Here is a 72,089-nt window from a genome sequence, read left to right on the forward strand (position 1 = left end):
TCTCTTCTCTTCTCTTCTCTTCTCTTCTCTTCTCTTCTCTTCTCTTCTCTTCTCTTTTCTTCTCTTCTCTTCTCTCTTCCCTTCCCTTCCCCTCTCTTCTTTCTTCTCTCTCCATATTGTCCCCCAATCATCACATTATTTCCCCTCATTTCAATTATCATCTCTATGCAGATGTATCTCAGCTCTACTCATCCATCTCTAACTTCTCTCTCAACCTCCAGTCACCCATCTCCCATCTTGAAATGTACATTCCATAGATTAAAAAAAAAACACATTACTTTCCATCTTAGAATTAATGCTGGGCATTGATTCTAAGACAGAAGAACAATAAGGACTAGGCAATGAGAGTTAAGTGACTTGTCTAGGGTCACACAGCTAAGAAGTGTCAGAGGCTATATCTGAACCCAGGAATTCCCATCTCTAGGTCTGACTCTAAATCCACTGAGTCATCCAGCTGCCCCTTATCCCATAGCTATCTTAAATTCAAAATTTCCAAAACTAAACTCTCCTTCTCCATAATTACCCTATTGCTATTAAGAGTAACAACATTCACGGATACTCAAAACCTAGGTGTTGTCCTCAACTCTTCACTCTCTCCACCTTTCCCCAAATCTAATCAATTATTAAGTACTTTCACTTCTACCATCAGAACATCTCCCAGGTGTGTTCCTTTCTATAGTCCCCAGACACTGTAACTACTTTCATGAAAGCTCTCATCACCTTATGCCTGGACTATGGCCACAGGCTCCCAGTTGATCTACCTGCCTCAAGTTTAGTTTTTTCCCACTCCAGTCCCAGGCCATTCAGCTATGAAACTGATCATCAGTAAGCACAGGTCTGAACCTGTCAATCTCCTATTCTTTACACTCTGGTGGCTACCTCCTACATCTAGAATCAAATCTAAAACCCTCTGTTTGGTTTGAAGAGCCCTTCACAACCTGGACCCTCTCTAATTTTCCAGTTTCTTTATAACACACACACACACACATCTTATGATCCAATGACGCAGTCCTTCTTGCTTCCCACAAAATACATCTCTCAGCTCTAAGCATTTTTACTGGCTATATTCTGTGCTGGAACTCTATCCCTCCTCATCTCTGCCCCTTGGCTTCACCTGGCTTCCATCAAGTCTTAGCTAAAGTCTCATCTTTTATAAGAAGCCTTTTCCAGTCCTCTTAATCTCTTAGTGCCCCCCACAATTTATCATGTCTATATCATGTTTATATATTTCCTTATATGTTGCTTCCCCCATTATACTGTGAATTCCTCAAAAGCAAGGACTATTTTTTCCTTGCTTTATATTAATAGTTCTTAGAACAGTGCCTGGCACATAGTAGGTGCTTAATAAATGATTATTAACTGAGTTCAGCAAAAAGTTTGAACTGTCAAATACTTTACTCTATCAGTCCCCCTACTTGGTGAATCCTCTACCTGAAAAGAAGTCAAATGAATCCCAAAACATTCAGAGCAGTAATTTTTATGGTAGCAAAGACCTGTAAACAAAATGTGTGTCCACTGATGACTGATGGCTGAAAAAAACCACAATATGTGAATATAATGGAATATTATGAGAAATCATGAATATAAGCAGCTAAGAGAGATGTGAAAAGAATTGCATGAATTGAGAAAACATAAAATAAGCAGAATCAAAAGAACAGGCAGTATTACAATGGACAAGATCAGCAAACAGAACTCTAAGGAACAGAAGAAACCAAAGATGATCCTGGAGACCCAAAAGGGAGATATATGCCCTACCTCAAAGAAGAGAAGTGGGGAGCTAGTAGGACAAAACGCTGTGCCCAGTGTCAGAGAGTACTAAATGATTTTGCTTAAGGGTTGTTTGTTTGGTTTTTTAAGTTGGTTGTTTGATTGATTTTGTTTTTGTTACAAGGGAGGATTTTATCTGGATAGGAGGGAAGTGAGAAATGATTGGTATTCTAAAGGCATGGGTGGGTGTGTGGGTGGATGGCACAACTAGGTGTCTCAGTGGATTGAGAGTCATGCCTAAAGACAGGAGGTCCTGGGTTCAAATTTGATCTCAGAAACTTCCCAGCTGTATGACCCTGGGCAAGCCACTTAACTCTCATTGCCTAGTCCTTACCACTCTTCTGCCTTGGAACCAATATATAGTATTGATTCTAAGATAGAAGGTAAGGGTATAAAAAAAGGCATTGGTAAAATGTATCTTTAAAAAAAAAGAATCTCCTACTTCCTTTAAAAGTTCAGCTCAGGGGGGCATCTGGGTCGCTCAGTGGATTGAGAGCCAGCCCTAGAGATGGGAGGTCCTAGGTTCAAATCTGGCCTCAGACACTTCCCAGTTGTGTGACCCTGGGCAAGTCACTTGACCCCCATTGCCTAGCCCTTACCACTCTTCTGCCTTGGAGCCAATACACAGTATTGACTCCAAAGACGGAAGGTAAGGGTTTAAAAAAAAAAAAGTTCAGCTCAGGTGCCCAAGCCTTTTCCTGGATGCCACAATTGTTCAATTGTTAGTTCTCTCTACCTCTTAAGTTTTCTTAAATCAAATAAGTACTTTACATTCACTTATCTGTATATGAGCTGAATCTCTCCGGGAGAATGTAAGCTTCCTGAGGAGAGAGATCATTTTTATTCAGTGTTTAACAGGTGTTTGTTGGGTTAAGTTGTCAGGCTGCATTCATCTGAGCTGCCAAATCAATTGTCAGACTTTCTAAACCTGTCTCGAATCCAGAAAGTAGAATTTCTCCATGGGTTGACAAAAAGGAGATGATGCCCTTTTGTCCTCACACCTCATTTCAGCTTTCCTTCCAAAGTCCTGGGTGAATACTAGCTCTTGAGAAAAGATGCCCTGCTTCCTGACTTCTTTCCATTCCATTTGCATATTGCTTTCTTCCAGGACTCTAGAATCCTTGTTAGGTTCAGCTACTCAAATGGAGGTTGCCAAGCTTTAGCTGAGAAAAAGAAGAGAAAATGTAATTAGAAAAGAGGCTTTGTATAGGGAAATGCTTCAGGAAAGGAAACTCATTCATAAACCTTCTTTTTCTCATGCCTAGCAAAATATACCTCCTGGAATTGCTTTCTAAAGAAGACAAAGTGATTAAAACTTACCAAATCACTGGCAAAAAAGAACTTTGGGGAAAATTTTAAATATCTTTTCTCCACCATCTTGGTGTTTTTCTTTGTTCTTGGGGTAATTGCAATACAGCATTGTTATCCTGGGTAGAGGGATGTAATAGTATTATAAATCCCAAAGCCTCAGCATCTTTGAAGCCAATAAAATGTTTATGAGAGAATATGGTTTTAGAGACATCTGCTGGTTATATGATCCTGAAGAGAGAAATCAGCAGTGAAGGTAGAAAACATAAATTTGACTTCTCACCAAAGGCGCCTTGTGAAGAAGATGGCCCCATGTGGCAGGTCCTTTGCCAGATGAAGAAAAATTATCCCAAGAGGTAGCATCCTCTCTTTTCTCTCCCTGAGAACCGTAGCACCTTCTCTTGGAGCAAATGGGAACTGGAGACATTTGGGAACACAAACACCTATTTAATCTACCACTCCATGGCAAACTCCCAAACTGAACTACAAACTCCAACTAGTCTGAACTCCAACTAAGTTCAGAGAGCCAGCTCCTCCAAACTAACTCCAAACTCCAACTAAAAAACTCCACCTCAAGCTCTTTCCTTTTAAAGAAAATTTTCTCTTGTGTCACCTCCCCTAAATTTTCATATCTACCAATCACAGTAGACGTTTTCCCCAGGACTGCCCATTCTTAGGTCACATCTTCTTTTGTTATCACCTTCTCTGATTAGATTATATCTTCTGAGTATTTCACATCTCTTTGCTAAGCTTACCCTTTGTAAGTTGCTTGACCTTTAATTTAACCTTTATAGGTACTTAGCACCCATTTGTATTAGATCTAAAAATAGACCACCTGGCTTAGGGGTTTTGCTTCACTATAAGTATGAGTTGGGGACTTTTCATTGTTTCAGTAAGGAGTTTACAACTTTATCTTCCCCTAAAGTATGCCTAAGTATGGGTGGAGTAATGTTAAAATACCCAATACATTCCTGATCAAGTACCTCCATTTGTTACAAAAAGGGAATAGCCTTAACCAAATGTTCTAAGGTAGAGTCTGAGCAGTTTTTAAGATTCACAGTATTTAGAAATAAGGAGCTGATGGACAGCCTAACAAAACTGAACATAGTACTCTGTTCTGGGCACAATAGGCTACTGGGAAGAGAATGATAGATTAGAATCATGGGTCTTGGGCTCAAATCCTGAATTTTGCATGTAAACTAAAGCTGTCACTTAAACCTTTGGTCTCAATTACCTCAATGGTAAGGAAGGACTAGGTTACCTCAACCCTCTCTTTTATCTCTTACTCTGAATCTAAATGACTCTAAACACACAGAAGAAGGCAACACACAGGTAAGTGAAGGCCCTCTAGTCTAGGCATACTTGAAGAATTTAAGGATATTTAGCCTAGAGGAGACTTATGACATATCTCAACTTTTTGAAGAACTTTGAAATAGAAAATCAATTAAGTTTTATCCTTTTGGTCCAGAGGGCCTAACTAGGAATAGTAAATGAGGTTATAATAAGGCAGTTTTCAGGTTTATGTCACAAAAAACTTCCCAACAATATAAAGTGTTCTAAAGTAATTATACTTGTTCAAAAATAATGATCCACTGCCTCAAGAAGTAACAGATTTACCCCCTCCTTGGAGGGAAGATGCTGGATGACCATTTAGCAGATACTTAATAATGACCATTTCTTTCCTGTATAGATTGGACAAGATGGCCAGTGAGGAATCTTCCGACTCTCAAGTTCTATGATTTTCAATCATTTGAAAAATACTAATTCTGTGTCAGGTGCTGTGATAAGTTTCAGAATATCACCTTTTATGACACAAACATGGTACTGATTCCAAAACCAGGCAGGTCAAAAACAGAGAAAGAAAACTATAGGCCAATCTCCCTAATGAATATAGATGCAAAAATCTTAAATAGGATACTAGCAAAAAGACTTCAGCAAGTGATCAGAAGGGCCATCCACCATGATCAAGTAGGATTTATACCAGGGATGCAGGGCTGGTTCAATATTAGGAAAACCATCCACATAATTGACCACATTAACAAGCAAACCAACAAGAACCACATGATTATCTCAATAGATGCAGAAAAAGCCTTTGATAAAATACAACACCCATTCCTATTAAAAACACTAGAAAGCATAGGAATAGAAGAGTCATTCCTAAAAATAATAAACAGTATATATCTAAAACCATCAGCTAATATCATTTGCAATGGGGATAAACTAGATGCATTCCCAATAAGATCAGGAGTGAAACAAGGATGCCCATTATCACCTCTATTATTTGACATCGTACTAGAAACACTAGCAGTAGCAATTAGAGAAGAAAAAGAAATTGAAGGCATCAAAATAGGCAAGGAGGAGACCAAGTTATCACTTTTTGCAGATGACATGATGGTCTACTTAAAGAATCCTAGAGATTCAACCAAAAAGCTAATTGAAATAATCAACAACTTTAGCAAAGTTGCAGGATACAAAATAAACCCACATAAGTCATCAGCTTTTCTATATATCTCCAACACAGCTCAGCAGCAAAAACTAGAAAGAGAAATCCCATTCAAAATCACCTTAGACAACATAAAATACTTAGGAATCTATCTGCCAAGACAAACACAGGAACTATATGAACACAACTACAAAACACTCGCCACACAACTAAAACTAGACTTGAGCAATTGGAAAAACATTAACTGCTCATGGGTAGGACGAGCCAACATAATAAAAATGACTATCCTGCCCAAACTTATCTATCTATTTAGTGCCATACCCATGGAACTCCCAAAAAATTTCTTTACTGATTTGGAAAAAAGCATAACAAAGTTCATTTGGAAGAACAAAAGATCAAGGATAGCCAGGGAAATAATGAAAAAAAACACTAATGAGGGGGGTCTTGCAGTCCCAGACCTCAAACTATATTACAAAGCAGCAGTCATCAAAACAATTTGGTACTGGCTAAGAGACAGAAAGGAGGATCAGTGGAATAGACTGGGGGAAAGCGACCTCAGCCAGATAGTATACGATAAACCCAAAGATCCCAGGTCTTGGGACAAAAATTCACTATTTGATAAGAACTGCTGGGAAAATTGGAAGACAGTGTGGGAGAGATTAGGAATTGATCAACACCTCACACCCTACACCAAGATAAATTCAAAATGGGTGAAAGACTTAAACATAAAGAAGGAAACCATAAGTAAATTGGGTAAACACAGAATAGTATACATGTCAGACCTTTGGGAAGGGAAAGACTTTAAAACCAAGCAAGACATAGAGAGAATCACAAAATGTAAAATAAATAATTTCGACTACATCAAATTAAAAGGCTTTTGTACAAACAAAAGCAATGTAACTAAAATCAGAAGGAAAACAACAAGTTGGGAAAAAATCTTCATAAAAACCTCTGACAAAGGTTTAATTACTCAAATTTATAAAGAGCTAAATCAATTGTACAAAAAATCAAGCCATTCCCCAATTGATAAATGGGCAAGGGACATGGATAGACAGTTTTCAGATAAAGAAATCAAAACTATTAATAAGCACATGAAGAAGTGCTCCACATCTCTTATAATCAGAGAGATGCAAATCAAAACAACTCTGAGGTATCACCTCACACCTAGCAGATTGGCTAACATGAAAGTTATGGAAAGTAATGAATGCTGGAGGGGATGTGGCAAAGTAGGGACATTAATTCATTGCTGGTGGAGTTGTGAACTGATCCAGCCATTCTGGAGGGCAATTTGGAACTATGCACAAAGGGCGATAAAAGACTGTCTGCCCTTTGATCCAGCCATAGCACTGCTGGGTCTGTACCCCAAAGAGATAATGGACAAAAAGACTTGTACAAAAATATTCATAGCTGCGCTCTTTGTGGTGGCCAAAAATTGGAAAATGAGGGGATGCCCATCAATTGGGGAATGGCTGAACAAATTGTGGTATATGTTGGTGATGGAATACTATTGTGCTCAAAGGAATAATAAAGTGGAGGATTTCCATGTGAACTGGAACAACCTCCAGGAAGTGATGCAGAGCGAGAGGAGCAGAACCAGGAGAACATTGTACACAGAGACTAATACACTGTGGTATCATCGAACGTAATGGACTTCTCCATTAGTGGTGGTGTAATGTCCCTGCACAATCTGCAGGGATCAAGGAGAAAAAAACACTATCCAAAAGCAGAGGACAAACTGAGGGAATAGAAACACCAAGGAAAAGCAACTGCCTGACTACAATGGCTGAGGGGACATGACAGAGGAAAGACTCGGAGCGAACACTCTGATGCAAATACTAACAACATGGCAATGGGTTCAAGTCAAGAACACATATGATACCAGTGGAATCACACGTCGGCCACGGGGGGTGGGAGGGAGGGAAAGAAAATGATCTTTGTCTTTAATGAAAAATGCATGGAAATGATCAAATAAAATACTATAAAATAAAAAAAAAAAGTTTCAGAATATCAAGAAAAGCAAAAAGAGTTCTTGCCCTCAAAAAGCTTATATTCTAATGAGAGAAAATATGCAGCAATTAGTTAGACAGGGATAGTGAGGTGGCATAATGGATAGGGCATTGGACTTAGAGTTAGGAAGACCAGAGTTCAAAGCCAACCTCAAACATTCACTAGCTGTGTGACCCTGGGCAAGTCACTTAACTCTGTTTATCTTAATCCACTGGAGAAAAAAATGGAAAACCATTCCAGGATCTTTGCCAAGAAAACCCCAAAGTGGGTCACAAAGAGTCAGACATAACTAAAAAATAACTGAGCAACAAAAGTTACAGGCAATATTTATACTGAGTCAATCAAAAATAATCTCAGAGGGGAAAACACTAGTGGTGCAATCAGATAGGGAAAAGCCTCCTAAAGAAGGTGGGGTTTGACCTGAGTCTTGAAGGAAGCCAGGATGCAGAGGCAACAGCACTGTGCCAGGCACTGCAGAAACAAAAATAAAAACGAAATGATCCCTACAATCAAGAAACTTACATTCTAGTATAGAAATGTCCACAGAAAATAAGGGAAAATTCTTGCAACAAAGAGGATTCATTTTTGCAGCTCTAGCACTAATACCCAGCATGCTACATGGTGTCTAGCCACAGTTAATGAATATTTGATCACTGAATGAAGATCAAGGAAGGTTTCAAAGACAAAGCAATGAATGAACAGAGCCTTGAAGGTTCTAAGAGATGGAGGCAAAAAAAGAGGGCATTATAGCCTTAAAGGATGGTTTCTATTGTGTAGGTAACACTAATAAGTGTGTCTTTTAGCAATTTACCACATGCCCAGGATTCCTAGCAACCTCAAAGTCTCCATACCCAATGGAGAGTTGGCAGACATGCTCTCTACATCCTGCCATTTTATTTGTGATAGGCAAGTGATCCAGACATCAAAGGTGAATTTAACCTAAAAGATTCTTTTCTCCTTCTGAGCCTATAAGTAACAGGGAAAATGAATTCCCCAAATTGTTATTCCCAATATAAGCTTATGAGTTATAAACATGTAAGTCTATGACCTAAATTAGTCCTCACAGGGTAGCTCCAAAATTGATCCTATTGGAAGGACGGGGAGAAAGTGATCCAAAAGTACATGTTTGTGACAGGACTGAACCACTGGGGAGTAAGAGCACCTTATGTTCTCAGCATCCACAGCTACTAGAGACCCAGGACAGAAAGTCTCACCTCTAACGTCCTTGGCACAGTCAAATAGCTCACCATGAGAAATGGATGCTTCTTCTCTCCGCATCTGGATCTTCTCCCCATAGAGCATCATGTCAGTTCACTTCTGCTACTGGTGCATTCTTGCAAGGCCCCCAATGTGATGATCAGCCTGGGTTCCATTACGCTCATGACTATACTTCTGACACTCCAGATTTTGTCACAGAGTCCCTCAGCCAGGACCTTCACTTCTGCTCTCCCTTTCAATTTCCTTTTATATCTTATTTCCCCCAGCTCTTTGAGGCACCTAGCTGGGTTGCTCAGTGGATAGAGAACCAGACCCAGAAATGAGAGGTTCTGGGTTCAAATTTGACCTCAGATAATTCCTAGCTATGTGACCCTGGTTAAGTCACTTAACCCCAATTGCCTACCTCTTTTGCCTTGGTACTAATATTTAATATCAATTCTAAGAAAAAAAGGTAAGATTTAAAAAAATAATGTAAGTTCCTTGAGTTCAGGGGTTTTTTTTTGCTTATATGTGTGCCCTCAGCACCTAACATAGTGTTTAATAAATGCTTGTTGTCTTGTTTAATTGATGGAAATAACTCTAGAGAAGAAATAACACTACTGTCTACTTTGCCCTGGCACCTTAAGCATTCCAGGGTCTTTCCATATAAATGGAAGTTAAAACCTCTTCTGTGTCTTGACTCTTACTATTAAAATAGGAGCTTTTGGAGAGCCAAAATGGTTCTGCTTTTGCATTGGTTTCACTGGCATTTAGTAACACAGTGATTTGGAAAAATAAATGCTTAATAAATAGGTCATCATTTATTCATCCATTAACTGGGTGACTTTCACTCTCTGTTTTGTGTGTCCTGAGAGCCCCAGGAAAAGGTATTCCTCTTTGAGATGGACTATGAACTCCCTGATGTGAATTTTATATTTACTCCACCCTTCTTAGTCTTTAGAATTTTAGCAACCCAGAATGCCTACAACCCCACTTAAAGATTAATTGTGGGGGATGAAGGTCTATGACCTGCATGTGCTAGCAAGTGACAAATCAGAAATGACTGACTGACCCCCTAGGCTTTCCAAAGCCAAGTTTAAGCCATTGGTACATGTGAGACACAGGAAGTGATATAAAGAACTGCCTTTATGTTTCGCATCACTTCCTGTGAGAGGAACTTTTTGCAAACTTTGGCAGTGGAACTTGAGTTGGAGGAGCTGGAAATGTGGGTCCTGAGACTGCTTTCCCTAGGTAACCACGTGGTGAGTTATAAGGCTGACTCCCCTTTTCCTTGACTTTTCTGAAGGCACTAGCCTCCAAGAAGGCCCCTCATCTTGGAGAAGGCCTGGTGGCTGGAAGCTAAACTAGATTTAATCTTCTGAGAAGACCCCTTGGCTGAGGCCTCTGAACTCCCCCTGGCTCAGGTCAGGCTAGAGTAGAACTTCCCCTTTCTCTCTCTCCCTCATTCTTAATTTCTTCCTTCTATTTTAAGTAAACCACCATAAAATTCCATTCTGACTTGAGTATTTCATTGGGATTTAGAAATTAAATCCCTGGCAACCACTAAATAATATATTCAGTCTCAAACCTAAAATTTACCCTTAACCAGAAAACACCCAAATACTGGGGCAACAATGATTCCTATTCACAAGCTCTGCAATAACTGGGTCCTTGCAACACCTTCGAAGCCCTACCCAATTCTCCTGAGCAGAGACCATGATTCCCTAACATTCCCTTCCTTCCTCATGTCAAGGCTTTCTAAACTACAAGAATCCATGGAAAGTTTCCTGCTGACAAACACCCCAAGGTACATGCCAGGTGCAGGCTGGAAAGCGAGTGTCAGAAGAATCTTTTCCATCCTTCTGTTTTTGTTCAGAATATCCAGGCCTGCCAGTGTCTGCACAGCAGGCATTCTGGAATTAATTCTCTAGCTTTTGCGTTCCAGTCCTAACCCTTCCAGGGACTGGGGAGATGAGGCGCCATCTGAGATGAGGACTCGTGATTCAAACATGTCCAAAATTGATTAAAATAGGAGTCAAAGACCAAATCTAATATTAGCCAGGTAAACCTGGGTCATGGCTTAAGCTTGTGCTTCAATCTCTGCAGAATGGCAGCAAAATTCAAGAAGTCAATTTGGGGTATTGATCTCCTCTGGTTATAAAATATCGTTAGCCTGCATATTTATTTTTAAATTCACCCATTTCCCAAAGGCTTGGGGGCTCTCAGTAAAAGTGCATTGCCACAAAGAAATTAATTTAAACAGCTCAGACTTGCTCATTCCCAATTTCTCTTGCCCAAGGAAATGATTTCAACAAAGAGACAATTTTGAGTGATGGACTTGGAGTCAGGTATACTTGGGTCCAAATCTCCCTGCAGTACCCAACTACATAGCCATAAGCAAGTCACTTACACAATCAATCTTAGTTTCCTCACCTGTAAATTGGGGCTGAACATATCCATCACACATGCTCTGTAGGGTCGTCAGGAGGCTAAAGTGAGGAAATGGATATGAAAAACTTTTAAACTCTAAAGGGAGCCATTATTATCATTATCACTAGATGATAATATTATTGTTAGGTGGCACAGTTGATAGAACACTGAGCTGAGAGTCAGGAAGATTCCTCTTCATGGATAATTACAATATAGCCTCAAATACTTATTAGCTGTGTGACCCTGGGCAAGTCACTTAACCCCATTGGCCTCAAGATTCCTCATCTGTAAAATGAGGCAGAGGAGAAAATAGCAAACCACTGCAATATCTTTGCCAAGAAAATCCCAGATGGGGTCACAAAGCATCCTACAGAACTGAGACAACTAAAGAACAGCATTATTATTACATGTGAATGAATAGAGAATTGGCCTCATGACCAACAACAACAGTAACAATGATAATATATTTATAGAGCACTTTAAAACTCTGCAAAATGCTTATGATGTTATCTAATTAGATAGATCCTTACAAGAACTCTAATGCAATAAGTCCTATTATATTGTCAGTTCTGGGAGAAAAAATGAATCATGTAACCATGGGAAAATATTTAAAAATAAAAAAAATTTTAAATAAGTGTTATTATTGTCCCCATTATACAGATGAGAAAATTAAGTCTGAGATAGTTTAAGCAACTTATCCAGGATAACACAGACAGTAAGTATTTGAGAAAGAATAGGTCTCCTAACTCCAAGTCCTTCCCTGGATATACCTTGTCCACCTATTGCCAACTTCCAGGAAGACCTAAGTTCAAGTCCCATCTCTAGTATATTCAGGCTGGGCAAATCACTTACTCCTTAATGCTTTGGGCAGTTCTTCTCCAAGACTAAAAATTGCAGAAAATATACCATATTGCATTGGTAAGATGAGTTTCCTCATCTGGAACTCTGCCAATGAAATTTCAGGTCCAATCACTATCTCCATTATTATTATAAATTAATAGATCTGGAAGAACCTGACAGCTGTCCTAATCTAACCCACTCACTTGCCTCCTCCCCAGAATATTTCTGCTAATAAGATCATAGGTACACTAGGAGGGACCTCAGTGGTCATCTAGTCCAACCCCTTCATCTTATAGATAAGGAAACTGAGGACCATAGATGTGAAGTGTCTTCCCCAAAGTCACATAGGGAGTAAGTTATAGAGAGAGGATTCAAATTCAGGCCATTTGACTGCATTTTCAAGGTTTTTTTTTTTCCTTTACCATGCATTTATTATTCTCCCAAAAGAAAGTATTCATTTAGTTCTCATGGCTGGCCTGTGTTGAAACTAAAGCAAATCTTTTTATTTTCATTTTCCAAGTGAGGAAACTGAGTTTGAGAACAGTGATATGACTTGCCCCTGGAGAGCTGGCCATTCTCCTTCTGTGATGCTACTTAGCTAAAATGAGCCCAGTTATGGCAAGCAGGGGGCTGACTAAGGAGATGTCAAGGTTAGGATCCAGGCTGACATTTATTCACTGGATGAATAAGTCACTTAAGGTCGCTGAACCACAGAGCTGTGGTGAGGCTTCACTGAGATAATGTACATAAAATGCTTTTCACATTTGGCAATTCCATGTAAAGTTTAATTATTTTTATTTAGGAGTTGCTTCCTCATCTAGATCCTCCATCCACTGGACCCATGATTCATGGTTTGACTACTCAGGCCATTTTCCTTAGCCTCAATTGACATGGAGGTTGCACAAATGGAGACATTCAAAAATGGATCCAGACATGGAAAGGGTCGTGAATTTGAAGTGATTCCAAATCATGGTAAAAACATGTGATTCTATTTAAGTGTGAACATTTCTCTGGATAATCAGGAAGCCCATCTTCCTTCTCCTCTAGAACCACTATCTGAAGGGATTATTTAAACCCTACATTCAGTCCAGGTGCATAAATAGGTCTGACGTATTGGTTTTGCTCAAGATATTGCACCAGACTAATAACCTGGTTGGTGAGATCAAACCAGGATAGCAATCCCTTCCCACATTTACAATGGGACATGTACATGGATGAAGAAGGAGCAAAGGACACAGAGAGTTTCAAGGAGGGAGACAAATCATTGACTGGAGGGGTGATGGCAGGGGTAGCTTATCTGATGGAGCACACCTTCACATATACCTATGAAACACTTGATGGGGGAATCTTTCAAAACTTTTGAGTTAATCAATTCCATCTTAGTAGAAATAATCATGGAATCTCCACATTAAGAGGAATCTTGGCAGTCAGCTGATCTGATCCATTTTTGAAAAATAGTCCCCTCTAGGTTATATATGAAAAGTAATCATCCAAGGAGGTAGAACCCACCACCACTTCTCATTACGCCCCCCCCCCCCCCCATTCTACTTTTGGACAACTCTATTTATGAAGAGATATTTCCTAAACACAAGTTCAGATCTGCTTCATTTCTCCTTCTTTGTTCATGGTTTTATCTTTTGGAACCAAATGGAACAAGTCCAATCCCTCTTCCATATGACAGTATTTGGAGACCTGCTCTCTCCAGGCATTCTCTTCTCTAAGATTTACGTGCCCTATTCCTTCAACCAGTCTTCATTGGGCATGGACTACTCAAGGCCTTTCCCCATTCTAATTGTCCTCCATGGGGCACTCTCCAGCTTAACCATGACTTCTTAAACGATGGCTCCCGAATTCAAGAGAACACTCTAGATGGAGCCTGACCAAAGCTGAATGGAGTCAGACTGGCTCTCATTGCTATTCCAGCCAACTATTTCTCTCCTGATGCAGTCTTGCTCCTATTAAACAAATACTAAGAAAACCAATAGGAACTTCTGTATTCTTTACCCTTCCTAGAACTGAAAATGATCATTTGCAAAATGTTAAAATTATGTTAATTGGAAAACTCATGTCTGGCTCCTTTTTGTAGCGAGTGTGTTCAGACTGTGTTATTTCCTCAGTTTCTAGCATAACAAAATTAGTGTCTAGATCAGCATTCATGTACACCTCATCTAGCTCATTAGCTAAATTGTTATAATTTGTCAAATGAATCTTGCCTCTCCTTGAAATAAGCTCTGGTTAATTGCAATGTTGTATAATGTGTAGCCTGCTGAGGACATCCAAGAAAACTTCCCTGGGCCTCAAAGAGAAGACAGCCATGCTTTATTTGTGGATGGCCAAAAGCCATCCTACTCCCAAACTGATGAGTTTATTTGCTTCATTACATTATCATTCCACGGGCTTCTAAAATTCCAGGTCTTCAGTCAAGGAACATCTCTTCAGGGAATAACGATCCCAGAGTACTCAAGAATAAACAAACCAGATGACAATATCAGAAAACCAAAATGATGTGTTCAATTACATAACAGCAGGACATTTTTTTCTTCCCTACTAACAAGCTTCCTGGTGATTGGAACTACTTGAAAGATTCTCGCTCCTTCTGATGGTCTATGAATGATTGATGACTCTTTCCTGGGAGTTGGCAACCACATTTTTTTCTCCTCTGAGACATGCTGAAAGAGGAAAAATTCAATCTTTGAGGCAACCCCTTTTATGGGAGAAAGCTAATGACCACATTTGTCTGGTCTTCTGAGAGAATCCCAGGATGCTTGCAGTGTAAGCAAAAATTGATGGAAAGGAATGTGGCTGTTCTGATTCCTGAAAGGAAAATCTTGAACCCATGTCAGTTTCTGCTAAAACACATCCCACCTCTGATGCTCATCCACAATGTAACTCCTATGACAAATCACTTAACCCCCTGAGTCTCAGTTTCTTTGTCGGTTAAGTAAGAGGGTTGAACTAAATTCCTCTGATGTCCCTTCTAGCTTGAGATCTATGATTCTATGATTTATGGCCTAGCCTATTTCTTGAAGAGATACCAGTGAAGTCATCCTCCCAAATTACAACTCTTGGCCTCCTTCAGAGCTGTGGAAATCAAAAGCAAAAGTATATGTAATAGCATGAGGGTCCCACAAGATTTTCCAGTGCTTGATACATCAGAAACCAACATTTAAAGACTTACATTGATCACACACATCTCTCTCCACCTTATCAATTTCCACATATGGTTTTTTAAGTAGGTAAAATAATCATCTATGATAAACATAGAGAGCTGAACTTGTAATCAGGAAAACCCAGACCCAAGTCTTGTTACTTTCTGGCTGTATGACCCTGGATAAGTCACTTAAATTGAATCTTAGTTTCTTCATCAATAAAACTGAAGTAATAAAAGCATGAACCACATAGGATTATTATGAGGATTAAATTAGATAGTGTATGTAAATTGTTTGGTAAGTGTATAAAAAGTAAACATTATCTTATAATATATGTTACATTATAAGTATTTATTATATATTATATTATAGATTTTTCTATTGTTAGGTTATATTTTATTATTCTGTGTTGTGTTACATTATGTTCTGTTATGTTATGATATGTTACAATATATCACATCTGGACAGTCAGCCAGTTCTGAATCCATCCCAGGGTACCATCTCCATGAGATTTCACAACTTAGCATCATCCTTCACTTCCCTTCTCCAGTCGATTGCTGAGATTTGTCCATTCCAATTCCCTCATATCTCTTAAATCTGTCTCCTCTCTACTCTCACAGCCACCAGTCAAATTCAGGCTTTTATCACTGACACTTCAGGTCTCAGTGGCCCCAAGTAATGTTTTTTAAGACTTCTAAGCTGGAGAATGGTTACTGATTCACTTTGGTAGAGTTTTCTCATACAGATGAAATCAGAAGTTTGGACCCCCCAAAATGATCATCAACCTGGAAGAAGTTTCCCTATTGAGAATATCCCAAATCCCGGAAAGTGTGGCCCTGGACAATGAATGGTATTAATACTATAGGTGTGTCTCTTAGTTTGCTAAAACTACTGGACTTAATAGACATGGTAGTATAGAATAAATTCTTCTTAGAAATACTTAGAATCACAGACTTTTAAATCCAGATGGGAATCAAAGCCTTCCAAATAAAAGAAACTTCAGCTGTTATTTAGTCCATCTTCTTCATTTGATGCATTAAAAAACTGAAGAACAGAGAGAAGTTACTTTACCAGGTCACCTGATTACCTTATAAATGACAGAGCCCAGGGCTAGGAAACAATTGTCCAGAAGAGTCACCTTGTAATCCTTGTATTAATTAAAATGGAATTGACAAATATAAGAATTTTTAAAAGTTGTGGTTGCCATTTATAAAAATTAGCTCTGACGTCATGAGACTGTTAGTAGCTTTATTATAGCAAAATAGTGATAGTAATGTAGGAAATGTAGGACGGATGTAGGGAATATTGCCTAGCTAAAAATACCCTAAGTCCGGGTCCAAGTGCCTCCACACAGCAAATGAGAATCTGAATGTGAATCTCCACAGCCTACAAGAGTGATTCCAGCTAAGCATTTCAACAACCATAGACCAACACCAAAGAAGTTGAGCCACAAAGGGCAGTCTCTCACCCCCAATGAGGCAAGAGTCTCACCTGAGTAAGCATCCCTCTTCAGGCTGTGTCTCCAACACAAAAAGCCAAATCTTCACTAGAATTCAAAGTCAGGATCAGGAAGCTGAAATCCAAAGCAGCAAAAGAACCTCATCAGAGCTCAAGCCCATGAGGCAAAAGACCCAACAAGAACTCCCAGGTCCCAGAGGCTCCCACTATGAGAAACTATGCAGTTTTCTCCACCCATCAGCTCTCCTCCTCACATCATAGTCTTCCAATTTGCTTAGCATTGCCAGGGGCTGTGGGGTGGTAGGGGGAGGGGTCTTTTAGGGCATGAACTTCCTTTTATAATAAAAGGTTCTTACTGTTAATGACTAACTAAGTGTGAAAGTTGGGGGACTCCAGGTACTTGATAGATCAACTTAAAATAGTCAAAGAGAGTTTAAATTTTCTTTCATACCCTGCTTCATCCCGGTGTGTTTAAAGGAACATGTGGGAACACACAGACATACCCACATATATATAAATGCAAATCTGTATGTCCACATATCTACATATATTGCATATCTTTCTAAATAGCTACACATGGGAGCAGCTGGTTGGCTCAGTGGATTGAGAGTCAGGCCTAGAGATGGTAGGTCCTGGGTTCAAATCTGGCCTCAGACTCTTCCTAGCTGTGTGACCCTGGGCAAGTCACTTCACCCCCACTGCCTAGCCCTTACCACTCTTCTGCCTTACAACCAATACACAGTATTGATTTTAAGACAGAAGGTAAGGGTTAAAAAAATAAAATAAATAGCTATATATGTATTATATGTAAGGGTGGATGCAATAGAAATGCTTTTTGCCCCAAGCCTCCTAAGGGAAAGTAAAAAGACTTTTTATTAGTAACAAATGGAAAATCAGAAGTTGCCTTAGAAACTACCTCTGAAGATGTCATTGCCTGCTATTTAGAAAAGATGCAAATGTTTTAGATTTGTGTCAAAATGAAAACATGCTATACATTCCTCTGTACTAACATCTGCCTTATTTAACTTGTTTCTTCTGTCTTATAATCCTTAGCTCCACCTCCATCTGAATGGGCAAAGTGCCTTTACAAAGTGCCTACTATGTGCTAGGAAAGACAAAGGTGAAAAAGGGCCAGCCCTCAGGGAGTTTGCACTTCTTCACAAATGAGTAAAACAGGCTGGAAAAGGTACAAATCAATTAGTAAGAGCAATTAGGGAAGATTCTGAGGCCTTTCCCAAAGAGGCAGCCCCAGAGCTCATCAAAGTCAAATAAAAATTAGAGGTTGAGAGAGACAAAGACAGAAAAAGGCAGAGACAGAGAGAAGAGAGGAAGGATGAGAGAAAGACACACAAACAGAGAGAAAGAGACACAGAGAGACAGGAAGAGCTAGAGACAAAAACAGAGGGACAGAGAGTAGAAAGAATGGCATTCCTAAGCAAAGGCAAAAAGTAATGAGGTAGAATTCTTCATTCAAAGAGCAGTATACAGACAAGATGAACTTGAGAATAAAAGAAATGGAAGAGAATACTGTGAAAAGTCCTGGAAAGGGAAATAGGAACAAGACTATGACTTTAAATGCCATACTGAACTGTTTGGACTTTGTCCTATGGGCAATAAGAAGCTATTAAGGCTTCTTGAGCAGGGGAAGGTTACTGCTATGCCGGCACTTTAGAAACATTTCATTGGCAGTTATGTGGAGGATAAAGTGGAGACAGAAGAGTCTAAAAGCAAAGATACTCATTCAGAAGCAATCATTGCTCTCCAGATAAAAGGGGATACTCAGATACCCAAAGGGATTGGGGATCTTAAAGATATGGAAGTTCCCTTCAACAATGAAGATGACAATCATACATACCTGGACATCCTGGGTGATTTTTGTCCAGGTCCTCCCATAAGTGTGCCACAGAAAATCCACAGAATATGCTAAAAGTCTTTCTTTGCTTCATTTGACATTGTGAAGGTATCAGTGGAATACTCTGGCTCATCTACCTGTCATCCCTTGCCCTATAACTAGTCCATCTCCTCTTCATATTGTCCAATTTCTTCTTGTGTCCATCACTTCTCCCTGTTGGATTTCAAGGCGGTGAAACATTGAATGAAACAATGAAGATATAAAGGCCTGAATTGGAGTGATGGCTGTGGGAGTACAGGAAACAGATTCAAGAAATTTTGAGTAGTTAAAAAGAACAAATAGGGAAGTGAAGGATGATGCCAAGTTGTGAAATCTCACAAAGACAGAACTCTTAGATAGATTCAGAACTGGGTGACTAGCCAGATACAAAAAGTAGTTATTGAATGTTCAGTTTCAAGTTGGAAAACAGTCTCCATTCGAGTACCCCAGGAATCAGTTCTTGGTATTGTGATGATAACTTGAAGGGACAGTGAAGTGGCTCCATGGGTTGAGAGCTAAGCCTAGAGATATGAGGTCCTGGACTCAGACATTTCCCAGCTTTGTGACCCTGGGCAAGTCACTTAACCCTCATCATCTAGCCCTTAGCACTCTCCTACCTCAACGCCAATATATAGTATTGATTCTAAGGTAGAAGATACAAATTTTTTAATAACTTCAATAAAACCAAATGTCACACATCAACTTTGGCAAATGTCACAAAGTCAGGAGATACAAGTTTGGAATGCAAAAAGATCTTGTCAAAGAGGAAGTTTGAACTGATTCAAGGAAACAAATATCATAGGGGGAAATGTAAAGATCAATACTAACGTTCAAAAATTCAACTGCAATAGGAGGGAAGAGACTGCTAATCATCACATCATCTCATAAAAGATCCCACAACAGAAATATTGTTAGAAAAGTGAGTTGTGTATGTCTGCCTCTAGAGAAAGAACTGGTAAATAGAAACAAAGATATATATATATATATATATATATATATATATATATATATATATGTACATATATATAATTTCATTAAATGATGCCTTCTTTTGTTGTGCAGGAGAATGAGAGATACTTGAGAATTTTAATGTAACAAAAATAAATAAATATTTAAAATGTTTAAAAAATCAGGGGTTTGAATGGACTGCATGTTAATTATGCCTAAAGCTAAAAAGCCTCCCAACTTTGGGTTTACCCACAAATCATCTGCATTTTACCAAGTCATTGACAAGAATGTTCAAGAAGCACAGGATCAAGCCCAGATTCCTAGAGGTATCAGTCTTAGAGAAAGCAAAACCTTTATGGTCCCTTTGAACTCAATCTATGACTCTGTGAACACTGTACTGTACATTTTAGATTGCCAAATAGCTGTCCTCTTTTCTCTAGATTAGTCAAGTAGACCTGTACAGTCAGAGCTGGCAGAATGGTGCATGTTTACGAGAAAAGAACATTCACATTTTTATGTGGATGGAGACTTGAGAAATATCATAAAGCAAAACATCTCTTCCAGTTGCCAAATTACTTGAAAGGGGAAAATAGTGTGCACATCAAGATGACCCCTCTAAGAGGGTTTCACTTAAAGTTCATAATCTCTTTTCTTTATTTATAGCTGAAATAGCCCTATTCTAGGAGAATACCATGATCAGCTTGTACAAAAAAGCTGCAGCAAAAGTCAGATCAATGCAAGACTGTGCCTCATCATTTTTCAAAAAGCTTTGGTCCTTGCTTGGAGAGGGATCTTACTTACATAGTCTTTCAGGACTTTCTTCTAAGACATCCTGAAGAGTAAAGCTGCTGAAAAGTAATTTTTATTATCTTAATTACTTTTATTGATGAGACTTGATACTTCTAAATATTCTATCACATTTGATTAAATTCAATTAATCAAACATTGAGAACCAACTATGTGCAAGATGACTGTGTGACTCGGTGCCACCATGCAACTCTCCATGACTAATTTGTTGAACCTGTGTCCATTTGCATTGAAAGAGGAAGCTTTTTTCTGGGAACTCTAAGGTCTTATTTTAAAAATGGAGATTGCCTCCCTTGTAATTTCTCATATCTTTCTAGAACTCAAAAAATACATTTTTCAAAGGAAATAGAAATTATCAAATTTATGATCAATCTACAAAAATTTATTGACCAGCTACCATTCAGTTAACCCTGTTGAAGGAAAGATGAAGATACAGGGAAATATACCAGGCTTTGTCTCTCTAAGAAGCTTCCAGATTAGTAAGAAAGACTAGTTTAAGATAGAGCCAGCCAATCCTGGCTATTTGCTAAGGCAGACATAAAAGAGAGTTTAGTTGTGCCTCTGGCTTCTGGCTCATGGAGAGAACATGGGATTCTGTCCTCTCTTCAGGAGAAAGACCTTAGATGGAGACACAAACATGGGGACTAAGTAGATGTGGAGGGAAGCCAGAACCTAGACAAGTCTCAAATTTCAAGCTTGTCACATTAGAGAATGAGGAATATTGCAATGTGGACTATGTCTAATTGTTCCTCTACATGTTGACTTCTTTCTCAAGTGGGGGTTTCTCCCAAAGTACATATCCACACTTCCTCAAAACAACATTTGAGGTTAATGCCTCTATGTATTATTTTATAAAGGAGACATAGAATGACAATAGATTGTGATCAGATAAGGGAATTTCCGAGTTCATGAACATAGAAAAGATTTAAGATGAAATCAAGTTGGTTACCTTTAGAGTCAACATCCCAGATAGCAAAATTGAAAGGATGGGTAGCTCTAAAGTGGAACACTGGAAGGGTTAGGCTGATGGGATAAAAGAGTGGGCATGAGAAATATAGAGAATGGGATTTGAATGATAGTAGAGGATTCAGAATCACCAGGATGTGGAGGATCTCACAGTGTGGGAATTTGATAACTGATGAATGGATTCTGGTAGATGATTAATATCACTAGTCCTTTCAGGATTTGAGGAAGACCAATGGGCATTGAATGTTCAATTTCAGGTTGGAAGACAGTCTCCTTCAGAGTGTCCCAGGGATCTGTGTTTGGCATTGTGCTAATTAAGATTATTATTAATAACTTTAAGGGACAGCTAAGTGGCTCCATAAATTGAAAACCACACCTAGAGATTGGAAGTCATAGGTTCAAATCTGGCCTCAGATGCTTCCCAACTGTGTGCTGGAATGACATTTTTCTAAAACTCTTGAAAGCAGGCCATACCATGAGTCAGTTAAAAGGAGCAGAAGGATCACACAGAAAGTAAATAACTAAGGTGGAATTTGAACCCAGGTCTGCCTGACTGTCAATTTAGCACTCTATTCTTTATGCCATGATGCCCCACCTGTGAATCAGAAAGAGACAGCAGTAATCCAAATCAGGAATAGTCAGAGAGTGAGAAGAGCAGAGAGAGGTAGGAACTTTATTGACTTGCAAATGTTTAAAGTAAGATTTGAACCAGGAGTCTTCCTGATATCAGCCCAGTATACTATACACTATTCCATGCTATTTCTAGTGTATTAACAATGGTAATAATTGAACTGGCCATTTTTTTCTACTATGAAATCAGGAAAATTAGGAATTGATGAAAATTTAGAGCTATTTTAGGAAACAGGTCCCATGTAAATAACAAATGATGTTATTAACAGTGACAACCTTCCCTGGAGAAAATGAGTATCATTGAAGCACTTGCAACTACAGGGTTATTATTGAAACTAAAAAAGTGTCCCTGTACAATTAGAAGACAACAATATACCTCTCAATAACTATTATGGGAAACATGGCCATTTCCTAAAAATATAGAATAGGTGAAGTCTCCTCACCCATAACAATGAGAAGGAAGAAAGTAATGTTCAAAACAAGTATTTTGGAATAAAAAAAGATAGCCCCATTATGAGATTTTCATTTGGATTATAGGGCAGTATATTAAACAGGCGATCCATTAGGCTATTTCTCAAAGTATCAATATTACTGCAAATCAGTCAGTATGGAGAAAGGAAACTAGACAGCTTGCCAGGCTTCAGGTTGTCTCAATAATTAAAAATATAACCTAGATCAGTGATGGCAGAACTTTTAGAAACTGAGTGCCCAACCTGCAACACTCATGCTGCATGTGAACCCCAACTACTTACCCCAGAAAGGGAAAGGAGGAAGTACTCCCATTGAGATACTGGGCAGAGGGGTAGGTGATGTGAGAAATGTCCTCAGGGGTGCATGAAGACAGGGAAGAGTGTAGCCCCATCCAGTACTCCTGCCATAGGTTTACCAACAAGGACCTAAATCTTCAGACATGAGGTAAGTTGTGGATAGACCTGGAATAACTTGCTATCAAAGATCAAAAATGTCTCTCCATCTCTGTCTCTGTCTCTGTCTGTCTCTCTCAGCAAGAGGAAATCAAATGTTCTTGCACTAGCCAATAGAAAACAATTCTCATATTTCATTCTCTTTTATGTATTCATTACTGGCTTGCTTCCTCTTTTTCACACATGCCAATCCATCTCTCTACTCTATATCTTCACATTTAACAACCCTGAGGTTTTGAATCCTCTCCCTTCTCACATCTATATTCACTTTTCTGGCTTCCTGCTCAGGTGGCAGCTGGGTGGCTCAGTGGATTGAGAGCCAGGCCAAGAGACAGGAGATCCTAGGTTCAAATCTGGCCTCAGACACTTCCCAGATGTGTGACCCTGGGCAAGTCACTTGACCCCCATTGCCTAGCCCTTACCACTCTTCTGCCTTGAAGCCAATACACAGTATTGACTCCAAGACAGAAGGTAAGGGTTTAGTAGTAGTAGTAGTAGTAGTAGTAGTAGTAGTAGTAGTAGTAGTAGTAGTCTCTCGGTAACCAAGGATGACGATTGTCTTTGTGCATTTTCATCTATGATAGATGAGTGTGCACAAAGACACTTGTGCATGAAGATTTAAGTAGAAGAGTCGATGCACAGAGACAGTCCCACTCTCTTGGCGTTGGAAGCCTGGGTCCAGTGGCACAAAAAATCGTTACACCTGAAGACTTCCTCAGCTGCATTGGATGGCCATGTTGTCTTTTGTGCTCCAACACGCCCTAAGCACTCCACAGTGCTTTGCTGCGTCGCCATCTCAGCCGTTGAACCTTCTTATTGATTTCTTCCATCTGTTTAGCCGAAGCAGCCTTCACATGCTGGGTGAGCAAAGCCCTGGTTCACCAGGGGTCGACGACCCAATGGCTACCCTCACAAGGTTTAGCCGGCCTGTCAAAGCTGTTGCCCAGGGTGTGGCTTCTGCCGCATGCTAGCAGCTACTGGGAGTCACAAGTGAGAGCTGGGTGTCGGGTGAGGGTCAGAGGCTAGAGAGCTGCCCTAGGAGGAAACAATAAGCCCTCCATACCAGAGATACCACCCCTCCCTGAGCACCCCATATGCCCCTAAGGGTTTATTTTTTTAAAAAAAGACTTAGCTCAAAGCTCACCTGTTCAAGGTGGACTTTCTCAGCCCTGAACCCTACCGTCATCCTCTCTGAGACAATAACCTATCCATCATCTCTAGATAAATCAAAAAATAAATATATATATATAGAGAGAGAGATCTATACAGTGTAAGAAGTATGAAAAGGTTAGAAGGAGCCAAGTTGAGAATTACAAATAAAAGATTCCATATGGGCCTCTCCAGCAATTAGGTCACTGGATTGTAGAATTGCTTATTCCTGGCTAGAGAGTTGCTCAAAAGCCATGTCATTTAGCCTAGTCACTTTACAAATAAGGAAACAGACCCAGAGAGGATACGTCACTTGATCAGTGTCACAGAGACTGCAAGTGGTAGAATCAGAATTTGGAACCACGTCATCTGACTGTACTTTCAGCACTCTATCAAATAACAGCTCCCTTCAGTTCAGAGCCTTTCCATTCAGAGAAATCTTGCATCTCCAACTAGCATTTATTGCAAGAAATCTTGAAGACTGGGAATAGTTATTTCAACCTATTCGTTTTGACAAGGTCCTGTCCTTTAAAAGTCTATGGTATGTTTTTTAGAGTTTTGGCATGATTCATCTCTAAATAATAAGATGGATTCAAACAAAACGAATTTCTGTTCAATGCTAAGAAAAAAAAATTTCAGTTACTAAACTGAGTTAATTCTTTCCCAAATAAAAATGGTTAAGAGCATGGTACAAAGCCTGAATTGACTGATATCCACTACATTTATATGTTATATATGCCTAGTCATTTCCTCATCATCTTTCTTCCCCATTAAAATGTGAGCTCCTTGAGGACAGAAACTATTTTGCCTTGCTTTGAATCCTGGTCAGTAAAGGATTTATTCATCCCATAGAACACACTTAGAATTGCCTTTCTCGGTTCTTTTCAACCATATGGAAGCTTTAGGGCTCTCTTCTGACTTAATGTGCCTCGCTGCTAAAATGATTGAAGTTTGAGATGGTGAGGAGTCCCCTTACTGGGTGCAGAGGCAAAGCAGAGCTGACTCAGTGAATGTCTACAACGGGACAGACCCCACTCTGGCTTCTCTGTTACTAGATGTGAATTTTGACAGGATTGTTTTGAACTGCTTCTCCAAGAAGGGGGTAGGAGGGGAGTGATAAAGTTAAGGGTGGCCTGTATTTCCCCCCACTTCTGCTTTTATGTGGCCATGAGCACAGGGCATCTAAAGCATATAGAGAAATAAAAAATGAAGCACAAGTCCTCACAATAGCAATATTGTGTGAAATTTGCTCCACCCCCTAAAAAAGGGCAAAAGTAAATAGAAATAGAATAGCAGAACGAAGGACAGTAAGAAAGTCTTTCACCTCTGATTCATCCAAATAGATCTAGAAAATACACAGACAAAATCCCAATCAGGAAATTCAAGAAAAATCACGAGCCACTTTTTACACCTCAGGTTGGAATAAAGTGACCAATGGAAATATCTGAACCCCTGATGGAGCCTGGGCAGGAATAGGCTAAGAGGAGCACTCTAGCTCAGGGACATGCTATACACCAGGGTCTCAGGTTTATCACAGAGGCATCTTATATAGGATACAGGAATAAGAGCTATCTGTCAGCTGGGTTGCTCTACTACCCAGTTCTGAATCATAGATAAGAGGGTGGACTGAGGAGCCAGCCTGTGCCTAGGGACAGGTTTCCAGGGTGAGTACCTTACTCTGTGGATATCAAGCAAGTCCAGAAGACAGCAGATGTTGTTTGACTCATTCCTTAAAAACAAAATAGTGGTACAGTTCCAACTTCCAGCCAACATTGAAACCCACAGAGGAATAATAACTAGGGCAGGAATCCCAGACCAAAGGGAAACCTATAGTTCTAGCATTTCAAACCAGGAGAATTTTCTAGTGGTTCTGATAGAGGCTGAGTCCAGGAGCAGTCTACTGGAATTCCAAATGGGGCAAGCCCACAGGTTATGTTGCTCAGACCCAAAGCCAGAAAAGACATTTGCAGTGCTCAGATTAGAGAGGCAGCAATCAGGCTCTCCTTTGATCAGATCACTTTGGGACCACTGAAAGTTTGCAGATCCCCATTCTGTGCTGACCCTGGAATAACATAATACTCAATACCCCAAGAAAGCATCAAAACGCCACAATTTACAGAAGAGTAAACTGTAGCTTTAGGAGATCAAGTAACTTTCTCTTAAACACAGAAGTAGTAAGAAGTCTCAGAGGTAGGATATGAACCCAAAACCTCTGACTCCAAAACCAGAATTATTTCCATAGTACCTCAGTATGTACCTCCAGGGCCAGTGATGAGAACAAGAAAAGCTATCTCTTCCTTTTTGACTCTGGAGTATCCATCAGCTCATCTCTGTCAATAGGATGAAAGGCCCACCTGGGAGCCCAAGTTCATTTGCCTGAGATCCAGGTAGACTGGAAAAAAAAACTTAATCTAGAAATAAAGGAAAGATGGGTGATGGGAAGGAAGGGCAGATTCCAAAGGGACTACATAAGACCATAAGAAAAGTGAAGTTACCAACAACAGAAAGTAAATCACCAAGAGAGACCAGTGAAATTGAAATTCAGCAAACTTCTTTCTTTATGTAAGGGTTATCTCCTACATTAAAATATAACTTCATTAAAGGAAGAGAGTGCTTCATTTTTTCCTTCACATACATATAGTAAATAATAAATCCTTGCTGATTGGTTAAATCTTAATAGGAGTCCAAAGAAATGTGCCATTTGGGATATTTTCTTTGACATACAATACATACTTGTCAGGAAGGTATTCTTTTTCTCTTTTCCTTAATCAAAGTTCAATGTAAGGAAGGCAGACTTGCAGAGGGAGGGAAGAGAGGAGAAATAAGAAATGCTTTTAAAACATTTTAAATGAAGCAAAAGAAAGAAAAAGAGAAGAAAACCACCCCAAAATAATAAAATAAATTGTTTTAAAAGCCACTACTTTAGAATAGCTTTTTGAAAAAGTATCAAGGCCACTAGCTGAAACTATTTTTTAAAACTTCATTACTATTGTCCCCGAGGTAGCAATATGTAATGCTTTAAAATTCCAAGGCATGGAAATCCAATTTCAATTATATATTATATAAGTATTTTCTACTTAGGTAATTTTTTTAAGAAATTATATTTCAGCTCATAGAGTATGTAATTAATTATTCCAAGTTTTGTTTAGATCTTTTTCAAAACCAGTTGTTAAAAACAGGTGCTGAACCAGTATCTCAGTACAGTTGAGGATTCCATTTCCAAAAGATATGTATTTAGGCAATCAATTAACTAGCACTTATTAGGAACTTTGTACATACTAGAAATACAAAGACAAAAATGAAACCATTCCCATCTCCAAGGAACCCACATTCTTTTGAGGGGCACACAACAAGTAGGAATATACAAAATGTATGCAAAGTACTGGGCAAGCCACTACCTAGGGTCTTCTCTTTTCCTTCTACATATTTTTGTTTTCTTAATTATTTCTTTCAGGCTGTTCATGTTGCTCTCCCTAAATTTCAGTATATCTCTCCAAATATATGCCTGAAACATTTTTCCCCAACTAAATTCAGCTGAATACCAGTTTTTCAAGGTTGTCACTTGAGCAAGCAGCTAAAAGGCTTCCTCAACCATCCTCAGAGTGTTTATTGAATGCATCATCTGATAGGTGTTTTACATGGAAAGGAAATAAGTTGCAAAGCTACTAAAACTTGGAACCAAGAAATGTTTGCCTTTCTGTCTGAATTCACCTTTCCTTGGGCATGCAAGGGAGTGAGGGGAGGAGGAGGATAGAAGGAAGGAGATGAGTTGCTGATTTATGAGGTTAAGAGGCAATCTATTCCCAAGGCTCTGAGGAAGTCATTCAGCCTCCCCAATACTACCACTCCTTCCCAAGAGTGGTAGATTTCAAGTGAACAAAATGTTGGAATATTAAGAAAATAGATTCTATACCATCACCCAAAAAAATTACCAGAGTTATATTTTGTTTTTCAACACTTCAGCTTTATTCACTATTGAGTTTATCGATCAAAGTGACAGGGATGAGAAAATTGAGGAAAATGAGGAAGTCATTCCATCTGCACTTCTTACAATCATTTGGGATTTTGTCTAGACCTGTTCTTCCATCCATGTAAGGACATATCAGTGCAGAAATTCCCTTTACCAAGGCAGATTCACAATTTTTCTGCAACTTATAGTCTGTAAGGGTTGCCTGAGGAGTGGAGGCAAGATGACCCAGCTTAAGTCTCCCAATATTTCTCCCCAAATAACTTTAAAATAACTTAAATCAAATTTTGGAGCAACAGAGCCAATAAAAAGTCAGAATTGACATGGGCACTGTACCCCAGAAACCCAGGTGAACTATTATCAGGGAAACTCCCTTGCCTTTGCATCCTCCAGACTCTGAACTTAGAAACACCCAATGACCCCACCCAGGGTACTGAGATGTTTATCCTCTTTGATAGTCCTCTAGATTTAAGTTGGAAAAAGAGATGAATCTTTATGCCTCCAGGCAGACCCCAGTCAGATGACCACCTCACCCCACCAAATGCCTGAGGGACTAACACTCTATAGGTCCACTCTATACATCCACACCATGACATAGCATCTGTTGTAAAGAGTATAAAATCCCCAGAACTGATGTCATCTGGGGGACAGCTTCTCCATCCATGCTGTCCCCATGGAGGAACAGCCTTTCCATTCATGCTGTCCTCCCAGGAACTGCTCCCCATCTTGCTGTCCCACCTTGCTATCCTCCTGGCCATTCTCAACATTACTTTCTAAATTAATAAATTTCTCTTTTTGTTTTTAAGCTAAGTTTTGGAGTCTTGCATGCTTGCAAAAGGTATCCTTCCCAAACCCCAAAGGTATCCTTCCCACTCATAACAAGAATGAGTTATTTTTCTATCGTAAAATAATTTAAGAAGTTTGTAGGAAAGGTCTATGACACTGAGGTAGAGCCCATAGTGGGCAGTTCTTAATGCTGGGCTTTAGCCCAATAGCAGCAGCAACAGCAGGAGCAGCTTTGTGAGTTCTCAACCTGAAGACACTTAGTGGGTCAAACAACTGGTAAGAAAGAGATTATGGGGGACCTTTTGTTGACACTGAGTGCAGCTGGCTCTGGTCAACAATTGCACTACCCATAAGCAATTCTGGGTCACCGTTTCAGGGCAGAGGAGAGTCCTTATAAACACAATCATTACAAGGAGCAGGGGACCTGGTCACAAATCCAAGGCAGAAAAGAGTACCAGCACTTGTGGCTGCAGAAGAGAAGGAAACCTGATTGCAATTCTAGATTCAAGAGGAGTACTAGTTCTTGCAGCTATAGGAAAACATATATATATATATATACCCTTCCTGGGTAAAGATCAGGGTATGGACCACAGACCAATGACCACACTACTCTGTGGCTCATACCGCTTTGAAAGCATCAAAAATTTGCACACTCCCAAAACTAGTTCTAAAAACAGCAGCAAAGTAAAGTTTGAAGATTGAGAAAGTGTCTTCCCAAACCTGGGATGAGCAAAGATCAATTTTAACATAAAGTTCAAAGTCAAGAAATGGGCTGGGGAAATGGGCAAGCAGAAAAATGAAAGAACTCTACTATAAAAAACTCCTCTGGGGGGCAGCTGGGTAGCTCAGTGGATTGAGAGCCAGGCCTAGAGATGGGAGGTCCTAGGTTCAAATCTGGCCTCAGCCACTTCCTAGCTGTGTGACCCTGGGCAAGTCACTTGACCCCCATTGCCTAGCCCTTACCACTCTTCTGCCTTGGAGCCAATACACAGTATTGACTCCAAGACGGAAGGTAAGGGTTTATTTAAAAAAAAAAAACTCCTCTGGTGGCAGGTGGCAGCATGGAATCTAGAAACCCCAAACTTGTGACCTAGTAGGATCTGGTGAACCCCAGGTTTCAGGACTAGCTTGTAGGTTGGAGACCCCAAAGTTTGTACTTATTCCCTATTCCCATGGGAATCCACCCTGAAGGGAATCCCAGGCTAGCAGTTTCAGATTGAGTGGCAGACCCTCAGGTGAATAACAATCCCATTTGGGTGGGACAAAGCATATGCTAAGGAGCCTCTTTGTTTTAGATTGTCTCCCCTATTGTATCAGAGACCCTTTCCCAAGAAGATCTATATCTGAACAGAACCATTCTTTAGTATCCATTAGTAAGCAGCCCCTTCTCTTACACCCTAGCCTCTAGCTATGATTCCTTTCCCAAGCTTGACTGTATCCTGTGGTTGTAGTTTGAACACTCCCATTTCCTTTGTTGCTATAGCAATATCAATCATCTTTCCCTGTCCCTGGATGCCCCAAATGGTATATTGGTTCCCCAAATTCTTTTGTTCCTTAGAGTCATCATCTAGCCTGGTGACACTCCCAGGGGTCAGTGGCCAGAGTTCAATCTTTGGACTCTGTGCATTCCTTTGGCTTAAAGCTCTGTGTCAAGGTCTACTATTGCATTGAACCTCTTTCCCTTGATTAAAGAGAGATTTTTGACTATTTAATAGTCCTATTTTTTTTATCAGTCAACACCGGGAAGCCCAAGACACAAACTCAGAAGAAAACAATGTGAAAACAGCTTCTTGCAGCCCCTAAAATAAAACCACTATTTAGACCCAAGCCCAACAAGAATTCCTGGAAGAATTAAAGAAAATAATAAAAATATTAGAGGGGAAAATAGAAAAAATAAATTAGAGTGATGCAAAAAAAAATTATAAAAAGATAATTAACAGTTTAGTAGAAGAGGCACAAAAATGCTAAAGAAAATAATATCTTAAAAAGAAAAATAGGGCAAGTGGAAAAGAAGGTATAAAAATTCACTAAAGAAAAGAGTCTTTTAAAAAACAAAACTGGTCAAATAGAAAAAAGTGCCAAACCTCAGTAAAAAAACAATTCCTTAAAAATGAGAATTGAACAAATGAAAAAAATAAAAATAATAGAGAAATATGAACTATTGCATTAAAAAATAACAAGTGACATGGAGGAAAGATCAATGAGAGAGTTTAAGAATTATTGGACTCCCTGAAATCCATCATCCAAAAAAAATGTGGGGTAAGACATCATACTTCAAGAAACCACCAAGGAATATAGACCTAATATCTTAGATCCTGAAGGTAAAGCAAAATTGAAAGAATCCTCAGATCCCAAAATGATAACTCCCATGAATATTATTGCCAAATTTTCAAGCTCCAGAGTCTCAAGAAAAAAAGAAATATTGCAAGTGGATAGAAATGTGTAATTTAAATATTATGGTGCCATAGTCAGAATCACATGAGATTTAGTGACTTCTTCATTAAATAAGCAGAAGGCTTGAAATATGATGTTCTGTTAGGCAAAGGATATAGGGTAACCACCAAGAATACCTATCCAGCAAAACTGAGTATAATCCCACCAAAATCTTCTCTTCTTCAGACTAAAAATTCCCATTTCCTTCCAATGGTATTTGTACAAGATTAATTCAAGGCATTTCACCATCCTAGTTTCCATCATCTGATACTCTTCAATTGATCAAACTCTTTCTTAATCCATGGTGCCCAGAAGTATACTTAATATTCTATCCTATGCCTGTGTATTTTAATAAAAATCCAAGATTTTGACATTTTGGTTTGAGAAAATATCTTCAAGGAAGAAGCTTGCTAACTCCTAAATCCAGAGAATGAACTGTTACAGAAAGATGCCAGAAAACCTACACTACATCAAAAAGATCAAGAATGAACTTTGGATGTGGTTGATTGAACTGAAGTTTGATTGAACATTTATTGTAAATGTACACTTTTATGCCAAAAGGGACTGCCCCTAATCTGGCTTTTTTGTCAATGTGTCTAGCAAAACATTGGTTTTGCTTTCTCTCTTTTCTACTTCTCCCTAACTATTGTAATTTCCTCTTAGAAATTGGATATTGTATACATCTGTAGTTAGAAGTGCTTTAGAACTACAAGATGATTATGTTAAATGATCAATGGGGAGACTAGTCTCCCAATGATCATCAGGGGGTATTGTAAACTTTAAATTACTCCACCCTACTTAAACCTTACTTTAGGGGAAGATAAAGTTGTAATCTCCTGATTGAACAATGAAGGTACTTAGTTCTCACCTTATAGTGAAGCTGGAACTTTAAGCTAAGTCTATTTATAGTATCCTAATACAAAAAGGTGTTAAGTAACTATAAAGGTTAAATTAATCACAAAAAGGTCAAGTAACAAAAGGTGAACTTAATAAAGAAGTGTGAAGTAACTCTAAAAGTATAATCTAATCAAAAGAAGATGAGAACTAGGAATGGGCATTTAGAGGAGAAGACCCAAGGGTGAAAGGTCTCTATATTTGGCTCCTTTGCTGTCTCCAAGAGAATCTTGATTGGAAACACTCTCTTTCCCTTATTGGCAGTGGAGAATTAGCTGAGGAGTGTGTTGAGCCTTTCGGCATCTTATCATGGCTACAAGCTATTGTCCGGTTCGGTAGTGAGTTTCTGACTGAGTTTTCCTCCTTTAATTTCCAATTTTATCCTTAGAAGCCTCTAATCTTCTTCAGAGACCTAGAGGCAGGGATTTTTAAATTCCGGAGAAATCCTATATCCTCTTCCTCCCCTCTCCTTAATTCCTTCCCTATATATTAATTAAATTGCCATAAAATACCAGACTTACTTGGGTATTTTATTTGGGATTTCCCCTAGTGACCAATTAAATCTAGATTTAAGTCACAACTCTAAATTCATCTTTTTACCTGATCAGATGGATTCTCACCTCCCTATTCCTAGAAAATGTTCCCCCATTTAATATAACCAGAGATCCTATTGGCTTTGATAGCAATTATGTCACACTGCTGACTTATATTGAGCTACCTATCTACTCAAAACTCAGATCTAAATTCAGTCTACCAGTAAGCATCAGAGGGAAATTTAGATCTTCTTTAATTTCCTCAACTATTCCCCATTCCTGGAATGCTCTCCCTTTGTCTTCCCCTAATGGTTTCCCCAGTTTCCTTTAAGTCTAACTAAAATTCTGCTTTCTGTAGGAAGACTTTTTTCCCAACCCTTCTTAATCCTAATGCTGTCCCTCTCAATTATTTCTTATTTATCTTGTTTATAACTTAATTATCTTATGTTTATCTTGTATATAACTTACTTATTTCTGTTTATTTGCATGTCATCTCCCTGCATTTGACTGTGAGTTCCTGAAGGGCAAGTATTGTCTTTTGCCTCTTTTTGTATCCCCAGATCTTAGCATAGTACTTGACACACGATAGGCTTACTCTCAGTCTAGCTCCATATCTTCTAGTATATATCCAATGTCCTGTGATAGGTATTGAAAGAAGACTCAAGATATGTTACATGTTTTCTACCTGTCCTATGCAATGTAAAGGAACACAGTGCAATGTAAAGAGAAATATAATCATGGAGTCATAGAGTCACAGTTCTATAGTTACTCTCTAGGCAAATCTGAGCAACAGTTTTCCCTTCCCAGGGCCTTAAGTCACTCATCTATAAAATGATGAGGGTGGACTTAGACGATCTCTAAGATTACTTATAATTCTAAATCAATGTTCTACTGGAATTAGTACATGGAAAGGGTAAATAAATTGCCACGGTAACTTAGCAAGTCAGAAATAGAACAGGTTATAGTTTGTCTTGGGTTAAATTTGCTGGTTTTGAGTCATTATAGATGAGAACAGCTTGACCCATCCTCATTTGCATAATGTATTCAAAGTTCTCCACAACAAAATGTCAGGTTTCCTAAGATAGATCATTATGATGAGGAAAGCCAAACCTGGTCCAAAAGGAGATCACAGAGAGGATGGGAAAGCCCCTATTTCTTTTGCACTAGAAGATCAAGTAATCTAGGAGCCCACTCTATTTTGTCAACCTTCCCTACCTAGAAAGGTAAGGATAATTTTAGGGTTGTGACCTAATCTAAATTAATTTTTGGACACCAGGGAATATACCAAATAAAATACCCAAGTGAGTTAGTAAATTTATGGTGGTTTAATTAATATAGAGGAAATGGATTAAGGAGAAGGGAGAGGGAAAGGGTGTAGGATTTCTCCCACCTGGCCTGTGCCAGGGGAAGTTCAAAGTCCTCTGCTACAAGGTCTCTGAAGATTAGTGGCTTTCTAAGAGGGTAGTGTTTGGAGAGTAAAGGAGAAAGAATCAGCCTAAGCAGAGCTCAGTAAGATACCTCACCTGAACTAGGCAACTTAGCTTCTCCCAGTGTAGCCTCAAGGAAAACTCACCACCAAACAGGACAATAGCTTCCACCATGCCAAGATGCCGGAATGCTTAGCATGCTCAGCAAGCTGCCACCTCTCCACTGCAAAAGAGGCCAGAGAGAGGAAGTGATACACAATATATAGACTATTTTACATCACCTTCCTGCATCTCATCTATACCAATGTTTGCTTAAGTTTGACTTAGGATAGCCCAGAGGTCTGTCAGCTATTTCTGATTTATCATTTGCTAGCACATGTCTATCATAGGCCATCCTCCTAGATACTTAATCCTTAAGTATAGGTGTAGACATTCCTGATTTTGCTAAACTAAGTAGGGTGGAGTAATCTAAAGTTCACAGATATAATAGCCACTGTGCATCAACCTTTGGTGCATTCACATCCTGATATCATGTAGAACATAAACTCTTAGAGGACAAGGAAGATTGCTTCTGTCCTTGAATTACTGGCCTCTAATTCTGTGCTTGGAACATAACAGGTACTTAAGAAATTCTTAATGTTATCCTTCATAAAAGAACAGAATAAAAATGAAAGGGGAGTTCAGAATCAGAGTATCCCATGATACTCTCCCATCAATTCTATCTCCCTTTTGTTTTTCCATTAATATTTGTAATGTAAAAAGATATTACAGGGAGCAGTTCTAGGTAGATACTTCCCAATTGTATTACTCTGAAGAAATCACTTAACCCTCATTGTTTAGCCCTTAGTAATCTTCTGCCTTAGAATCAATATGACAGAAGAAGAGAATTTTAGGGGGAAAAAGATATTTTTAATACTTTCCTGTATGTGTGTTTTCCCATGTTACTGTTCAGTAGTACCCAGGCCTTTGTTACCTTATTTGGGGTTTTCTCAAAAAAAGATAATAGAGTGTTTGCCATTTCCTTCTCCAGCTCATTTTACAGATGAGAAATACAAACAGGATTATGTTCTCAATCAGGGTCACCCAGATAGTAAGTGTCTGAGGCCAGATTTGAACTCAAAAATATGATTCCATACCTAGTACTCTAACCACTATACCACCTACCTATTTGTATATTGCCATGCACACACTCTTGTGTGGAAGAGAATTCAAAGAAAGTTGTGCCCTGTAGTCGACTTGACCTTGGGGATTTCAAGGTCAAGATTTTGTCCACTCTGTAGGGAGATAGGTAAAAGAAACAACTAAAGGAAGTCCCCATCCCCCAGTACATTGAGTGGTACCTTCTCCTTTAAGACTTAAAGGAGAGCAAAAAAAAAAAAAGATTCCCACAGGATGGACAGGAATCATGGAATCATCGATGTGAGTAGTGGAATGAAGGGATTTGAAGAAGGGGTAGTGATAGGGGGAAGGGTTAAGAGATCCTTCTCCTCCCTTTCCTTCTAGGGGCAGATAGCCACATCCAGTCTCCTTGAAAGGGGGAGTATGTCTCCCCAGAAGATGTTTTCTGGGAGATAGAGGATAGGAGACTAGAGAGGGAATGGCTTAGTGAGATGACAAGATGCCCCCCTCAGAGGAGCCCAGGGCTCCTAGGGTCCAATCTATCCTTGAGAGGCAAGATGACTTCTTATGCCTCTGCTTCCCCCCAGGGACATCAACTGTCAGTTCCTTTCAGGATCTTAGGAATAACCAACTGCCAAGGAGAGATGTCAATTCCTTGGGTCGTCTTGAATCCCTGAGATCAAGAAGTCAACCCCATTTTGGGGGAGAGGTGTGACCCTCCCCAATCTTCAATCCCCTTAACTATGTTGGTTAGAGTCTGGCCCAGACCTAAATCTTAAATATCAAGGGAATTATTAGGGTTCAAGCAGGGAAAGGGTGGCAAGGATATCAGGATAACAGGGAATCCCTACAATTACCACCTCTAGCAGATTGACCCTCCAGAGTCTAGGGGTTCAAGGCTTCTCGGCTTCTCAGTGAGATTGCCTGTTGGATCTCCCTAGCTTTTGATTCTCTCCAGAATTCTCAGTTTTTTTTTTCTTGTTCCTCCCCCCCCCACACACACTCTCTCCTCAGCTAGTCTCTGTCAGAGATTGTTCTCTGCTCGATGTAGGCTGTCTCTTCTCTGATCTTACAGTAGGAAAGACACATGGAACAGTAGTGTCAAACTCAAAAAGAAACAGATCCCTGTTAACTATGTATTGACTTGGGAGACCATAAATTAATATCATCTATATTGTATGATATACCACAAGTTTGATGTCTTTGCCATAGTGAACACTAAGTACAACCTCCTCATTAGTCACATTAGGAAACTGAGGCACAGGGGAATTAAGTGACTTACTCAAAGTCATACAGTTAGTAAGATTTGAGGAAGGATTTGAACTGAAGACACTTCTTCACTCCAAGTCCAGTGCTCTACTACCACACATGTAATAACTTCGACTTTTGAGGGGTTACCCCATTCCTAAGTCCACAGAGCCATCATGAGATGAAAGGATATGAGAATAGTGATTCCATTTTACATAACACACTAAGTGCTATGTAAGTGCCTTTACAATTCCACTGCATAGAGATGACAAGTACTGTTGTGCCCACTTTCCAGATAAGGAACTTGAAAATCAGAATGAGTAGGAGCTTATCACAGCTGGGAAGTATCTGTGGTAAAATACCAAGTTCCTGGGCTCCAGAGAATCACTGATTAAAAGAAAAAGCACTTCTAAGAACCTGTGTTCAAATCCTGCCTCTATCATTACCTAAATGACTTTGGGCAAGTCACTTCACCAAGATGTGCCTCAGTAGGCGGTCTCCTAGGTTCCTTTTAAATCTAAAGTCCTCCAAAGATTAATCCACCATCCTTTCTTCACTGGCTCACTGTAAACCTCTCTGAATTCATTACTGGGCTCTCCAGTAGCTTCTGTTGAACCATCTCTTTCTCCACTTCCCTTTTGGGCCCCCTGTGTACATAGACTACAAATATTTGCAGCCGTATTGTTTTCTAATTACTTCATGAACAATCTGGTCCCTGGCAGCCAAACACTACCTGGGACTCCATGATGTTTATCTCCATAATACATACAGGATAAGGAGCCAGATTTCATATCTGTTTATTAGCTTTGTGCAAGCCTCATCTTAGTGCCTCTTAAGTGATAATGATTGTCATAAATTTAAAATTATGGTCTTGTTCATGTAGCTACTGGAACAAACAAGACTGGCCATGCATGGAGGTAGAGCAGGGAGCAGCCTGTGATTCTACCACATGGAGAGCAATATAAATAAAAAGCACCCTGTGGGATAGCAGATGAGGCACTGGATTCATGGTCCAAGGATGCGAGTTCAAATCCCAACTCTACTACTTAAGACAAAGTCAACAAGCAGTTATCCAGTGTTTACTCTATAGTAGTCACAGTGCCAAAACTAGGCACTGGCAAAACAAACAGAAACAGAAAGAAAAAGCCTCTCCTCAAAGAACTTCCATTCTAATGTGAGAAGATAATACATAATGGAAGCTAAAAAGGAGGCAGGGATGGAGAAGTCATATTGGAGAGTGAGGAGTGGAAACTGGAGAGGAAAGAAGACATCACTGGCTTGGGCTCTTCCCTTGAAGTGGAGGTCTGGGGGGGGGGGGAAGGGAGGGGATCTAATCAATCAGAAGGGACGGGTGGTTCCATGTGAGAAGGACAAGGGTGAAGTGAACTAACCTTCATCATTAAGTTACTTCAACTCTAATAGCCTTAGTATCTTTTTTTTAATTATTATTTAAACACAACTTCCATCTTAGAATCAGTACTGTGTATCAGTGCTAAGGCAGAAGAGTGGTAAGGGCTAGGGGATGGGGATTAAGTGACTTGCCCAGGGTCACACAGCTAGGAAGTGTCTTAATCCACTGTGTCACCCAGTTATCCCCCAGAAGTCCTTCTGATTCAAAATAAATTATACCAGTTCTAACCCATGATTACTGGTTTAACCAGTTGCCAGTTTTGGCTATCCCATAGGTTTATGGATTTAGACATGGAAATGACTGTAAAGGACTAGATGACTCCAACTTGCTCATTTTTACAGATAAGTAAACTGAAGCTTATGGAGGTCAAGTGACTTGCCCATGGACAGATAGGTAGTAAAGACTCAGAGGTGGGATTGGAAAACTGGGGACCTCTAACTTTAGAGACAGCATTCTTTCCTTCTGAATTTTCCTTTCCTGAAGTTAATGGATGTCCTCAGTGCCAGAGAGTTAATAAACTGGAATTTGAATCCAGGACCTCTGGCCTTAAATCCAGTCTTCTTCCCACTGTACCACACTACCTCTCAAACATTCCAATTTTTAGAAAGAGTCAAAAATCTAACAAGTAGCATTACAGACAACACAGGGGACTTGTATGAATTAAGACTTGAAAGGAGTTGAGGGAGGGTTTCATCTGTCAAGCTAAGGAAGTTGGGCTTGTTTCTCTAGGAAATGAGGAACTGGACTTCTTAGAACTACTAAGGCAGATGAGTGGTAAGGGCTAGGCAAGGGAGGTTAAGTGACTTGCCCAGGGTCACACAGCTAGGATATGTCTGAGATCAGATTTGAACCCAGGACCTCCCTTCTCTAGGCCTGGTTCCCACTCTACTGAACCACCTAGCTGCCCTCAGACTCTGAATATATAAAATGAGGGAATTGTACCTTCAAAGTCTCTCCAAATTCTAAGTCTCACTATATGAAAGGAAATTACTATCAGGACATTTAGAAATGCTAACATCTCTCTCCAAGTCAACTAAAGTTCTAAGAAGTCCAATGGAATGTTTGAGAGTCAATTTGGTACAGTGGGAAGAAGGCTGGATTTAAGGCCAGAGGTCCTGCATTCAAATCCCAGTTTATTAACTCTCTGGCACTGAGGACATCCATTAACTTCAGGAAAGGAAAATTCAGAAGGAAAGAATGCTGTCTCTGAAGTCAGAGGTCCCCAGTTTTCCAATCCCACCTCTGAGTCTTTACTACCTATCTGTCCATGGGCAAGCCACTTGACTTCCATAAGCTTCAGTTTACTTATCTGTAAAATGAGCAAGTTGGAGTCATCTAGCCATTTAAAGTCATTTCCAAGTCTAAATCCATAAACCTATGGGATAGCCAAAACTGGCAACTGGTTAAACCAGTAATCATGGGTTAGAACTAGTATTATTTATTTTGAATCAGAAGGACTTCTTGGGGACAACTTGGTGACACAGTGGATTAAGACACTTCCTAGCTGTATGACCCTGAGCAAGTCACTTAACTCCCATCCCCTAGCCCTTACCTCTCTTCTGCCTTATCAGGGATACACAGTACTGATTCTAAGACAGAAGGTAAGGGTTTGTTTGTTTGTTGTTTTTTTAAACCCTTACCTTCCCTCTTGGAATCAATACTGTGTTTTGGCTCCAAGGCAGTAGAGTGGTAAGGGCTAGGCAATGGGGGTTAAGTGACTTGCCCAAGGTCACACAGCTGGGAAGTGTCTGAGGCCAGATTTGAACCTAGGACCTCCGTCTCTAGCCCTGGCTCTCAATACACTGAGCCAGCCAGCTCCCCCTGGTAAGGGTTTAAAAAAAGAGAGAGAGGAAAATGTCTGAATGCTTTCTACTGGTTTAGTCAATCACAATAAACATTAAGCACCTACTATGTGCTAGGAAATGTGCTAGGTGCTAGTGATACATGGAACAGTTAAAATAAACAGACACTGCTCTCAAAGAGTTCACAATCTAATGGGAAAGACAGTATACAACTATGAATAAATGAGCTAAATATGGGATAAATTGGGTGTAATCTCAGAGTAAAGGCAGAAAGATTAGGGAGGGCTGGGAAAGGGTTCTTACAAAACAGGGTGAGCCAGGGTCCCTGCTCTAGGCTCTTGAATGATGAGGAAGAAGGTCCCCAGAGAGAGGAGGTATACTTTTTCCCCTTTAAACAATTCTCAGGAAAGTGTGTGGACTTTGCTGGCCTTAAAAAACAAGCAACTTGGCTCATTTCTCCATCTCAGCCTTCCTGGAAATCGTCGGGACATAGGATGAGCCCCCCAAGCTAGTGAAGGCCCATCTCTTGCTCACTGGTGGCTGTCTTCCCCATCCAAAGGAGCCTCCATCATGCTTTTGCTAATCCACTACAGCTTAATATAGCCTGAGTTGGAGCTGCTCACATCTGTGCCAACTGCAGCTTCCAGCATTGCCTGTTTCCAGCTCTTCTTGTGTTTCCCTTCCTTGGGGTCCTTCCAAATGAGATCCACTGGGCTGGCTAATCATTTGCACCTGCACATGGCCGAGGACGTGTTTCCTTGTGTTTCCCGAGGACATGAGAGCAGATTTGTAATTGAGGGATCCTGCAGCAGCTCCTATGGCACTGGCTACATCACGATAGAGGCCAAGGAGAAGCAATTCAATGGAAAAGTTCCTTGTCTTTAAGGTTAGTTTCCCCAGGATATCTCAAGCAACTTTTTCTCTAGACATTCATCTAATCTTATTAGCATCCAGACGTTACTATCTCTATGCCCTTTGGAAAGTCATTTCCATTCCCTGTGTCTCAGTTTCTCCTTCTGTAAAAGGGAAAGCATGGGACTAAATCAAGTCCTTCATCTTTTTATTATCAGGTTTTTCTTTGGCACTTTAAAACTTACGGAGCCTTCCTCAGAATAACTTTTCCAAATCACTGAAGGAGGTGCTAAATTATAGTCAGAGATCAGTGAAAATAAAGATGCCATTTTTTTCCCATCAGAAATCTATCTGTAGAGCTAACCTCTGAGGTTCCTTCTAGTTTGAACAATGGGTGCTTTGTGCTGATTGCTTCCCCTTGGCATTCACTATCATTTTCTTTTCGGTTCTCATCAGCACAAGAAACTTTGCCTAATATTTAGATCTAGAACTAAGAAATTGCCTCAAAGGGTTTTAATAAACCCCTTTATGTAACATAAGAGGGAGTTAATCACTACAGAATATGTTAGATCAGATCTCTAGAGTTAAGGAGACCTTAGAAGACAATTTCTTCTTCTGTAAAAGCAGAGGATTTTTGAGAAAGGGTTCAAATTGTGGATTCCATTAGCAATCTGGTAAAGTTAATGGTGTTCTCAAAAAAAGGGTCCAAACCAGAAGCAATAACAAGATCACAAATCTAGAGCTAGAAGGGACTTGGATGCCTTGTAGGCTAACTTTTTCATTTTACAAATGAGGAAACAGAGGCCCAAGGAGGCCAAGTGAATTGCTTAAGGTCACACAGATAAGTTAAGCATCAGGAAAGGATTTGAACCCAAGTCTTCTGACTACAGAGTGAATGGTCTTTATACTATACCAGAAATATAAGAAAGATTAAGATTCAGAATTAAAATACTAGGCATGGGGTAGAGGTCTAAACATGGGGTTAGGAGGAGGATAGATGGGATGGTTGAGTGTGCACAAAGACACTTGTGCGTGAAAGAGATTTAACTGGAAAAGTCGATGCACAGAGACAGTCCCCCTCTCTCGGCGTTGGAAGCCTGGGTCCAGTGGTACGAAAGGTCATTATATCTGAAGACTTCCTCAGCTGCATTGGATGGCCGTGTTGTCTTTTGTGCTCCAACACGCCCTAAGCACTCCACAGTGCTTTGCTGCGTCGCCATCTCAGCTGTTGAACCTACTTATTGGTTTCTTCCTCCTGTTCCGCCGAAGCAGACTTCACATGCTGGGTGAGCAAAGCCCTGGTTCACCAGGGGTCAAAGACCCAATGGCTACCCTCACAAGGTTTGGCCAGCCTGTCGAAGCCGTTGCCCAGGGTGTGGCCGCTGCCGCATGCTAGCAGCTACTGGGAGCCACAAGTGAGAGCTGGGTGTCAGGTGAGGGTCAGAGGCTGGAGAGCTGCCCTAGGAGGGTACGACAAGCCCTCCATACCAGAGATATTACCCGTCCCTGAGCACCCCATATACCCCATACATCAATAGATGATAATGCACAAAGACAATTGTCATTCTCTGTCACCAAGAGACTACCAAAACAGATGGGATGGTTTGATTCAAACTCACTGGATTCTTGATCTCATCATTCCCTCACTATAGGCCAATAGGCCAAGGACAGAGGAAGATGGGATCATGAGCTGTGTGACCATGGATAAGAGAGACACTTGACCCCTCTGGGTCTCACTGTCCTATCTCTGCCCTAATATACCATAGGGTTAGTAGGAAACACCATGGTGGAATGAAGAGCATCTGGAATTCCAGGCAGGAAGGCATGTTTGCAAATCCTGTCTCTGATACTAACTATGTAACCTCAGAGTAGACCCTTTGCCAAGTCTCGGTTTCCTCATCGGCAAAATGGGGATAATCATTTCTGTAATGTTTGTCCTGGTGGTGATTAGGAGTTTCAAGTGACAACATCCCTAAAACTTTTTTCAAACTTAAAAACATCATAGAAATGTCAGTTAGTAAGTATGTCCTAGACCTGAAAGGGCTATACAGATGAGTTCTTGTCATGAGCAGAAAAAGCCCAGATGGAAACACGGGTCCCATAAATTACAGGCTCCATGTTTGACATTTTCATGGTGAATTTGATCCAGCAAATTCCTCTCTCAAAAATTATTTATTTGCCTAAATTATCCAGCCCAGGTTCCAAACCTCCTGAATTATCCATTTGGGCTAAATACTAAATCTTCCTTTCACTTCATGCTGTGTTGAGACTGCCTGAGGGGCAAAGATTAAGGCAACATTATAAATGTCCAACTTAGGGATGGTGTTTCTTGATGGGCTGGCTTCAGTGTTTAGCTCTCTAATTCCATTCATTCATAATATGAAAATATAATTGTTACAAAGGATAACTTCCTCGTGCATGTTGTTGGTGAAGAAGGGAGGGAGGAAGAAAGATAAAATAGGAGCTTCAATAAAATATTTAAAGTATATAAACACACCCACAAGTTCACAAGGAGATATAAGCTGGGCAATATTGTTACTAATATGTTTCATTTTTGCCAGCTAGGTAGTGTGGTGGATAAAATAATGGACTTGGCATCAGGAAGATCTGAATTCAAATTTTATTTCAAAAACCCTGGATATGTGACCCTGGCCAAGTGGCAAACTGATTCAACCTCAGTTCCCTTACCTGTAAAACAAGGATAATAGCAGTTACTTCAAAGAACTGATGTATCAAACGGGATAATATCAAATGTTAGTTAAAAAAATACTTTCTAAGCTGAAGTAAATACCACCTATAAGTGTTCAATTCATAATAAAAAGAGAAAACCTTCTTAAAAAATACCTAATGGAAGATCATTATAATAGGCTCCATTATTCATCCACTTGGTTAGACCTCAGTCCAAGACATGTTTACCAAATCATTATGATGACAATCAAAGATGGATGATGGAATGCCAAAGGTGAAGAAGAGCAAGAAGCCCAAAGTACCTGGCTCATAATGCATTACCATATGTTACCCTCTAGAGATTGCCCTAGAGCACAAGTTGGACCATTTCACTTCCCTGCTTGGTCATCTCAAATGGCTCCACATTGCCTTGAGGATCAAGTATAAACACTTCCATCTGGCATTTCCCCTCCTTTGCAACTAAGATCCGAATAATTTTTTCCCTCTACTATGCATTATCCTCCTTCAAAAATTCTATGGTTCAGCCAATTTAGCAATCTTTCTCTTCCTCATAAATAACTTTGCAGCTTCCTTCTCAATGATTTCGCATAAGCTGTTCCCCATTCACACCCTCTTCACCTCTGCCCCTTAGAATCCCTAGCTTCCCTCATACAGAGTCTCCATTATGATATCCCTGCCCTCCTTCATCCCTCACCCATCACCTTATACCTATCAGGTATATACCTACTGATGAGATAGATAGACAATGCAATGGATAAAGTACCTGACCTAAAGTTAGAAAGACTCACCTTCCTGAGTTCAAATCTGGGCTCAGATATTTATTAGCAATGTGACCCTGGGTGTATCACCTACCATCACTTTCCTCATCTATAAAATGAGCTGGAGAAGGCAATGGCAAACACTCCAGCTTCTTTGCCAAGAAAACCCCAAAGGTGACCATGAAGACTTGGGCACAATTGAAACAATTACTAAGCAACATATACTTATTGTTTGTCTTCCTTTAGAAATACAAAGGTCCTGGGGACAACTGGGTGGCTCAGTGGATTGAAAGTCAGATCTAGAGAGGGGAGGTCCTAGGTTCAAATCTGGCCTCAGACACTTCCCAGCTATGTGACCCAGGCTAAGTCACTTCACCCTCATTGCCTTGGAGCTAATACACAGTATTGACTTTAAGACAGAAGGTAAGGGTTATTAAAATTAAAAAAAAATACAAAGGTCCCAAGGACAGGGAATGCTTCAACTTTGTACTAATAGATGCTGGATATACTTGTTAAGTGGTAGGTTGACTTATCAGTTCATTTTACAGATAAGGAAACAGAGACAAAAAGGGTTAAATGATTTACCCAGGGTCACACAGCTAGTATCAAAAGCCAGATTTGAGCTCAGGAATGTAAGTCTTCCTAACTTCAGACATGATACTCTATTCACTTGCCACCTAACTGCCCAATATATCTGCTGCCTTGTATATTAAAGTATATGTGGCTGCATTCAGAAAAAAAGTGATCCCATCAAATTCTATCATGTTTGCTAGAATAGCTGTGTGTCATGAATGTTTGGTGAGATAGCTAAGACTAATGTTCTCAACAAACAGGAGTCATTTTGATGGATTTTTTCACTGAGCAAAAAATATTCCTCCGAAATCCATGTATTTGCAGGCTTCCTTTACATATATCTCTCTTGAATAGACTATTTTTCAGTGGGGTCCAACCCTGAAATAACTCAAGTTGCTATCTGGGTTATCCAAGGGTTAGTTGCCCTCCCAAATGCCTTCCCAGAGTTGTGACTTTGACAGGAAGGAAAGCCTAAACTACAAATTGTAAAAAATAACTTCTGGTCAAAGAGTCTTGTTTTATTTAATTTTTTAATAGTTTTGTCATGTTACATGATTCTTATCTTACTCCCTGTTTCCCTACCCCCTCCCAGAGTTGAGAAGCAATTTCACTGGGTTATAAATATATTATCACTCAAATCCTATTTCCATATTATTCATCTTTGTAATGAGTAATTTTTAAAACCAAAACCTCAAATCTTATACCCAAGAAAACAAGTAATAAATCATATGTTGTTGTTTGTTTCTGGATTTCTACTCCCACAGTTCCTTCTCTAGATGTGAATAGCATCCTTTCTCATAAGTCACTCAGAAATGTCCTGGATCATTGCATTGCTTTTAGTATCAAAGTCTATTACATTTGATCATTTCACAATGTTGTAGTTATTGTATATAATGTTCTCCTGATTCTGCTTATTTCACTCCACATCAGTTCATGGAGGTCTTTCAAGCTCTTTCTGAAATGATCCTATTCATCATTCCTTAGAGCACAATGGTATTCCATCACCATCATATGCCACAATTTGTTCAGCCATTCTCCAGCAGAGGGACATCCCCTTATTTTCAGATTTTTGCCACCACAAAAACCATAGCGATATAAAAATTCTTTTGCAAATAGATCCTTTCCCATTTTTTATCTCTTTGGGATATAAAACCAGTGTGCCCTTTGGTCCAACAATACCACTACCAAATTTGTACCCCAAAGAGATAATAAGGAAAAAAACTTGTACAAGAATATTCATAGCTGCACTCTTTGTGGTGGCCAAAAAATTGGAAAAGAAGGGGATGTCCCTCAATTGGGGAATGGCTGAACAAATTGTGGTATATGTTGGTGATGGAATACTATTATGCTGTAAGGATTGATGATCTGGAGGCTTTCTATATGAACTGGGAGAACCTCAATGAACTGATGCAGAGTGAAATGAGCAGAACCAGGAGAACATTGTACGCAGAATCCAGTGTAATGGACTTTGCTACTAGTAGCAATGCAACAAGCCAGGATACTTCTGAAGGATTTATGTGAAAGAATGCTAACCACATTGAGAGAAAGAAACGTGGAAATAGGAATGCAAAAGCAAAATATATGACATCACTTATCACACGTATATGTGGGTATATGATTTGAGGTTTAGGCTTTAAAAATCTATGGCAAAAATAAATAATATGGAAATAGGTATCAAGTGATACCATTTGTACAACCCAGTGGAATTGCTTGTTGACTCTGGAAGGGGGAAGGGGAAAAGGGAGGGAAATAAAATGAATAATGTAAATGTGAAAAAGTATTTTAAAATAAAAATTTACATTAAAAAGCCTTTGGGGCATAATTCCAAATTGCCTTCCAGAACAGTTGGATCAATTCACAACTTTACCAGCAATGTATTGTGTCCCAATTTTGCCACATCCCCTGCAACATTTACTTTTCTTTACATATTGGCCAATCTGTTAGGTGTAAAGTGGTACCTCAGAGTGGTTTTGATTTGCATTTCTCTAATCAGGACAGATTTAGAACATTTCTTCATATGATTATTGATAGTTTTTATTTCTTCCTCTGAAAACTGCCTATTCATATCCCTTGACCATTTTTCAGTTGGGGAATGATTTGATTTCTTATAAATTTGACTTAGTTCTTTGTATATTTGAGAAATTAGACCTTAGTCAGAGAATTTTCTTATAAAATTTTTTCCCAGTTTGTTGCTTCCCTTCCAATTTTGGTTGCATTGGTTTTGTTTCTACAAAACCTTTTTAAATTTAATATAATCAAAATTATTCATTTTATATATTATAATGTTCTCTATTTCTTACTTGGTCTTAAATTCTTTCCTTCCCCATAGATCTGACAGGTATATTATTCTATGGTCATCTAATTTACTTGTAATATCACTCTTAATGTTTAAATCATATACTCATTTTGTACTTACCTTAGTATAGGGTATGAGATATTGATCTAAACCTAATTTTGCCATACTGTTTTCCAATTTTCCCAGCAGCTTTTGTCAAATAGTGAGTTCTTATCCCCAAAGCTGGGATCTTTGGATTTATTGAACACAACATTGCTGAGGTTATTTACCCCTAGTCTATTCCATTGATCCACCCTTCTATCTCTTAGCCAGTACAAAATTGTTTTGATGATCACTGCTTTATAATACAGTTTAAGATCTAATTCTACTAGGTTGCCATACTTCACTTTTTTTTTAGTTGCCTTGATATTCTTGATCTTATGTTCTTCCAGATGGATTTTATTTTTTTTCTAATTCTCTAAGATAGTTTTTTGGTAGTTTGATAGATACAGCATTGAATAAGTAAATCAACTTAGGTAGGATTGTCATTTTTATCATATTACCTTGTCCCACCCATAAGCAATTAATGTTTTTCAAATTCTTTAGATCTAGTTTTATTTGTATACAAAATGTTTTGTAATTGTGTTCATATAATTCCTGTATTTGTCTAGGCAGATAGATTCCCAACTAGAGTGATTTTAAATGGAGTTTCTCTTTCTAGCAAAGAATATTATTATTAGAAAGTTACATAAATCAAAAAAGGATGAGATTTATCCCTAATTCTATGCCATTTTGACTAAATAATGTCCTGTATTCTCATTTCTAATAGGGCTCTATATATTTTTCCAAGCCTTTTTTCCTCATTCTTTTGTTCTGCTGATCCAATGAGTGCTCTCACATTCCCTCCCCTAAAGCAACTTCTAAAATTGGGATAATTTAGATTGACATTGATATTGGTAGCGCTATCTTGTCTGGTAAACAAGAACTATTTTAAACCAAGTATGTTGAGGATAACATGGCAGCATCCTTGCATAACCCATTGGGATGAATGGAAAGGGTGTCTCAACCAGTCATAACCTGATTTCTTCACCAAAACATTTCAATTCTAGGATCAGGTATGCAATTTTTCCATCATCATGAAGGAATCAGGGAAGGACTAAATATTAATATTTAGTGATTATTAATATTAGTAAATTAGTAAAATTTAAGTAAAATTATTTTAAAAGTAAAAAATTAAAATTATTAAAATATTAATATTATAAAAATATTAAGCCCACCTCATTAGCACCTACCAATTAGATATGTCTTGGGGAGGCCTGAATAATGAACTTCCAAAATTGTATTTAATGACTCAAGATGCTGAATATCTTTGTCTTTGATCATTGAGAGAGATCACTGGCCAATTCATTTATTGGTTCTTACTAGTCTGATAAAGTGACTTCTTTATCAGAACTGTAACAGTTAAAAGAGTGATGTTGTAAACTGTAGTGAGTTAAAATGGTGGAAGATATAAGTTGTAATAGATATAAGAAAGGGTGAGTAAATTTGACCGCAGAAAATATGTTTCACTACAGTGTCTTGGTTTTTAAATCAAATATAAGGTGGTTGCCAGGGAAATATTCCCAATTATTCAAATACCCAAGTCAACTGGGTTTTATAGAGATTTTAATTAATACAAATGTGGAATTAAAGAAAAGAGAGAAAGAGAGAAAAAGGAAATAAGTATGAAGGGCCTTAAGCCAACATGGCCTAGACCTGAGTCTTAAGAGAGAGAGATCAGTCAGTCAGTCTTTTAACACTCACCACAAGGTCTGTCTAAGCAAGGATTCTAGTGACACCAGGCCAGCTCCATCTCAGCTGACTTCACCAGAGAGAGTTCCAGCCAGAGACTGTTCCAAAGGGCCTCTCTCCAGAGCCTCCAGAGGGACAGAGTCCCCTCAGAGGAGTTCCAGCGAGACCTCCTTAGAGATTGTCCTCCAAGAGCTTCCCTTCTCCAAAGCCTCTCTCAAGAGATTCTTCCCAAGCAATCCTCATCAGAGATCCTCCAAAAGGATTTTTTTTTTCTCAAGAGATTCTGCTTTTTCTTATATAGGGGTTTTTCTCCTATGTCACCTCCCCTAAGTCCTTATATCTACCAATCACTGTAGACGGTTTCCAAAGGACTGCCCATCTGAATTCCTGCTAAGACTAATCTCCTCAGTAAGTGTGAACCAGTGAAAACACAGCTGAGTCAACTAATCTCATTAAGAGAAAACTTGCCCGACCCTTTTAGGTACCTAGCATCTCATTGTATCAATTCTAAAAAACAGGCATGGCTCAAAGAACTCCTTGCCTCATCATAAGCATGGATCCAAGTACTTTCATTGTTTAGCAAGGAGTTTTCTCCCCTAAAGCAGTCTTATGTATGGGTGGAGTAGAGGTCCTCCCATTGCAAGGAGTTTTCTCCCCTAAAGCAGTCTTAAGTATGGGTAGAGTAGAGGTCCTCCCATTTCTGATCCTGGCCAGTTCTCACATCAAAATGGGGAATGTTTCCCAAACAAACACACTTTCACATTTCACATAAGTTGTATGACATTTAAAAGCTTATGAAATGATGGATATTTGTCACAATTTTTACAAATGTAGCAATCTTTCAACCTTGGTATTTAAACATATATTTTTAAACAAAGTAAAACTCATCTTGGGTTAAGAGCATAATCAAGAAATCTATATATCATTCTGGTGCAAGTAAAATAGTGAGCTGAAGAGTATAAATAAAGGGGTGCTCCTTTTGGAGGCTTTTAGGGATACAAATGCCCTGAGATTAACTGCTCAACTTCCATTCACATGTGGGAAGGTTGGGATTTATAAAATGTATTTCACTTCAGCTACTAGAATGGGCCTTACCTCGTGGTAGGGGCAGGCAAAAATAACCAGATTGCTAAAAAAAAATTCCAAAAAATCATATTTAAAAAACCCTTAAAATCAAATCATTTGAGGTATTTAGCACATTAAATTTTTCCAAGGTTGTTAATACAGAACCCATGCTTTAATCTCACAAGGAGATATATAAATATGTTGATTATTCACACAGTAAGAACTACAAATCTGAAGAAAACACACTCTTCCCCTACCAATGGGAAATTTGAAATGCCTTCCATTGGGACATTTAAAATAATAGGATAGGATTTTCCTTGTCATAGTCATAAATGTACTGGTAAAAGAAACCTTCAAAGTCATTTGCTTCAACTGCCTAATTTTTCTGTTAAACTAAAGCCCACAGATGTTGAGCTTCCCCTATTCATATAAGAAATAAAATGAAAAACTGGGTTGCAAATCTCATTGCTCTTACTCTAGATGTAGCCCCATTTGCCTCCCATAAAGTCAAGTGGTAATGCTAAGAAAGCACTCTCTCAGGGGAAGGGCAAGGTAACCCTTTTCCTGTGCTCCATTCCCAATTCAGAGGGGGTTTTTTTCAATTAATTTCTATACCTAGAAGATACTGAGAAATTCAAGTGTGTTTCCAGGGTCATTTCATTTTTTTTTATTGGATTATTTTGCTTACTTGCACAATGTTCATAGAGCATGTAATCTTTTGCCATCTTAATTTTATGTTGCTGCACTGGGAAAAACTGGACCATGTGTGCTAAAGCCTCCCGGCCAGCGAGAAGCCTTATGGTAGGAAAATAGAAAAGGGATAGAAATTCTGGATCCCGCGAAGGGCGTGAAGGAGCCAACCTTTGAGATGTCAATAATGAGTCAGAGATCAGATATTATTAATATTTTGGAGCCACAGCCATGCTCCGATCAATGGACATCACTGAAAGGCTATTTCCATCCAGAGATCCCAATTTAACACTTCACTGGTCAGAGGATGATATAACTCAGCTAAGAGAATGAATAGAGACTAATAGAGAGAATTAGAGAATGCTAGGTATTAGCATTGGAAAAGAAAGAGACACCTGGCCAAAGGCCAGGCGTCAGGTAGAGATAAAGAGGAGAGAGAGAGGTGGAAAGACAGTGTTGAGCAAACCTGTGAGATCCTCCAAGGAGAGAGGAGCTGGCCACGGCTTCCCAATTTAATCTCTTTGATACGCAAATGAACTCAATACATATTGATAAGTTACAGAATGCCTCAATACATATTGATGAGTTACATAGTATATTGCCATTGGATAATTGCAAATTATGACAAGGTGAAGGTGGAGTTTTTATCCTCAGGTGAGTGAGACAAAGGGAAGCAAGGTTTCGCGCCCTAACTCCAGCCACGCTGGGAACAGAGTTCCTTGCCATGCACAGAATGGCCATGTGCCCATTCACAATCCTTGTCTCTCCATAATACCTATGGGCTAGACAGCTACATGTGCATTATCAGAAATACCCCAGCCAAATTCCAATTTTCTACCAGAGTACTAGGATGCAGGGAGCATGGAAATTATTCTGAATTAGCCTTGCCTGTGTTGCTTGACCTTCTTTCTCTTCATTATGCTCATATTTTTGTTTGCATTTTTTTCATTTCATTTTTGGACAATACTTTGAAGCTGAGTTTGGAGAACCTGCCTGAAATCTAATTCCCACAAAAGAGGCATGTATGTGGCTTCCATTACAGGATATTGCTGATGAATGGCTGACAATAGCAATGTATTTTATTTTCTAAAAACTGGACAGGTTTGTCATCACTCTTAACCTATACTTCCAGCATGCTATTAGGTAGAAAGTGCACTGGCTCAAACATAACCTACCTGGATTCAAATCCTACCCATGACACTTAATATTGTACCTGGGTGACCAAGCATTTAAATTCCCTGTTCATCCACAAAATTAGAAGATATGATTAGATGGCTTCTGAAATCTCTTGCAGCTCAATATCTATGATCCAGTGATTCCCTTACAAGGAGAAATTATATTTCCTATTCTACCCATTGATATAGATGTAACCCTAGTTTGAATTCTGAAAAAACTCTCTTGTGTAGACAATTACTATATATAGCTTCTTAAATAGTTTCAGCTTCTAGTATCTCTTCTCCCTCTAGCTGATCTTCCATGTAGATGCCAAATTCTTCACAAAATATAAGTCTGACCATGTTCCTCCCTTACTCAACAACCTTCAATGGCTCCTTATTAGAATCTAAAAAAATATACATATAAATTCCTCAGCTTTGTAATTAGAGCCCTTCACTCCAACTTAATTTGGGGCACTTATTATACATTACACTCCTTGATTACTTCATATTATTCCTAAACTTCCCTTCTTGATATTTATCAAACTAATCATTCTCTCTCTAGCCTCTATGCTTTTGCAGAAGTTTTATCTTCTCTTTTCTGCCCTGACTAGGATGTAATCCCTCTTTAACTCCACCTCTTCAGTTCATAAGCTTTCATTAATGAGTCAGTCAACAAGAATTTGTTAAGTACCTATTGTGTGTCAGGCACTGTGCTAAGTGCTGATGATATACAGAAAGGGGATATAACATATCCCCTTTATATGATATATATATATTATATGTATTTATATGTATATAAATAATATAATAATAAAGCTCCTCCAATAGGAAACCTTTTTCTGACACATCAAAATTGTTCATATTCTTTCTCTAATCAAGAATCAAGTTTAGATTTAGAAGTATAGATGTATCATCCCCAGAGAAAGTAATCTCCTTGACTGCAGTGATACTTTTTCCTTCTTTCTTTGTATTGAAGAATCTATGACATTGACTTGTATATAATAGGTATTTAATAAAGATAAGATTATATTGGGTTAGATAATACATTCTCTACCATTTGACCTACCAAAAACTTAAATATCCAGATGAAGGTTCATCACATCCATTGGGGTATGAAGATTTATAGTTTTCATGGTCAGAAAGATCAAAATGTTTATTAAATAAACAAATGATAGATTGATAAATTGTTAGGATAGATAGGTGACAGATACATAGATGATAAACAGATCGACAGTTGATCGATTTTATGGGTAGAAAGATACAAAAATAAATGGTTAGACAAGTAGATAGTCCTTTAATAAGACTTATTGAGCTCTGTGCTAAATACTTAGGATACAAACATTAACCAATGATATTGTTCCTTTCATACCCCGTAAATGTAAGCTCATCAAAGAGCTTGCCTTCTAATGGGAGAAAACAACAAATAATGAGGAGTTAGAAAAGGAAGGGAGGCCAGGGGTCAAAGTTCCTCAAGAGAGCCTAAGAGAACTGAAGGGTCAAGTCTATATGATTTAACAATATAATTTATCATTATAAGTACTAATAGTAAATATTAAATTTACATTTAATTTAAATGTTGCTTCAGAATTGAGAACACATTAGAACTTGCATCGAATGCATCAAATTGAAATAAGAAAACCTCAGGAGGTCCAGAGTTAGAAAAGATTTTAGAATTCAACTTCCTCCCCTCCTACATTTTGCAAAACAGGAACCAAGGTCCACAGAGGTTCAGTAAATTGTGCCAGTTGTCATAGTATAGCCAAAATTTATTTACAGCATTAAAATTTGCAAAGAAGTGTACATGCGTTATTTCATTTGAGTCACATAACCTAGTGAGGTAAGTGCTATTGAACATGTAAAATCTATATCCATTTAGGGAGAAGTGAGAATTTGGCTCAGAATTTAATATATAAATTAATAAATATTAGCTATATTTATTGAATTGAATTACTAAAATGGGAAGATACTGTCTCTGCCCTCTAGATGCTCACTATGCAATAATAGCAAAAAGAAACAAATGTACCATATCACATGATAAGGGCATTAGAGAGATGCAAAGAAAAGTTCTTTGTGAGAGACCAAAGGAAGAAGCAGTTATTGACTGGGGATAAAGGTAAAGAACAGAAATCAGGAGGTGATATTGCATTTGAACTATAAAAGGGGCTTTGAAGTAGAATGTGAAATAAGCTTTGGCCCATGCCCTTATCACCTAAAATGGCATCAACTACTTGGGAGAAACTGAAGATCTGGTAGGAGAGAGTGGAAGCATTTTGGGGGGAAAGTCTTCCTTGGCCTACCTTGGGGCTGAAAGCAGTCTTTTTCTTTTTGATGTATAGTTACCCAAGAAATAGCCTGGAGTTTTGGTCTATTTTATTTGTCCTTTTCAGTTAAAGGTGGAGGAAAGGAGTCTCTGCCTAGGGATTTTGAGCCATATGAGATGCCTCAAGGATGCTGAAGACAGGGCCAGCAGAAAATCCTCAGAAGCAAGTTTATAAAAGCTAGCACAATGGAGCTTTAGACTTAAACTTGATAGGAAAAATGCTATATAGAAACTGAATTAAATTATAAACTCTAATCCCCTCTCTTCCCCAAAGACCTCAGTAGGAGAGGAGAAATTATCCTTCTAGGTTGGGATGGGGAGAAAAGGAGTAGGAATGTTTGTATATTTGTTCTTGCTATACCTATGGAAAAAGTTTTCTTTTGGAATAAGATAATACTTATAAGGCATTGAGCACAATGCCTGGTGCAGAATGGGCACTTTTAAAATGCTTGTTCCCCCTTATAAAAGTTCATCTAATGGTAAGTAGTTAAATGAAACTGGGGCACCAGTTGGTGAACCCTTAAAAATACAGAGAATACAGTATTCAGTGGGAGTTCAAGCTAATAATAAAAGAACAAAAATTTCCCAAATCCCCCCCTAGAGCACCAGGGAAGGCAAAGGAAAGGAAGGCAAAATGTAACCTTGCAGAGCCATAGAGACAATGTTATAAAGGTACACTAAGTATATGGGATTGCTTCTGTGATATATTCTTTCTGTGATTTGTCTACTGTTTTCTGGATTTTCTTTAAGGACAATTTCACTCCTTTACAAATTGCCATGAAAGTTCCTCCTACTTTTTAGAATCCCAGGCACGATTCTCAACTAATTCACATGCTCAGGATCAGGTAGCTGTACCAGGTTTAACACTTCATGCAGTTGGAGCTCCCCTTGTCTTTACAGTTAAACAGATAATCAGAAAGGATTTACTAAAATAAAATAAAATAAAACCCTAAAATCTCATAATCTTTCTGACAAAAACTGATTAAGAGCTTAAGATTATATATCTCACATCAGTGTCAGAGGCATTTATTTGCTTTCAACTGCATTTCCCAAATCACATAGAGTATGAAAGTTTTATGTAGTTTTTTTTAAGTATTTGTTTCCTTTTCTTGTTTTGAATCTTCATACCCTTTCTATGTTAGCTCTGAAAGGTCTAGGCTATGCCCAGAACCACTGTCATTACCCACAATCTGGGCCCTCTCTGACTTTCTAGCTTTATCCTGTATTACTCTCCTCCAGCCAACCTGAACAACTCTTGGGTCTCAAACATTCGCTATGGGTGCCCTCATTCCTCCACGTATTTCCAGAAGCCATTCCCTGCTGCCAGTGTGCCATCCCATTTCTTTAATGAATTTCTACCTATTTTTTCCAAGCCCAACTTGAATATCCCCTCCCCAGGGAGCTCTTCTTCACTTCCCCTTTCCCTTCAGATACCATATAGACATATCCTATGTCTTATTTAATATTGTACATTATAATTACCTGTGTTTCTTGGAATTAGCTAAATGGTCTTTTGTTTCCCTTTACACACACTTCATTAGAATCCAGCTGGCTGTTTCCTGTTTACAATGCTGATATCCATCCGCATGCCTTTATTCTGGCTATACCTACATCTTGAACCACTCTCTTCATCTCAGTCTTTTAGAACCCCTAATTCCATCCAAGATTCAGCCCAAGCTCTCCCTTCCACAAGAGGCCTTTTCTCAGTTCCTAGTGATCCCCCCACAAGAGCACAAACAATTTTTGCTTTGAATGTACTATGTACTTATTTTGTACATGAATTTTGGCCATCTCACATAACTTCTTTAATAGTATGAGATATATTTGGGGGGAGGGGGGTCTTAATATCCTCAGAGCTTATCACAGAAACCAACACATAGTAGATGCTTAATAAAGGTTTATTAACTGAATCAGAATCTCCTAAGAACTAAACAGTAGCTTGCCCAAACTTTTATTTAAATCTGACTATGGTGTACTAACCATAAAGCTCTCCACATAATAGGTATTTAATGTTTGAAGAAGGAAGAAAGAATGAAAGGAAATAAAGTAGGAAGGTAGGAAAAATGAGAGAAAAGGAAAACATTATGAAATACCAATACGTTGGCAAAGGAGGCACAAAGAAAATATTGATGAAATTACTTCCTTTAAAAGCAGAATAGGCCAAATGGAAAAAGAAACACAAAAACAATTAAGTCTTACCTAAACTTCTTATTTCTCCCACTCCCACAGTGCCTCTAGGCATGCACTTGCCCCTCACAGAGTTCCTATATGGTTCAGCAGACAATATCCATAAAATGTTTTCCATATCCTGAAGTACTATAAAAATAAGCATATAATAAATATAATAATATATATGTATTATATATATAATATATAATAAATAAAAAATATATATATAATATATAATAAATAAAAATAAAGGGACACTTACACTCAGTGATCTGCATACAGTAAAGCAAGTGTGTTAGATTTAGGGCTTCATGGAGCTAGAATTCATTCCCTGTGCCTCTTCCTATGTATACCAGTGGTCCAGGCCCCTCCTAATGTGATAGATGATAGATATATACAGTTCTGTCTTTTCTCTATTAGATAGTACCAAGAGGACAGGGACAGCATCTCACTAAGATTTATAGCAATTTGATACAATTAATGCTTTTATTAGTAATAGTAATAGCTAATATTTATTTATAACTGCTTGTTGAATGAATGAATAGGCATTACTCAATAATTTATATGAAAATTGAGGTGTATGAGGTGTTCAGAGAGGACTAGCACCTCCAGTATTTTCAGGGCTGCTCATCTACTTTTGTTGTCTAGCTGTCAATCAGCTCTCACCTGAGACTCCAAGAAGCTTTAGAACAAGAAGCAGCCATGCCCCAGTAAAACTGTCTCAGCAGATGAATGGCTAAAAGGCATTGAGCATCATTGATAGACCTCAGTGAATTATGGGGAGATGTCTATTCCAAGCCATGAAGGTGATTGAGAATGGTGCAGTGGAGTACCTAGACCTTGGTTAAACATTGAAGACACCATGGTCATTCCCTACATCCTGCGCAATTGCCAGTCATCCTGACTTTTTCCTTGCCACTGGACTTCCATGATTCTGGATAGAGAGTGAGGCTGGTGACTTTGTATAGCTCTTCCTAATTTAGATCCAATTCACTCACAATCAAGAGTCATCCTTGATATGGTCCTCTTCAAAAGGAAAGATGAATAACAACAAAAAATTAGTCTCCTAAACACAACTAAATATCCCCATTCTTTCCCAGAATGTGCCCTGACTTCTTTTTAATTATTCCTAAAACTCTCAGAAAAAAATTAAATCCAAATCTTGAGAACATGGTGTGAATTTTAGTTTTATTCCACCCTGCTTAGTCTTTAGAATTCTAGCAAACAGGAATATATACACCCCCTCTTAAGGATTGGGTGTGGGGAAGAAAGGCCTATGACTGGTATATGCTAGGAAGTGGCAAATCAGAAACAACTGACTGACCCCCTGAGCTATCCCAAGCCAAGCTTAAGTCACAATTGGTACATGTGAGACACAGGAAGTGATGTAAAGAACTGCCTTTATATTTTGTGTCACTTCCTGTGAGAGGAACCCTTTGGTGGACTTGACCCTGGAACTTGAGCCTGGAGGAGCTCAACATGAGGCCTCAGATTGCTTTCCTTTTAGACAGTCACATGGTGAGTGATAAGGCTGACTCCCCTTTCCCTTGGCTTTCTGGAGAGAACCCTTGGCCAAGGCCTCTCAACTCCTGCCTGACTCAGACTGGGCCAAAGCAGTTCAATTCCCTTTTCCTCTCTCTCATTCTTGATTTTCTTCTTTCTATTGTAGATAAACCACCATAAAATCCCATTCTGACTTGAGTATTTTGTTGAGATTTAGAATTTAAATCCCTGGTGACCAACTAAATATATTCAGTCTCAACCCTAAATTTACCTTTAACAGTCATACCATAATGTTTTTCAGTCACTGTTAACAGATCTTAATATTTTTGCTCCCCAATTAAATATGAAAGCTTTTAAGACTGTGTTCTTGGTTCCCTTCTCATTTCACTTACCCTTTCTATCTCTTGGAATATTATCTATTGCTGTGGCACTGAGTATCATAGCTGTGCTGATGTCTCCAAGTTAAATATATCCAAAGCTAACCTCTGAGCTCTATTCCAGTCTTTTTTTTAAACACTTACTGTCTGTCTTAGAATCAATACTGTGTATTAGTCCCAAGGCAGAAGAGTGGTAAGGGCTAGACAATGGGGGTCAAGTAACTTACCCAGAGTCACACAGGTAGGGAGTGTCTGAGGTCAGATCTGAATCTAGGACCTCCCATCTCTAGGCCTGATTCTCAATCCACTGAGCCACCCAGTTGCCTTCAAAACCCCAACCTTACATGACCTACCTCCTGCCGGACAGCTCCAGCTCTGTGTTTTACCTTATACCATTACTATGCACAAGTGAAATTCATGTTTCCTCCTAAAACCATACTTCATCTAAATATCTCTACCCCTGCTGTTGACACCACATCCTTCTGTTCATCTAAGCTCACAATCATCTTTGTGACCTGGGAATCATCTTTGGCATGAAATACAGGTAGCTAAGTGACAATAAATAGAACATTCGTCTTCCAGACGAACACTTCAGGTTCTTACTGGTCTTACAACCAAAGGTAAGTCACTTAATCTTTCTCATACTCATTTTTCTCATCCATAAAATAGGAATAATAATAATAATAACATCTGCACTCACATAGTTGCTATGAGGTTTGGCAGACCTTGAATTGCTATAAAAATAATAATAGATAGCATTTATATAACAATTGAAGTTTTACAAAATGCTTTACATATTATCTTATAAATGCTGACTGTTGTTATTACCCCTTCATCCCACATAGAATATCATTTGCCAAAACCTGACAATCCTACACTTCCACAGTTCTCCCATCTGTTCCTTTTTCTTCATCCTCATGTTCACCACCCTAATTCAGGTCTTGTTTACCTCTCGCTTCCAAAAACAATTATTGAATCATCTCTTAAGTGATCTTCCTGCTGTCAGTTTCTCCCTTTTCTAATTCATCTACCATTCAGCTGGAGCTATCAAAGTGATATCAGTAAAATACTGACCAGACCAAACCATATTTCCCTCAACTGACTCCTTTGTAGTTTTCCTTTCTATATCCCTTCACACACACCCTCCATTCTAATCAAAATAATCTACTTCCCCATTTATACCATTTCATCTCCACTCCCTTCCACAAGGGACCCTGATATCTGACATTTGTGCCTTCATCACCTCCATCTTACTGAATCCTTCAAAGTATTAACTCAAGCACAAGATAGTATATGAGGTTATTCCTAATGCCCCCACTTATTCCCAACCCAATCCTCATAAAATTGCTTTGTATAATTTGGATACACTTTGAATTTACTTATCTGTCCCCCAAGAGAATGTAAGCTCACTAAGGGTACGACTGTCTTTGGGTCTATATTCCTAGCACAATGCCTGGTACTTAGTAGTATCCTGATAACTATATATAAAATGGTTGCCCCTCACTTCCAGAAGCATGGCCAAGATGTTAGAAAAGAGAAAATACTCAGCTAAGCTCTCCCAATACTCCCTTCCAAATAACATGAAAATAATGCCTAAAATCAAATCTGGGCCTTTAAAGCCAACAAAAATGCAAAGTGAGACTTTCCTCCAATCCAAGACAACAGAGGAGATTAGAAAGAGAGGTCTATAGTACAGTTGAGGAAGCTGAGCCAGAGCACACCTGGAGTAATACACTAGTGGTGGCACTAGCTAGTAGTAACAGAAGCAGAAGCAGCTTTGGGGACTCTCAAGTCAGACACAGTAAGGTTATCTGGCAACTGGTCTAACAGAGATTACAGGGTACCCCTGTGCCAGCATTAGATGAAGGAACAGAAGCTGTCTAAAAGTTCCATTGCCTATACCCATGTCTGGGTCATAGTTCAAGGGAAGAAAGATAAAAAAAGGCTGTGGTCAGAAGCAAAACAGAGGAGGGTCAAGATAAAAGAGAGAGAATGGTTTAAAAAAAAGTAAATAGAATATAGGGAAATGCACATTAGTAATCATAACTATGAGTGTGAATGGGATGAATTCACCCCTAAAATGGAAGCAAATTGCAAAACAGATTAGACCACAATCCAACAATATATTGTTTAACAGAAACATACTTGAAACATAATAATGGAAACAGAGTCAAAATAAGGGGCTCAAGCAAAATTTATTATGCTGTGACTGATGTTAAAATGGCAGAAGTAGCAATCATGATGTCAGAGAAAGCAAAAGCAAAAATAGACCTAATAAGAAGGGACAAGCAGAGAAACTACTTCTTGCTAAAACAAATCATAGTTAATAAAGTAATACTAACATTAAACACATGCACCAAATGGCATACAAGGCAAATTCTTAAAGCCAAAGTTAAATGTATAACAGAAGGAAATCATAAAACTGCACTCACATGGGGACCTCAATTTTCTCCTCTCAGAGCTAGATAAACCTAACTATGAAATGTGTAAGAAAAAATTCAAGGAAATGAGTGGAATCTTAGAAAAATTAGGTATGATAACCTTCTGAAGAAAACTGACTGGGAATAGAAAGGAAAATAGCCTTTTCTCAGTTGTACAAGATACCTTCACAAAAAGTGACTACCTATTAGGGCATAAAAATCCTCACAACCAATTTCAGAAAAGCAGAAATATCCATTTGCATACAATAAAATTTACACTGAATTAAAGACTGGGGGAATTATAGATTAAAAGGTAATTAGAAACTAAATAATTTAAACCTAAAGAATGACTGAGTCAAAAAATCATAAAAGCAATGAAAAATTTCATTAAAAAGAATGACAACAAGGAGATAACATTACAATAGATGTATGATGTAGCCAAAGGAATTATCAAGGAAAAAATTTTTGTCTAAATATGTACATTAATCAATCAATGAAGTAGGCAAGCAACTAGAAAACATAACAGGAAAAGAACAATTGTAAAATACTTAAGCACCAAAATGGAAATTATAAAAATCAAAGAGGTTAAAACTGAAAGAAAAATGTATTAATAAAACTAGGAGTTTGTTTTGTTAAAAAATAGATAAAATATTGGCTAATTTCATTTTTACACAAATGAAAACCAAATTACTAGTAGAAAAATTGTACCACCAATGAATATGAAATCAAAGCAATTATTAGTAGTTCTCTTGCCCAATTATATGCCAATGAACCTGATGATCTAAGTGAAATTGCTGATTATAAATATAAAAATAAACTGCCCAGAAGAAAAAATAGAATGCTTTGAACAATCCTATTTTAGAAAAAGAAATTAAACAAGTCATCTACAAGCTTTCTAAATAAAAAATCTTCATGACCAGATGATTTACATGTGAATTCTATCACATGTTGAAGAAATAATGTCAATACTATGTAAACTATTTAAAAATAGATTAATAGATTAAGTCCTATCAAAATCCTTTTATGAAACAAATGTAGTTTTTATACCTAAACCAGGGAGAGCAAAAACAGAGAAAGAAAACTAATGACCAATTACTTTAAGGAATAACTATGAGGGAAAAAAAATTAATGAATCACAGCAACAGTACTACAACAATATATTACAAAGATCACATATTATATCTAGGTAGGATTTATACCAGAAATGTAAAGTTGGTTCAATCTGAGAAAAGCTATCAACCTAATTGACCATATCAATAATAAAAATAATATTATTTTATTAATAGATACAGAACAACCTTTAACAAAATATAACACACATTTGTATTAAAAAAAACATTAAAAAGTATAGGAATCAGAATTTTTCTTCAAATGAGTACTATCTATCTAAAACGAAAAGCAAGTATTATCTGTAATGGGTATAAATTTGAAGTCTTCCCAATAAGATCAGAAGTGAAGCAATGATGTACGTAATTATCACCACTATTATTCAATGTTGAACCAGAAATGCTAGCTGTACTAAGAAATTGAGGAATAAAATTTGGGCGATGGGGGAACATAACTACCACTATGCAGGTGATATGATTTTATATTTAGAGAACTTAAAGAATCAACTAAAAACTAGTTTCATCATATAAATAAACATACATATATCATCAGTATTTCTATTTACTACCAACAAAACACAGCATGAAGATATAAAAAGAGAATTTCCATTTAAAATGACTGCAGACAATATAAAAAACTTGTGAATCTGCCTACATAGACAAACCTAAGGATTATATGAACGCAACTAGAGAAACTTCTTACACAAATAAAGGCAGATATAAACCACTGAAGAAACATTAATTGCGCATGGAAAGACTAATTCAATATAGTAAAAATATTCATTTTACCTAAATTAATTTACTAATTCCATGTCATACAAGCTACCAAAAGTAATTTTATAGGGATGGAAAAAAAATTCATCTGGATTAACAAAAGTTAAATAATATCAAGAGAATCGATTTTATGAATAAAAATTAATCTTTGAGACTTTATTCTAAATTTATAAGTATTTATTAGTAAAAAGAAAGAAAGAAAGAAAGAGAGAAAGAAAATTTCCAGCCTTCCTAACTTAAAGTAAGATCCCCATGCTACCACTTTCAAGATATGGCCATATAGATAAGAGTCACCAAGAAGGTTGAGAGGGCTTCTTCCACAAACTCAAAGGAATACACATATACAGTTGTTAAGATTAAAATTAGTTTCTCTGCTAAACGTATTATATTTTAGAGGTTTATTAAAGATTAAGAAATAAAGTAAATAAAGAAAATACAAAATAAGAAAGCACGTGCAACCTATATCTTGCAGGCTGGGTAGAGAGCCACGTGTCCCTAGAAGCAGAAGCCAAGAGAGAGAGCTGAGTGTACAGTCAGTTTAAATACCCCTTTTGCTCTCGGCCCAGGTGAGGACCTCCGGTGAGATTAGAGGGCATTTTGGGAACTAGCAAGGACTTCTGGGGATTGAAGTCTGGGGTTCAAATCTCCATTTTTACACAATCAATATCAAATCATTTTTATAATAAAGGAGGGGAATGAGGAGGAGCAAGAAAGAAAGAATTTGGAATTCAAAAATTTTTTTAATTATTGTTTTTTTACATGCAATTGAGAACTATTTACCAAAATAAATAAAAATAGCAAAATAAAATGGCTTACTCTCTAGAGTAATGGCACCATCAATAATATTCACTATCACCACCAAACAGTTCATTAGGAGCTACACAGCTATAATGTCCATTTGTCTGGAAGCATACAAAGATTGAGAGGGAAGGAGTACAGGAGGAGGATCAATAGAGCTAAGGAAGCAATGTGGTTTAGTGGAAACAATGGTGGATTTCCAGTCTGAAGCCTAGATTGTGGTACCAGTCCCTGACACTTATAACTATGTGATAGTAAGTAAATATTTTTCCCCATCACCTATAAAATGAGAACCTTAGATAATTCTAAATTACTAAATTAAAATCCTTCTTCCTACATGTATAATCACTTAAAATTCATCACCTTGAAGGTCAACCTGGTTGGAATAGTTCCAGAATGATTGATGAGTTTAGGTTAGATTGAAATATTTTAAGGAAGCAGTTTGCTATTCTTTGTAGAGAAGCTAGCTTCCTTTCATTCCACTTACACATGCTTCCCAATTCTTACCCTGTCTCTCTTTTTCACTTCTCTTCCTTCTCTACTTTTTTTCTTTTTCCCTTTCTTGTAAATGTTCTTTATCACCCTTCCTTCTGACGTTCCTTAATTTCCCCTTTCCTTTCTCTTGGTCCCTCTTCCTAGAATCTCTCTCCAGGTACTCTCGTCTTGACTAGGAGGCTGGAATAGAAACTAGAGACCCTTTGGTACAGTCTCAGCTTTTGAAGAATATCCTAAAGTGAGTTTGTACTCTGGCTCAGCTGAGGATTATAGCACCTCTGGGAAGTTGGAGGACTTATGGAAGGGGAAAATAATAATTCCATTTTCACTTATATTCACTCCCTCTGAGGTTAGCATCATAGATTCAGTACTGGAAGAGGTCACCTATGTTAAGCCTCTCATTCTAAAGATAAGGAAACAATCCCATATAGGTTAATTTTCCCAAAATGGCCCAGCAGTATATGCCAGGATCAAGACTTGGGCCAGAGCCTTCTTACTTTAAATCCAGCCCTCTCTCCAGGATTCCAATCTAGGGTCAGCAAATTAAACAAATTAGTTTCCTCAGTAAAATTTCAAGTACTTTGGGATCAGATTCCCACTGAGAAGACTATAACCATTATGTCATATTTTTCCTCTCTTCAAACTTTTATTAAATCTTCTATATGGTATCAGGTGGAATTTTTTTAAATCATCCAGTAAGAATCAGAGAAAAAAGAGATACAAATCAGTGGCTGGAGATTTCCTGCTAATGATTACTATAGCAGCAATTTGCCTGTCTGGTAACAAGAGAAAAGTCAATCATCTTCCTGAGTCATGTATTCAAGGCAAGTGATTATGTCTAGACTTTTCAAATCAGGAGTCTGGCACCCACATCTGATGATTTACATGGATACAAATTATCCTGCCAGAAGGTATCTAGAAAGGTTATCTAAAAATTATGAAATCTCAGGCAACAACCTCCAGATGAAGGAAAGTAATGTTATTGTTATAATTAATACCGATATAGAGGGCAGCTGAGTAGTGTAAACCTTAAAATTTCTTAGACTTATAAATGTTGGAAATTTCACCATTGGGAAATTTCATACTTGAAAAATTTCCTATTGATAGTGGGTCTTGGCTATTGGAATGTGAACCCCATTGGCATGGGAGGTTCCTCCTCCTCCCTTCTTAAGATTACTTTAGGACAGAAACCTTTTGCTGAACAATGGAAAGGACTTTGACCTATGCTTAAGCATAGAACAGGAATTTCTTTGAGTCATGATTGATTTTAGAATTGATACAATGGAGATACTTGGAATGACAGAACTAAGTCTTGGAAAGTGCAATCTCCACCCTACTCAGTCCTAACAGGATTTAGGAAGGGCTGCAGCATAGATCAAAATTTAATTATTCCAATCTCTACCCTACTCAGGGTAACAGGATTTAGGAAGGGCTGTAGCAAAAGATCAAGATTTAATTATTTGAGAATATGACCTCCAACAGACATGTGCAAAGCCACAGACCTCTGGGCGGTCCTGAGTTAAGCTAGAGCCACCATTGGCACAGGGAAAATGATGGACAGTGATTGGTAGATGTGAGAACTGAGGGGAGGGAACTTGGATGGTTTCCTTAAAGATAGAGGGGTCTGAGGACTAGAGGTGGGTTGGAGAGTTTTGGCTCTGAGTGGTTGGAGAGGTGCTCTAAGAAGCTTGCTCTGAAGGAAGCTGGAGGTGGGGGCCCTGAGACTGTTTCTCCATTTTGGTCACGTGAGTAATAGGGACTGATCTCCTTTCTTTGCCCCAGCTATCTAAGGGCTTGGGCCTTTTGGCCCAGCCTAAACAGAGGGGGTATTTAAGCCCTATTCCCTTCTCTCCCCTTTCTCTCTCTCTCTCTCTCTCTCTCTCTCTCTCTCTCTCTCTCTCTCTCTCTCTCTCTCTCTCTCTCTCTATCTCTAATTCCTTTCTTCCTCCTGTTTGTAATTAAACTCTATAAAAGGCTGACGGCTGACTTGAGTTTTCATTTAGGAATTACATAGCTGAATTCCTTGGCGACCTTAAATTAATATAAATCAGTCTTTTAAAGTGATTTCCTTGTCACAGTAGATTGAGAGCCAGGCCTAGAGATGGAAGGTCCCAGGTTCAAGTCTGGCCTCAAACACTTCCCAGCTGTGTGACCCTGGGCAAGTCACTTAACCCCCATTGCCTAGCCCTTACCGCTGCTCTTCTACTGTGGAACCAATACACAGTATTGATTCCAAGATGAAAAGTAAAAGTTTAAAAAAAATTTTAATAAAAATAAAGAATTAATACCAATACCAAATGAACATACAAATGAATCATACTTAAGGCTTATGAAGAAATTGCATATGCTATCTATATATATGATATGTATACATATATATAATACACAGAGTATGAATAATAAGTGAACTAGAATTCTTAATTAAAGGAGGAAAATTTAAACCCCTAATGTCACTACGATTGTGAAATGAGATCCAACACTAAAATTTAGCCTATAAATAGTAAACACTATTTTTTAAAAAACAAAATAGATTTAAAAGCAAAATAGAGTAATAGCATCATATAATTTAAATATAAATTATCCCAAAAAGTCTTAGTGCAGTTCAAGCTTATAGACATTATTAAATTTCCAACTACCTTAATACTGTTGGGAGATGCTTTATATTAAAGAGTGGAAGTACCTTTAGCCACATTAGAGCTCTAATAGAAAAAAAAAAGAAAATCATAGAAGTAGGATCACTACTCAGGTTAAATGAGATGGTAATAACACACAGGAAAGAGAAGGTAAAACTGTTCAATTTTGTTTCCATTTTCTCAACAAGGGAAAACAATCTTTGAACCAGAAAGGATGGAGCATAGCAAGTGGATACTCAAGATAAATAGAAACATTATGAGTGCCTGGTTGCTGGCATAGTTTACATGATCCAAATGGACTACACCCTTAGGTACTTAAAAAGCTGACACATTCAATTATGGAGTCAATCTCTATAATATTTCAGAGATCATGAAAAACAGGAAAAGTATCACATAATTAGAGAAGGGTTTATGTTCCTATTTGCAAAATAGATAAAAGATTAGAATTTGAAAGTTCAAAGCCAATGAACTCATATTTTATTCCAAACAAATCCAACAATGTATTAACAAAGAGATAGTTTGTGAATAACTACAAAAGAAACAATGATCACAAAAGCCAATATGTCTTTAGCAAAAAACAGGTCACCTCAACTGAATTCTTTCTTTTGTTTTTATTTTTTTTACTGGATTACCAAAATAGTAGACAAAGAGAATGGCACAGATTCCATTTGCTTAGAAAGCAGAAAAGCATTTGACAGTGTTTCTCAACCTTTTCTTAGGGGAAAAATGAAAATACCTGGACTAGATGTTTTCCCTTAGCCCATATAGGCTGAAAACTCAGTATGTCAAGAATATAATCTGGCAGCCATGCCCCAATAGATAACTGAAAGATAAAGAACTGAAAAATATGACCATATAAAATAATAGCCCAAATCACAATAATAAAAAGTACAAATTAAAACAGCTTGGATGTTTCATAACCCTCACTAAAAATTGGGGAAAGATGACCAAAAAGTGGTAAAAGTCAAAGTCAGAGGGATTGTAGTATAATAGTCACACTAACAATTTGTTGGTGGATCTGTAAAACAACACAATAATTTTGGAAAGCAATTTGGAATTATGCCAATAAAGAAACTAAACTATCAATATACTCTTTGAACTATTAGATTCCATTATAGGGTTTATAATCAAAGGAAAAAGATCAATCAGAAGGGTCCCCATATACATCAAAATATTTATAGCAATACATTAGGGATAGCAAAGAGAATCATGATATATGAATATAATCAAATATTAATATGCTATAATAAATGATGAATGTGATAAACAGAAAAAATGAAAAAATTTACATGAACTTAAACAATATACACAATAGCTATAGCAATGTAAATGGAAAGAATAACTACATACAAAAAAATCAAAATTGAATGTTTTTGTTGTTGTTCAGTCATTTTTCAGTCATGTCTGATTCTTCATGAACATCTTTGGAGTTTTCTTGATAAAGATGGTGGAGAGGTTTGCCATTTCATTTTAGAGATGAGGAATTGAAGCAAAAAAGGGTAAATGATGTGCCAGGGTCACATATCTAGTAAGTGTGTCATGTCCAGATTTAATCAAGAAAGACAAGTCTTCCTAACTTCCTTCTACTGTGCCATCTAGCTGCCTTAAAATTAAATGTAGAAAATTATAAGAACCAAGCATAATTCAATGAAGAAATATGAGAAAACACCCCAAAAAACCATTTTTGAAGGTGGAGTTACACATTACATGAGTTTGAGAACTTTTCCAAATAATTAATTGGTTGTCTTGATTCCTTTTCATTTTTTTGTCTTTAAAAATGCTATGCAAATTAGAATATCTTACTATCAAACTTATTTATAGGAGAAATTTTTGAATAAGCAAGAGATAGAAAGCATCTTGTGACATAAAATGGATAATTTTGAATACATTAAATTTAAAAGTTTTAGTACAAATAGAACTAATGTAGTCAAGTTTAGAAGGAAAGAACTTGAGGGGGTGAAATTTTATCCATAGTTTCTCAGATAAAAATCTCCTATTTAAAATATAGAGAGGACTTTGTCAAATAGAAAAGAACATAAGCCATTCCCCAATTGATAAATGGACAAAAGATAAAAACATTCTTTGGATGAAGAAATCAAAGCTTTATATAACAATATGAAAATGCACTCTAAATCATTATTGATTAGAGAAATACAAATCAAACAGCTTAGATATTTCACACCTATCAGAATGACTAAAAAAGACAAAATGACAAATGTTGGAGGTGTATAATTGAAAATCTGTTACCCTAAAGAAGAACTACATTTCCTGGGAGTCCACCAACTTCCTGTCATTATATACTTCCTGTAGACAGGGGATATTAGGTGTTGATGTGGAAGGTCCCACCTCTTTACTTCCTGTCCCGAGCTTGGTGGGTGAAGTGGGATTTTGAATTGGCTAATCAAACATAGGCATGTGGTCTTTATTTTGTATCCTCTTTATTCCTTGATTTCTAATGATCATTAATAAATCCTTTAAAATAAAATATTTTATTTTTATTGAGACTAATTTTACTTTTTTTCTGGAGGGGATGTGGGAAATGGGGACACTAATACATTGTTGGTAGAACTATTAACTAATTCAACCATTTTGGAGAGCAATCTAGAATTGTTTTTAATGAACTACAAAACTATGTATATGTTTTGACTCAACAATACTAATATTAATAGTAATAAACAAAACAAAAGCAGTTGGCTCAGAGGATTGAGAACCAGGCCTAGAGATGGGAGATCCTGGGTTCAAATATGGCTTCAGATACTTCTAGCTGAATGATCCTGGGCAAGTCACTTAATTCCCATTACTTAGACCTTACTGCCCTTCGGCCTTGTAATCAATACACAATATTGACTGTAAGACAGAATAAGAGCATTAAAAAAAAAAAAGGATCAGTATTATGTATTGATTCCAAGGCAGAAGAATGGTAAGTTCTGGGCAATGGAAGTCAAATGACTTGCCCAGTGTGAACTTTAAAATTACTCCACCCTACTTAGATAAAGTTGTAATCTCCTGATTGAACATTGAAGGTACTTAGTTCTTACCTTATAGTGAAGCTAGAACTTTAAGCTAAGTCTATTTTAGATTTTAATACAAAAAGGTGTTAAGTAACTATAAAGGTTAAATTGATCACAAAAATATCAAGCAACTAACAAAAGGTGAACTTAACAAAGAAGTGTTAAGTAACTCAAAAGATATAATCTAATCAAAGAAGAGAACTAAAAGTATGGACAGTCCTGGAGAAAGGCTTTGATATGATTGGTAGATGTAAAAATTTAGAGGAGGAGACACAAGGGTGAAAGGTCTATATATTGGGGATTTTTCATCTCTCTGGGGCTCTTTACCTGATTGGTGGTAAAGAGTTAGCTGAGAGCAGTGTGCTGAGCTTTCAGCATCTTAACATGGTTATGAGCTATTGTCTGTTTTGGTGGTGAGTTTCTGGCTGAGTTTCCTCCTTTACTTTCCAACTTTATCCTCTTAGAAGTGTAAAAATGGAGAATGAACCCTGGACTTCAATCCCCAGAAGTCCTTGCTCTAGTTCCTGAAATGCTTTGTAACCTCACCTGAGTTCCAACATGGACCGAGAACAAATTACTATTTAAAGGGGTTCCACCTACGGCTCACTCTATTCCTACTTCCATTTCCAAGCAGATGCAGCTCTCCACCTAGCAGGCAAGATGTGAGTGGTTGTGAATGGGCTCTCTGGGCCTAGAAACATGCTTTCTTATACTTTCTTAAATTCTTAAGCTTTAATAAACCTCATAAAAATATAATACTTCTAGCAGAGAGAAATTAATTTTACCTGCCACAGTTTGGCAATTTTAATCTTAACAGAAGCCTCTAATCTTCTTCAGAGTCCTAGAGATGGGGATTTTAAACACCCCCTGGCATAGGCCAGGCAGGAGAAATCCTATATCCTCTTCCCTCTTTCTCCTTAAATTTCTTCCCTCTATATTAATTAAATTACCATAAAATTCCAAACTGACTTGGGTATCTTATTTGGGATTTCCCCTGGTGACCAAATTTAAGTCACAACTCTAAAATCATCTTTACACCAGGGTCACACAGCAAACCCATGTGTTCTAAAATATTTATAGCTGCTCTCTTTGTAGTGGCAAAGAACTGGAAAACGAAAGAATATTCATCAATTGGGGAATGGTTAAACAAGTTGTGGCATATGACTCTGATGGAATACATAAGAAATGACAAGCAGATTAATTTTAGAAAAAATATGGAAAGATCTCTATGAATTGTGAGCAGAATAAAATGAGCAGAACAAAGAGAACATTATAGACACAAGAGAAATATTGTTTGAAGAATGACTTGTATGGGTCCACCTCCAGAGGAAAAAAAATGATAAATAGAAATAAGTAAGATAGTTTACTTAGGGTTATATATAGTCAAACAATGCCTTCTCTAATGGAGGAAGGAACAAAGAGAAGGCAAATGACTATTTTAATGTGCCAAATAAATAAATTTAAATAAAAGGGGGAAACTATGTGTTATATGAAATGCCCCCTTCGAGGGGGAAAGGAAAAGATAATGATGAAGAAAGCAAAAGATATTAATAAAAATAACATTAAAATATATAATATATACTTTTACAACCAAAAAGCTAATGAGATCTTTTAATATATGGTGTAGTAGATGGAGTGCTGCCTTAGAAGTCAGGAAAATCCAGGTTCTTGTCCCAATGGTGACATATACTGAATGTGGGACCAGGGCAAGTCATGAGCCCTCTGGGAAATTTTAAAGGATAAGTTATATAGTCTGTAAATTCATAATTGCAGAGAAAATATTGACCTGTATTGGTAGAAGTTGTTTCCTCATCTGAGAATTTAGTATACCAATTAAATCACAGATCAGATGCCTATTACTCTCTTCTCTAGGGTTCAAGACTGGAAGGTATTGGTCTTACTGTTCCTGTCCTGGTCACAATTCATATCTAGATTGTAATATATAGTTCTGGGTGCCAAGACATGAATAAGCTAGCAAAGGAGAACCAAGGATTGGGAGGGGACTTGATTTCATGACACATGAGGATTAGTTGAAAGAATAGAGGGAAGTTTCCTGAAGAAAAAGAGGTTTGGGGTAGATATGTTGGCTTCTTATAGACAAAGACTGTTAAAAGGATGAAAGATTAGGCTTGTGCTGCTAAGTCAAGAGGGCAGAAGGTAACAGGGCGAAACTATAAAGAGAAATTTAAGTTTAATTTAAAAACAAATTTCTTATTTCTTTGAACTATCTTGAAATGGGGCTGACTGCCACAAGAAGTACTGATTCCTCATACCTTGGAAGTTTGTTTGTTTTTTAATTTTAATTTATTTTTTCCTCAATTACATAAAAAACAATATTTTCAACCTTCATTTTTTAAAATTCAGCCAGATTCTTACCATCCTTCCTTCAGTCCCTCTACTCCCTCCTGGAGACAGCAAGCAATCTGATATAGATTTTATATGGGTATTACTGTAAAACATCTTTCTGTATGTTACAAGGGAATCACATTAAAAGACTGATATATATTAATTTAAGGTCGCCAAGGAATCAGCTATGTAATTCCTAAATGAAAAACTCAAGTCAGCCGTCAGCCTTTTTTGGAGTTTAATTACAATAGGAGCAAGAAAAGAATTAGAGATATAGAGAGAGAGAGAAAGGGGAGAGAAGGGAATAGGGCTTAAATACCCCTTCTGTTTAGGCTGGGCCAAAAGGCCCAAGCCCTTAGATAGCTGGGGCAAAGAAAGGAGATCAGTCCCTTTCACTCACGTGTCCAAAATGGAGAAACAGTCTCAGAGGCCCCCACCTTCAGCTTCCTTCAGAGCAAGCTTCCTCAGAGCCCAGGAACCACACCGACCAAAAACTCAATCCCTCCAGTCTCCAGACCCTCCTATCTTTAAGGAAACCATCCAAGTTCCCTCCCCTCAGTCCTCACATCTACCAATCACTCTTCATCAATTTCCCTGTCAATGGAGGCTCTCGCTTAACCCAGGACCGCCCAGAGGTTTCTGGCTTTTGCACATGTCCGTTGAAGGTCATATTTTTCAAATGATTAAATCTTTACTCTTTTGTTACAGCCCTTTCTAAATCCTGTTAACTTGAGTATGGTAGAGATTGGAATAAT

General features: G+C 38.1%; 1 long non-coding RNA gene across 2 annotated transcripts; it reads right to left on the reverse strand.

Moving 5' to 3' along the window:
• Nucleotides 1-2,467: 2,467 nt before the first annotated feature.
• On the reverse strand, nt 2,468-60,353 carry LOC103097133 (uncharacterized). Of its 2 annotated transcripts, XR_008911539.1 has the most exons (6): nt 56,538-60,353; nt 55,902-56,018; nt 18,455-18,664; nt 16,633-16,714; nt 11,156-11,211; nt 2,468-2,930 (listed from the first exon to the last, which is right to left on the reverse strand). It is a non-coding gene; the product is annotated as an uncharacterized LOC103097133 (long non-coding RNA). The 2 variants fall into 2 exon arrangements; XR_460094.2 differs by lacking the exons at nt 55,902-56,018; nt 56,538-60,353 and adding an exon at nt 34,050-35,434.
• Nucleotides 60,354-72,089: the final 11,736 nt, after the last annotated feature.

The sequence above is a fragment of the Monodelphis domestica genome, chromosome 1 (assembly GCF_027887165.1).
Source record: "Monodelphis domestica isolate mMonDom1 chromosome 1, mMonDom1.pri, whole genome shotgun sequence".
Lineage (NCBI taxonomy): Eukaryota > Metazoa > Chordata > Mammalia > Didelphimorphia > Didelphidae > Monodelphis > Monodelphis domestica.